Genomic DNA, 72089 nt, shown 5'->3' on the forward strand with positions numbered 1-72089 from the left:
TACCAACTTGGTTTCCCATTCCACTTGCATATTGAAATCCCCCATGATCACTGTAACGTTGTCTTTCCTACAGATCTTTTCTATCTCCTGGTGTATCTTGTGCCCCAGCTCCTGACTACTCTTTGGAGGCCTGTGCAAGTCTCCAACTGTGGTTGTCTTACCTTTGTGGTTCCTCAATTCTACCATGCAGATTCCACACTATCTGACCTTACTTTCTTTCTTATTGTTGATTAAATTTCATTTCTTATTAATAATGTAAATCCACTGTCTCGATCTTTTCGATACGATATATGTCCTTGAATATCCTGATCCCCTTGCAGCCACTTCTCTGTAATGCCCATTACGTCATACCTACCAATTTCAATCTATGCCACAAGCTCGTATGCCCTATTCCTTATACTGCTCGCATTCAGATATAACCCTTCAATCTTGTGTTAACGTTCCCTCTTCTATTACCATTTGTTTGTTCAGTGTGATTGAAGTTTGATTGCTTACACTTCCCATACACTCTGTTCTATTTGCGTCTATGCTGAAGATTTTAATAACCTCTCTTGAGCTCTGTGCTCTTACCTCCTCTTTTCTTATTAAACCCTATAAGGAAACCCCTACCCAGCGCGCACACACACACACACTCCTAATCAGTTTAAAGCTCTGTCGACATCCTTGGTTAGGATTCTCTTGGACTCTGGTCCCAGCACGGTTCAGACGAAGACTGTCCCATCAGAACAGGTTATTTCTTCCTCAGTAATAAAATGTGTTTAAAGTTTGTGAGAAGATTTGTAGCTCGGGTGCTCATTGTCGTATTTCTGTTCGCCGAGCTGGGAATTTGTGTTGCAGACGTTTCATCGCCTCTCCAGGTGACATTCTCAGTGCTTTGGAGCCTCCTGTGAAGCGCTTCTGTGATGTTTCCTTCGGCATTTATAGTGGTTTGAATCTGTCGCTTCCGGTTGTCAGTTCCAGCTGTCCATTGCAGTGGTCGGTATATTGGGTCCAGGTCGCTGTGCTTATTGATTGAATCTGTGGATGAGTGCCATGCCTCTTGGAATTCCCTGGCTGCTCTCTGTTTGGTTTGTCCAATAATAGTAGTGTTGTCCCAGTCGAATTCATGTTGCTTGTCATCTGTGTGTGTGGCTACTCAGGATAGCTGGTCGTGTCGTTTCATGGCTAGTTGGTGTTCATGGATGCGGATCATTAGCTGTCTTCCTCTTTGTCCTATGTAGTGTTTTGTGCAGTCTTTGCATGGGGTTTTGTACACTACATTGGTTTTGCTCATGCTGGGTATCGGGTCCTTCGTTCTGGTGAGTTGTTGTCTGAGAGTGGCTGTTGGTTTGTGTGCTGTTATGAGTTCGAGTGTTCGCAGTAGTCTGGCTGTCAGTTCGGAAATGCTCTTGATGTATGGTAGTGTGGCTAGTCCTTTGGGTCGTGACATGTCGTCGTTCCATTGTCTTTCCCTTAGACGTCTGTTGATGAAATTGCGGGGGCATCCGTTTTTGGCGAATACCTTGTATAAGTGTTCCTCTTCCTCTTTTTGCAGTTCTGGTGTACTGCAGTGTGTTCTGACCCTTTTGAATAGTGTCTTGATGCAACTTATATTGTGTGTGTTGGGGTGGTTGCTTTCGTAGTTCAGGATTTGGTCTGTGTGTGTGGCTTTCCTGTAAACCTTTGTGGTGAATTCTCCGTTCGGTGTTCTCTGTACCATCACGTCTAGGAATGGGAGTTGGTTGCCCTTTTCTTCCTCTGTAGTGAATCGGATTCCTGAGAGTGTGGCGTTGATGATCCAGTGCAATTTCAACAACAGATGCCTAGGGGAAAGACAACGGAACGAGGACATTCCGCAACCCAAAGGACTAGCCACACTACCATACATAAAAAAACATTTCTGAACTGACAGCCAGACTACTGCGACCACTAGGACTCATAACAGCACACAAACCAACAGCCACTCTCAGACAACTCACCAGGACGAAGGACCCGATACCCAGCATGAGCAAAACCAATGTAGTGTACAAAACCCCATGGAAAGACTGCACAAAACACTACATAGGACAAACAGGAAGACAGCTAACGATCCACATCCATGAACACCAACTCGCCACGAAACCACACGACCAGCTATCCTTAGTGGCCACACACGCAGATAACAAGCAACATGAATTCGACTGGGAGAACACGACTATTATAGGTCAAGCCAAACAGAGAACAGCCAGGGAATTCCTAGAGGAATGGCACTCATCCACAGATGGACAGCTGGAACTGACAACCGGAAGCGGCAGATTCAAACCACTATAAATGCTGGAGGAAAGATCACAGACGCGCTTCACAGGATGCTCCCAAGCACTGAGGATATCACTTAGACAGGGGACAAAACGTCTGCAACATAAATTCCCAGCTTGGCGAACAGAACCACAACAATAAAATGTGTTTATTCAACACAAAATACTGGGACAAAAAACAAGCGTTTCAGCACATACCAAAACATGAAAAATACAAAGAGACAAGTCTGTTAAAATTCACTTACGATGTGGAGCTATATGAATTGAAATGTGAATTACAAAACCACGGACGAGGTATTCAAGCTTTATTGGTCATTATCTGACCCACAGCTGAGGTACTGATTTCCCCCAGTCAGTGATCCACCTCACTGAGACTCTCTCGCCCTGTCTCACACATTGTCTCGTTGGCCCAAAATTTTTAAATTAATTCACCTTCTCCCTGGAACCAATCTATTGTTATTTTGGAACTTGTTCAGCGTCAGCAACCCGGCTCTGTGAAATTATTGGCGATAAATGATCTGGGATGACAGCATAGTGCTCACAGGGTACGGCACCAGACAAAGGGCTTGCAGTCTGTGGGAATTTCTAAATAAAATTTCTGTATGTTTGTTCTCATGCTGTCTTCTGATCTAACTTCATACTCGTCTGACACCCCTTGCTCTCACTCACTCTGTCGCTCCATTTTCCCTCCATTCCTTTTATCTCTCTTCACTTCCTTTTTCTCTGTTAATTTTTCTCTCTCTCACGCACACACAGTTCACTCTGTTTTCAAATTGTGATGTTGGAGAGCTCATCGTTGTACAATTGGCTAAACGGCTTCGTTTAGTGCTCTACTAATTCTGAAGCTCTCTGAACCACTATGAAGACTTCAGCACAATAAAGACATCAGGTGCCTGGAGAGACAAGCTGGTTCTGCGAAGGACACAGTGCAGAATTATCCTTTATCTCTTCCTGTTGCCTGTTGTGCAGTGGCCTTGAAATATCTGTTCAAACAAAATAGATTGAAATTCGTGCAGGCGGGAGGACGATCACCAGATGATTATGCTGTCAGGATTTAACAAGCAGATCCCACATACAAAATTTTGATTTCCCCATAAAAAAAACAAAATGTGGATTTGCCTGATAGCAGCTCCTCCCAATTGAGACGGCCTAGCTCTGCCTGATGCTCACGTAATTTGCCTTCCGCCAATTCAGTAGCTTCACACAATGTCCTGACTTATCCATGTTCGTAACTATCTTAAATCTGAAGGAGCTGTTACCACTGTTTCTAAAATTATGTCCCACTGAAAGGTCAGTCACCTGGCCAGCCTCATTAGCCGATACGAGATCCAGTCTGGCGCTTCCTCTGGTTGGACAATCCACAAACTGTTGCAGTTAATAAATTCTGCCCCGTCGAAGCCTCTTGCTCCAAGGGGCTCCCAGTCATTATTGGAGATATTAAAGTCACTTAATATGACCACTCTGTTTTTAATACACCTTTCCTTAATCGACGTACATTTCTGTTCCTCAATCCCTCCGTGGCTGTTGGAGGGATTATAGTAACGCAGTGCTTGCAGCCATCTTATTTTTGAGCTTTAACCATATTGCTGCAGTGGATAGTCCCTCCTGAATGTCCTCTTCAAGTACAGATGTAGCATTCTCCCCCTCCTGTATGTCCTCTTCAAGTACAGATGTAGCGTTCAGATGCATCCAGTCCTTCCTGTCTATATCCTATTAAAACATCTCGTCCACCTCTTTTACCTTTCTCTCCATCTCGCATAAAACAATGCAACCCTGGAATGTTAAATGGCCAGTCCTTTCCCTCTCTCAACCAAGTCTCTGTAAAGCTGCAACATTATAGTCCAATGCACGGATTCAGGCTGTCAGTTCATCGGTCTTAACCATAATAATTCTTCCATTGAAATAAAAACACTTCAGCCCAACTCCATCAGATCCTGACCTGATATTTGGTTTGTGTTTCCCTGATGTAAATTCTCGTTGTCTATTCTCTGGTATTAGGAGATTAGAAAAGACTGTCAGTAAAGCAGAAAATATTGCAAACAGACAATTTCTGTTTCCTCCATTGTCCCTTCTATATGAACATTTCATCACACACTGTCCAATTCCAATAAACTACTGGATAATTATTATGCTTCAAACAACAGTCTCCAACCTCTCAATGCACATTCTTCAACTCTCTCTTGACCCATTGGATTGACAGTTTTCTGTTCCCTCTCTCAACCAAATCTCTGTAATAGTTATATCATAGTTATATATACTCATTCAAACTCCAAACTCCAAGCTCATCTGTCTTGCCTGTCATACTGCTCATATTAAAATCAGCATACTTCCGACTGCCAGTCCCATTGTGTTCACTCCACACTGCCAGTTTGTTGCTGGTCTTAGCTGTACTGGGATTAGTCGCCACCTACTCTTCAGTCATGTGCTTGTGGACGTACTCCTCCCCTACCACCACCACCCCCACACTAGTTTAAACCCTCCTGAGTGACAATAACAAACCTGCCTGCCAGGAGATTGCTGCCAGTTCACGTCCATCCCGTCCTTCTTGTGTATTTCATACTGACCCAGGATTCCCAATGACCCACATATCGGAGATTGCTGCCAGTTCAGATGCATCCAGTCCTTCCTGTCTATATCCTACTGACCCGGGAATCCCAATGATCCACATATTTCAAGTGCTGCCTACCCTACCAGCTCTTTGGCCATGTTTTTAACTATACTGCCTTCCTATTCCTAACTTCACTGGCACGTGGCATAATCTATTCTCTCCAACATTCAAAAATCCTTTCAGCATAACTCCGGCACGATCTTTACTTTGAAATGGATAGACTTGACAATAAAAACTTAGTGTGATCTCATTAACTATGAAAGTGGAGCCCAACGAATCAGTCGCAATGACCATAGGATCTGATATTTACACCTTCACCAAACCTGTGTGACAAGGTATACATATGGAGTATCTATTTGTAGATGGACGTGGATAAACAGAAATTAGTCTAAAAGACCTGAAAATGTCATAACAGATGGCTGTCATTCAGCCTGTTTGCTTTGCTGTTCAATTCGATTTTAGCTATTCTGTTCCTTTTTTAATGGCTGGGGCTTTACCCCAGATCCCTAGCGTGTCAGAAAGTGACCAGTGTCTTTGTGCGCCCCTTGCATAGGGAGCATCCAGTGCCAGGCGATGGGGTTTGGGGAACCCCGGGATGGCTCGGTGAAAGGCTGCATGCAATAACGGATGGACTCAGGGCTCGAGAGAGACGGAGTAGGTAATCAGAGACATGCACTCACATCAGTAGCTGGGCAAGATTCCCATGTACTCGGGGAGCCCGAGCACCAGTGCCACTTTTACAATAAACCCGTCATATTTGCATCAATTCTCCATCAAATACAAGTAAATATACTGCAGATGGCAGAAACCTGAAACAAACATAGAAACATACTGTGGAGAGAGAAAAGAGTTAATTCTCCCAATGCAGACACGGGGAGATTGTAAATAAACTCCACAAAAACAATGTCCAGAGATTGGAATTATTCTTATTTGAATGAAAATAGTCTTATCAGTGATAGGTAACATGGTTTGTGCAGAGAAGGTCATGTCTTACCAAATCAATAGATTTCTTTGAGGAAGTGACAAAGTTGATTGACGAAGGAGGCAATGTAGATGTCATGTTGTGGTCTTCAGGAAGGCGTTTGGTATGTTTCCCCATGGTCGAGGTATGTCGAAAGTGAAGTCACATGATGCACGAGCTGGTGGATAAAGAACTGGCTGGGCAACAGGAGGCAGAGAATAGTAAGGGGAGGGAGTTTCTCAAAATGGGGAACTGTGACCAGTGGTTTATTTTAAGATGTTTCTGGAAAGAAACATGAATGGGCTGGGAACGAAGGGATAGAGATCCTTAGAAAATAGGCGACAGGTTTAGATAGAGGATTTGGATCGGCGCAGGCTCGGACCACCGAATGGCCTGTTTCTGTGCTGGAATGTTCTTTGTTATAAGATTAGCAATGACCCATCAGACCCCAGTAATGGTCTCCTCCAACCTCTTCCCTCAGACTAAAAGGTACAAAACCTTGAAATCACTGAGCAGCTGGTTCAGGAACAGTTTCTTCCTGACTGTTATTAGACTGATGAGTGGACTCCCTAATCTCAGATAATGCTGATCTTGTTCCTGCTGATCTCGCCTCGCACACGCCCTGTGCATTGTAACCTGCATGGCTCTCAAACATATTTTAGAGCCATTGTTCTGTACATCATTGTTTACTATGCTTTGTCTGCATTTCTTGGTAAAGGTCAAAGTAAATCCTCACCTCCCTTCCCCCAGTTACTACAGTGCTCACTTCCACCTGTCTCTGGTCCACAGCCCCAGAACCTCCCATTCACCACCCCCAGCACACTGTGACCCCATCCCCACTCCCTGTGTGCTTTGTATCTCACTATTTCTCTCACACTGTCTGTTTCCTTGTATTTTCCTTTTATCTGTCTTCTGTTTCTTTCCCATAACTTACTGTCTCCCCTTCTCCCTGTTCTTGTGAATGTCTGTTTCTTATTTTGTTTCCTTTCTCTGTTTTACTGACTGTCCTTCTGTTTGCCTCGCTGTGTTCTCTCTCTCCTTCTACGTGTCCATCTCTTTCTCTCTCGTTGTGATGGTGATGGCTTCTCTATTCTTTTGAAGCATGTGATGGCTCTTTGGTTGGATGTTGGCAATACAATAAATTCAATTATGTTTTGGTATCTTAAACATAATTTAAATTTATTGGTTAAATTTCAATTGTTGTCAAAACAGCAACCAGAATGTAGATATCCATTTAACAACCAATTGTTACATCTAAATATTTTGGAACTGCCTTCTCCCAGTGCTCTGCATACTGGCAACTGAAAGCATTCTATTCACGTGCATAATAGTGTGACGGTAACTGCTCTTCCCAGGACCACAAGAAACTACAGACGGTTTTGTGCACAGCCCATACTATCATGGAGGACAACCTTCCATCCATTTATACTTCTCATTGTCAGCGAATGGCTGGCAACATCAAATATCTCTCCCAAACTGGTAATGATCTCCCACAACATCTTCCAAAAGGGAGAAGATACAGAGACTTGAAAACATGGACCAGTATGCTCAGGAACACCTTCTTCCCCACCCTAATTACACTGGCGAATTGACATCTCTAACTTTTCAAATAATATTAATCTTGCTAAATTCGATCTTGAATCGCACTGCTCCTGTGTTGCTGTCACCTTGTTTGCCTCACTCTGTGTAAGTGCCCTGTGAGGCTCAAGGTCTTCTCAAGGGCAATCAACAAAGTGAACTAATGCTGGCCCAGCCAGCGATACCTATATCCCATTAATAAATATAAGAACATGACGACACTCAGGGAACACAGACAGGTGGGATCAAATCACTTTAAACATGATTTTAGATAGATAGAGATTTCCCTTGGTATCTGAAAGTAGAGTGTTCTGACAAAGCCTTTCATAAGCTGATATGGCATAAAGTGAGGTATCATTAATTTATGTGGGGAAAATTTACGTTTCTTGTTAAAAGTGAAAATCCTCTTCGGATTTCTTTTGATTAGTGAAAACAGGACGTAATGGAGGTTTTTCGGAAAGGGAAATGGCAAAATGCGAATTTTTTAAAAGCGGGGGATACGTGTAGCAGCATGGGCGTGATATTCAGGAAGATTTGAAAAGTTAAAAATAAATGAGGTGATTCTCACATTTTATTTCCACCCCAGCTGATCATCATTCCCTTTGTTTGCTCTTTGTCTTCTATCTCTCTCTTTCTCTATCGATTCAACTCACTCCTCCTGCCCTTCAAAGCAGACTTCCCTGTCACCAGCATTGTTCACACTATTTTCCAGCTGCTTTCAGTTCAGAAAAGCTTCCCAGAACTTTCTGATCTTTTCCTTGCATTATTTATGCAATTTCAGATCTCCAGAATCTTTCAAATTGGTTTATCCTTCAAATTTGTTATTCCATGGGAAGTCGGCATCTCTGCCCAGGACAGCATTTGTTAAGCATCACTAATTGTCCTGACTCTGACGACATTCCACAAGCCAATAGAAAGTCAAGCACATTGATATGGGTCTGAAGTCACACTTAACCCAGATGGGTAGTAACATTAGATTTCTTTACCGAAGGTCATCAGTGAAACAGGAAGATGTTCAGACAAAATGTGGTTTTATAGTTGTTTTTCGTGAAATTCACTTTTATTCCAATTCTTATTATTTTTATTTAGTTCTGCCATCAGCTGTGGTAGGACTTGAAACAAATCGCTTGAAACAATGTCTTTCGTTTAATAAGCTTTGCTCCTGAATTATGTCCAGCGACATTCCTACTCTGATACATTGTCCTAATCATGAAGTAACGTTCGGGACAAGAACAATTTTGTGATTGAAATACTTGTAACTGGAAAAGTGGCCAGAAGAGAGCTTGAAACATGAAGTCTGAATTTTACCAACGAGCAGACAATGGTTTGTTCAGCCACAGCACTGACGCAGAGATGAAGACTGGGGATATTATGACCTGGTAGTGGACAGGGTTCGTGACAGAGAGAACAAGATACATAAATCAGTTCAGGGCAATAAGAGATCTCGAGGTTGTGCACAGTTTTGTTCTCAGATGTTTGTAAGGGAGTGGTCTGCAATTCAGATGAATGGAAACTGCAATTGAAATTGAAGATAAAAGTTGTTTTCATTGTCAAATATAGATAATAGAAATTGCAATGAAGTTCAAAATTGTTTATGGGCTTAATGAATGGACAGAGGTAGAGAACACCAACAATAGCGAGAATAGGTTATGATTTGGAGATGCCGCTGTTAGACCGGGGTGTACAAAGTTAAAAATCACACAACACCAGGTTATAGTCCAACAGGTTTAATTGGAAGCGCACTAGATTTCGGAGCGTCGCTCCTCCACCAGGAGTAACACACTCTCCACTCCGCCCAATCAGCACCACTAATATCCGATAAGGTAAACATTTCCGACAGAGGGAAATGTTGTAAAGACCCAAGGAAAGCCTCCTCTCCATTTGTGTAATTATCCAGTCCATTATTCGCAGATTCAGATCTGTCCTCTCCACGTCTCTCCAGCTGCTGATCTCTGTTACTGTTGAAGCTGATGCATTGGCTCCTCGGCTGGGACAGCGCACTGAGTGAAGCCCCTCACCAATAGGGCACAGTTACAATGCATGGAGACTGACATCAATCGCGGTCACTGAGCAAACAGGTCTAGCTTTCAATACAGCACATTCAGTTCACAATATAACTGGACTGGACTGGACTGGATTCTGACATTGCTGGCTATTGGTCACATCTCCCATCGCCAATTCCTCGAGTGAAGTCAGTTGTGAGGGAGAATGATGGAAGTTTTCTGATCGCAGGCTAGAATACTCTGCCTTGATGTACGTTTGCAATGCTGTCGTCATCATACCTGGAATCTCTGCCCCTCCACAAAATAAAGAAACACAGTCAGGATGTTGTTACTGTGCTGATCTCTCCTTCACGGGAACAAACCCCAGCCAACAGACTGTCACTGGGCAGAATTGCCCTGAACATAGACAGGAAGTGTGGACTTCTCTGAATGGTCCTCTCACTGCTCTAATAAAGAAACGTTGGACCTTCCATATAGAATATGCTTCAGTAATTAATTTATACAAATTGACAAACATCTTAATGCAGTTTTATTTGCTGTAAAGCAATAATTTTTCACCTTTTTTCCCCTCAGCCCAAAACCAAAAGTGAACTTATTCATTAAGACTTATGAATTAATAAGTCAGACTTACCGAGTAGATCGGGCGGAATGGGGATAGTGGCTGTGGAGACTGCATGGGGAGTACAATGATATTCCCCAGTCATCATCACTCTTAACGTCAGATAGAGTTAAATATAGTTCACAACAAGGAACGAGCCAACGCTTGGGATATGTAATGCTCAATGACAATGTGAAGTGAACCAGATAATTGTAAATGTGATAAAGTGAACTATATTATATATACACACCATTTCATCATTGGGAATACAGATTGTGTAGTGTCACCGCATCTGAAGCATTAACTTTGATGTCTCTTCACAGATACGGCTAGACCTGCTGAGCTTTCCCTCCAACGTCTGTTTTTGTTTGAGATTGATCATGTTGTTCATATCTGGCAGGATGCTTGCAATTAAAAGCAGATGCTAATAACAAACTGTACAGGGGTGTGGTGGCAATACAAGAGAATGACTGTAGAAATATCGCTCATTCCAAACTGGAAAAGACAATGGGCTGAGTTTTCACCACCTTTGCTGTAATAATTCTATGTTATGCATTGAAAGCTTTTGGAGATTGGGGAGACAAGCTTGTTCAATGAAGGACACAAGTGTTCCATCATCAAAAATCTATTGCTATTATTTCATGAAGTTCAGCTGCCTCTAAAATGTATTGTCAAACAAAATAGATTTCCTGAGATTTACAAGATGTTGAGATTTTTTTTTCTTTTGATCTTAAAGAAGAGACAGATTTCGGCTGTAATTCAGGTATCACAGACACACCAACAGTAATAGAAACATGAAAGTACCACATTGTCCAAACATTACCAAGGTCAACATGTAGACCTGTCAAGAAACATGCAATAAAGTGATAATGGAAACATGAAATGCAAACAGAAAATCCTGGATAAACAAAAAACGTGAGGATATGTCTGCAGAGAGCAGCACAATTAACATATGTAATATGATGTGACACTGTTCTGAAAAGTCCTATTAGAATCAAAGGTTAATTTTTTGCATCTCTGTTCAGATGTTGCCAGATTTACTGAGTTTCGCTCCAGCTCTTTTGATTTCTTTCTTCTTTCTGAACTGTGACAAAGTGTCTGATCTGAATGATAGCAGCAAAGCTGTTATCTTAGTTGAATCTCGAGTAATTTGTTATTGATTTTAAATGAGAAATTACAAAGTTCCTATGTTTGACAGGGCTCTAAATATCGATGACGTATTGCATTGTGAGACCTTGCGATGAAAATGTTGAAACAAAACAGAAGTTGCTGTAATCGCTCAGCAGGTCTGGCATCATCTGTGCAAAGAAATCAGAGTTAACATTTCAGGTCCAGTGCCCCTTCCTCAGAACTGATAGTAACACGGAAAATGTTGTTTTATATGCAGAAGAGACTGTATAGCTCTTAATGGAGACTGTTAGTAGCTAACAATAGGGTGTGAGTAATGGAAGGCTATGTGACAACTCGGCCTGGTGTATGGATAGGGGGCTCGGACTTTGGGGATTTCAGGCCCGAAAATTATTGAACTTGATTTTGAGTCTAAAGGACTGCACAGTCCGCACATGGAAAATAAGGTGTAGTTCTTTTAGCTTGCATTGAATTTGCCTGGAACACTGCAGCAAGCCTGACACAGCGATATTGGTCAGGAAACAGGATGGGCTGTTAAACTGGCAGGCAACTGAAAGCTCAGAGTCATCTGCAGCGGTCCAACTTGGATGTTCTGTGAAGCGGTCACCCAGTCTACCCTTCATTTCCCCAATGTAGAGGAGACCACATTGTGAGCAGCGCATGAGGTAGACTGGATTGTGGGAAATGTTGGTAAGGTGCTGCTTCACCTCGAAGGTATAGTTGGGCCCTTTGATACTGATGAGGAGGGAAGTAAATGGGCGGCACGGTGGCACAGTGGTTAGCACTGCTGCCTCACAGCACCAGAGACCCGGGTTCAATTCCCGCCTCAGGCGACTGACTGTGTGGAGTTTGCACGTTCTCCCTGTGTCTGTGTGGGTTTCCTCCGGGTGCTCCGGTTTCCTCCCACAGTCCAAAGATGTGCAGGTCAGGTGAATTGGCCATGCTAAATTGCCCGTAGTGTTAGGTTAGGGGTAGATGTAGATCTAGGGGTATGGGTGGGTTACGCTTCGGCGGGGCGGTGTGGACTTGTTGGCCCGAAGGGCCTGTTTCCACACTGTAAGTAATCTAATCTAATCTAATCTAAATGGGAATGTGTCATACCTCCGGCAGGGGAAAGTGAAGTGGACCTGTGGTGGGAGTGAATAAAGAGTAGACCAGTGTATCCTGGAGGGAATAATCCCTCTAGAAGGTGGACAAGGGAGGAGAGGTGAATATGTGCAGGTGGGGGAAATGTGGGCTGATGATTCTCTGCATGTGAATGCTGCTGGGATAGTAGGCAAGTGCAAGGGAAACTCCGTTGCGAGAGGGAAGGGGAGGGGCAGGCTAGAAGTGCAGGAGATGGATCAGACTCAGTTGAGGACCCTGTTGTCAACAGTGATGGGGAATCCCTTGATTGAGGAACAAGGTGGACATTTCAAAGGCTTCCTTGTTGAATTTAGTATCATCAGAAGCAATGCGGTGGAGATTGAGGAACTGGGGGAATGGAATTGAGTCTATAACAGGAAACCAGATGTGAGGATGAATACTCCAGGAACCTGTGGGAGTCGGTGGGTTAATACTGGATATCAGTTGCCTGGCTATCCCCAGAAATGGAAGCAAGAATGTTGAGGAAAGGAAGTAAGGAGCCAGAGATCGACCAGGTGAAAGTGATGGAGAGTTTCAAATTCCAAGTGAAATCGGTGAACTTTTCCAATTCCGGACAAGAGAGAGATGCAGCAGCGATGATATCATCTGTGTATCGGACAAAGGTTTGTGGATGGGTGCCGGAGTAGAACTGGAACAGGGAATGGTCGATGTTCCCCAGGAAGAAACAGGCATAACTGGGGCCCAAGTGTGTATCCGTGCACTTCCACCGTGTGGCAGGAGCAGGCTGAAGCAATGGGTCTGCCCAGGCAGTTCTGTTTGTGAACTTTTGAGAGGAGATAGAAGCGAGCTCTGCTATCAGAGGATTATCAGCTCGGGGGCAGTTAGGGGCGTGGGGCGAGTGGGGCAGAAATCTCCAATGAAATGTGGTCAGTTATCATAGTTGATACAATTGCCTGATGTGCCATGGTAGGGTCATGGTCCAGGGGGAGATTAGAGGCAGTACCTGAGAGTGCGCGTTCAACCTTTGCAATGTCGAGGTCAGTCCACCAGACTATAGCAGCACCACCCTTGTCAGCACAGGCTGAATAACACAGTCAGAGTTGGACCTAAGCACATGGAGTATAGGCTGTTCGGACATTGATAGTATGGATTTAGTGAGGCAAGTGCAGAGAAATTACGACAACCAATGTCAAGTTGAGATTTCTCAACGAACCGATTTAGTTCAGGTAAAGGCCAGAGGGAGGAGTCCAGGTGGAGGGAGAGTGTTGGAGCTGGGTAACGGCGTATTTGGAACAGGGAGAGGAATATTGCTGCAAGAAATGGGCACTGAGGCGAACGCAGCGGAAGAGCTCAACTAAATGTCATGCCTAAAATTCCTTAAAGTGGGGGCACAGAGAGGTAATGTTCATATATTTGCTGAGTACAGAACATTCAGCATCAGAGAGTGGAAGTTAAGGAGGGACGGTGAATAAACGATAGGAGGTGGAGCTGGGGGAGGGCATGGAGTCAGTGGGCAGGTATGAGAGGGGAGGAAGGTTCCAGAGGGTCAAGGGCATCTCTACCTTGTTGCAAATTGTGTGACCAGTGCATCTGTTTAGCATGACGAATGAGCCGGTGAATAAATTAGAATTGTAGAGTGGTGCAGTCTTTAGACAATATAATGCGATTCTGCTGGACAGAGAAAACGTTGATCTCAGTGGTACTGATATCGCACGATCAGACCTCAGAAAGTAAATGATTGACTATAATTGGGAAGGTATACTTATTGTAACATCCTTTTTTCAATGGAGTGACACTCAAGCAGCAAGGTCTTATTTTTTTAGGAGACTTTAGACCAAATTTTAAAATATAATAAGTCTTGATGTTATTAACAAGAAAAAATTATCAATGGTTTTGGAAGGCACTAGCAAGGGCAGAGTTTATTTGGCATTCCCAATAGCTCTGGGGAAGGTGTTATTGTTTAGTGAGGAAATTACCAGCGCAAAATTTCCTGCGATTCCCAGTGACCACAGTTTACTCAGGATCTCTGATGTCACAGGAGTCAAATACTACTTTAATGCAATGCAAGTTACTCTGATCTCACCTCAACTGATATTGGAAGATCAGTTAAATGAATAAAGAATAAAAGGCCAGTACATAGCCTGTTAGAACAATGTGCTCACTCTACTCACAATGTTTAAGGTAAAACTGATGCATGGATTTCTGACTGTGAGGAGAGGTTTGTCCTATTTGTGATGAGGCTGTTTGGTTAAGCGCTGTGACAGAGAGACAGAAAGACACTCAACTCTGTACCATGGGGAACAAAACCACCCTGTTTACGGTGCATCAGACAGTGACAGAAACAACTATTGTCAGTTCCTATTGGACATTGATCATCTCAATCTCATCATTCACTAATGCTCAATAGCAGCCCAGAAGCCAGCAGCTCCCATCATCCCAGTTGGAAAGCAAAATGGGGAAGGAATAGCCAGAGAAAGTGGGAGTAACTGGGGAATTGGTGTAACTTAAAGTGGGAGTGGCAGAAGAAGAGTGTGAAGGGAGATCATCAGTGGAAGAGAATGTAGCAGCAGGAGGGGCAGTGCAAGGGAAGTAGGACTGTAAGAAAAGAGTAGGACAGAGGAGGAAGAAAGGCAGATGAAGTTTTAGTGACAGGGAAAAGCTTGCTTTTGAGGAAGTGAGATTGGATGAGAAAACATCACTGTACACGAAAATCGGGATCTGGTTTCCATTCAAAATTAAGAAAGGATTCCTTGTACTTTCTCTTCTATCACTTGATTCTTGTTCAGGTTGTACATGTACTATATATTTCTATATCTCCATCAAGTACAGAAGACATGTTTCTTTCTCCCCTACGGTGGTGTTTCAATATTTTTGATTTTATTTTTACAGTATATATTTGCTTCCAATTCAAGGTGGATATGAGAATATGATTTGATCTTCTGCAGTTTGCCCATAATATAGAATTTATTTGAATATTTATCCTCATCACACTCGCTGATTAAAACAAACAATGAATGAGTGCATGTCCATCCTGCAGATGAAAAATTTCTTCAGCTCTGGGTATTGCAGGGAATGTTACAAAGAACAGTGCCACACAAAATGCTAATGTTCTACCGCAAAATGCCAAATCCTAGTTTATCCTAAATTATTTACAATGTTTATAAACAAAACATGCAGAGGGGCGGAGTGTAAAAGGTGAATTCAACTCTGTGTCGAAAATGTTAATTGTGGATCCCTCATAAAATGCGTTAACTACATCACTCATAAATTCACCAAAATAGGAAAAGCAAGAAACTGTAATTGTCCAATCATCATCTAAATAACATCTGGCGAACAGGAAGGAAATCACTGGTTGTTTGTGATATTCAGAAATGACGATTGTGAGAATGTGGAGGTGGGGAGCAGTGAAATAATGATCAATGTTATAGATGACACAAAGATGGGCGGGGTGGATCACAGTCAGGAGGGAAGTGTTAGGCAACAGAAGGATAGAAACAGATTATTCAGATAGCCAGAGCAATGGCCTGATGAAACTTAACACCGATAATTTGGGAAGATGCAAGTCAGAAGTAACAAGACAAGTGAGTACTCAAAAGTGAGTATGAAAGAGGAGGGCTAAATTTGCTCCTTTTTTCTTTGCAGCTGGGAAAGTTAAGGAGGGAATATGGTACAGGTGTACATGAGCAAATGGGGTATGGAGGGGATGAACAGACAGCAGCTGTTTTCCTTCGTCAAAGGATCAAAAACAAAGAGACACACTTTTAAAGTGAATGTCAGGGGATTGAGAGAGGATTTGTGGAATGTGTTTCGAACTGAGAGGATGGTATGAATCTGGAATGCTTTGTCTCGATGGGTGGTTGAGGCAGGTAACCTCACAAACGGTTAAAATGTCTTTGGATATGCACTTGCTGGCACAGACGTGATAGGCCTGTTTTTCATTGCATGACTCTTTGTAGTGGCAGCCATGAACACTCTGGTATATTCTGAAACAATTAACAATGGCAGTTGCTGCTTTGTTCCTTTGACTGTACTCAGTAAGTGGCTATAGTAGAAACCAGCATCATCTCATGCATCTTCAGCACTCACTCAACCAAATGCAGCCGAGGCCATCTCTGGGACCATCCAGTGGAATTCACATTCTCAGTGGATGCTGTCCAACAACAACACTGACACTATTCTAGCTGTATGCAACCATTAGTAAAGCGACAGCCATAATATGAAGACAGCTTTTCCTCCATTATAATACAGACCTCTAGCAATAATGGTGTTCTTTATTTGAAGCATAATAAATTCTTTCCCAGGTATTCACTTTTACAAGCAGCAAGTTTTCCTGTGTTTTGCTGCCAGTTGTTTATCATGGAATTTCCCAGCCCAACCTCTTTCCCATTTAACATTTTCTTGTGCACTGTCTCCCTGATCCCACACACCTCACTCCCTCACATCCCCCACACTCTCCATCCTTACTTGTTAATCTCTGAAAAACCTGCACCTCCTCTCTATAATTTATTCCAACTCCCAACTCACTGTTTTGATTCCTTCTCTCGGCATGGTCATTAGACTGGCCGTGCCTGATGTCCTATTCACCTAACCTTTTGTTCAGTTCCTGATCTTCTGCTTTGGTTCTCACTCTCCTGGTTTATTCAAATCCATCTGACTTGTACTAGAAAACATCCCCACAAGGATGATGGTGCTTGTACAGTTAAGATACAATCTGTCTTTTTTGTACAGGTCCCCACCTGTCCTGGAAGAGATCCCAATGATACAACAATCTGGAACTCTCACCCCTGAACTAGATTTTTAACAACATGTTAAGCTTTAGTGTCTTCCTCATCCTTCTCTCTTTTCCACATGGCACGGGGAGTAATCCAGGGATTACAGAGGATTATTCTTTCTCTTTCTCGCTCGCTGTCTCTCTCTCTCTATCATATACACACACACATTCAAACACACACAGAAAGACACTATATTACTTTGCAAAAGAATGCAAATAACCTTAAAATAATCGGAATGACAAGTGGAATGAAGTATTTAGTTAAAGGGAGGATGAGAGAAATTGTGCTTCTTCTGGATGTCAGTTTGCTCGCTGAGTTGGAGAGTTCATTTTCAGATGGTTCATCACTGTACTAGGGAACATTATCAGTGAGCCTCTGGTGAAGTGCTGGTGTTATGTCCCATTTGCTATTTATGTGTTTAGGTTTCCTTGAGTCAGTGATGTAATTTCCAGTATTGGTGATTTTATGTCCAGTTCTTTTTGTCAGAGAGTGTTCGATGGAATCAAAATCGATATGTTTGTTGATAGAGTTCAGGTTGGAATGCTATTTTTCTAGGAATTCTTGTGCGTGTCTCTGTTTGGCTTGTCCTAGATGGATATGCAGACCCAGTCTAAATCGTGTACTTCCTCATCTATAAGTAAGGATACTAGTGATAGTGGGTCATGTCTTTTTCTTCTGGCCAGTTGTTGTTCATGTATCCAGGTGGCTAGTTTTCTGACTGTTTTTCCGATGTAGTGCTTGTAACAGTTCTTGCAAGGATTATTTTTGCTTGAGCAGAACAGACAAAGATGTGAACTTATTGCAGTGCTCAAAAGTATGAAAAAACGTTGTAGAGTAAAACAGGAATACTCTGTTTCCGTTAGTTGGCATTACAGCATCAAGGAGTTCTAATTTCAAGCTTGTCAGCAAAAGAGCCAGGAATGAGATAAGGAAACACTTCTTTATTGAGAGAGTTGTTAGGATTTGGAATGGAACTGCCTGGGAGAGTTGTGGATGAACATTAAAAAATAGAACTGGATATGCATTTGGAAATATGAATTTAACAGGCTGCAGAGATAGGGCTGGCAAATGGGAGGGGCTTGGGAGACATTCCTGGAGCTGATGCACACACAGTGGCCAATGGCCTCCTCCTGTACTTTAAGGTTTTGCACTCTATCATGTGTCTGATGTGAATAAAAGTCAGGATCCGATTATTTCCCATTGTAAATACTCACGAATATCTGATTATTTAGTGCAGCATAAGCATTTAAAATGCAACTACTGCAAGGTCAGCTTCATTAAATAATCTAATTATTACTCAGAATATGAATATTTGAAATGTTGAATTCCAATTACGAAAACAAATCTGTCATTGCTTTGGCACAAATCTCTTTGAAAAGGTTTGACTTTTCACTTACACGATAATATGCTCATCGTTTTTGTTCACTGTCTGCATTTCAAATTAAATGACATTCTTTCTAAAAGTTAAACGTTTTCAAATTGTCGTTCACTAAAATTTGATAGCACAAATCATTTAGTTAGTTTAATATTCACAGAGCATTTTGAACTATAGCCATTTCTAATTCGCTGACAAATAGCTGAAGCTTGTACATTTTAATGAGAAATTGAACTGATTGATTATATATAAATATATAAGAATGCTAATTCTATTTGATTATTCAATCGTTTGCTCACCCTGAACATGTAATCACTCAGAAGCCAACCACTTTCAAAATGTTGGAGTGATAATGCATTGTTTTGAATCCTGACATTGTGTGTGTAATTCTGATCACCAAAAAAGTTACATCCATGTTGTTTGTTTGATACAAAATAAAATGTAAATTCTTTATTTCTGTGTTAGAAAATCTTGACAGGAGTTTATAGTTTTGTTCCATAAATATAGAATCAGCCTAATTCTTTTCAGAGATTATAGTTCATTTGAATAATCATAGTTGACGTCTTATTTTTGCGCAATTCACGAAACATAGCAAACATCTGATTAATACATGGGTCACCCAACAGATTGTATCTGAAGAAAACGGCAGCAAATGACAAGTCAAGAATTACGTTAATAACTGAACTTGGCGGAGCCTGTCTGGTGTAGAACACGTCACATATTGCACTGGCATTCTGGTGAATGTAACAATGAACAACATAACTGGAAGTGTTGGGCTAACGCCCCTCCCCAACTTCCTGATCTTACACATATCACTCCCTCACACATTCAACAATTGAAAAGAATCGAGAGGCTGGGTGAAACATAATACACAGAACAGTACAGCTTAGTGCAAACCCTTCAAGCCTTCTTGTCCTGCCGAACTTTTATCCTACTCGAAGTTCAGACTAACTGACATACCCTTCATTGTACTATCATTCATGTGTCTATCCAATAGTCACTTAAATATCCGTAACGCAGCTGACTCCACTAACGCTGCTGGCAGTGCATTCCAAGCACCCACCACTCTCTGTTTAAAGAACCTACCTCTGACATCTCCTCAAACCTTCTTCTAATCATACTAAACTTATGCCGGCTCGAGATAGCCATTTCCACCCTGCGAAAAAGTCTCTGGCTATGAACTCTGCCTATATCTCTCATCATCTTATACACGTCTATGAAGTCAACTCCCATTCTTTATTGCTCCAAGGAGGAAAGCCCTCGCTCCCTCAACGCTTCTTTGTAAGACATGCCATCTAGTCTCGGAAGCATCCTGGTAAATCTCCCCGGCACCCTCTCCGAAGTCTCAACATCTTTGCAGTAATGAGGCGACTAGAACTGAATACAATATTCCAAGTGTAATCCCAAGATAGATTCTTGGCGCTGCAGCGTAACCTTGAGGCTTTTAAACGCAATCCCTGGCTAATTTAAACACCAGACATCTTAACAACCTTATCAGCTTGGGTGACAACATTGAGCATCCTCTGATATGGACCACACGATCCCTATGGTCCTCCAGTCTACCAATAATCCTGCCTTTAAACCTGTATGCTGCATTCGAATTCGACCTTAAAAAATGAATCGCTTTACACTTATCCAAGTTGAACTCCATCTTCCATTTACCAGCCAATGTTGTCAATGTCCAATTACAACCTAAGACAGCCCTTAACAATATCCATAACTCTAACATCTTTATTACATTGTAAAACTTACTAAAGCACCCTTTCACTTTATCATCCAAGTCATTTGTAAAAATCACAAAGAACAGCAGTCCCAGAACCGATTCCTGAAGAACGCTACTGGTCACCAACCTCCAGGATGAATCCTTTCCATGTTCTACCACTATCAGTCTTCTACAGGTCAGACAATTTGTATCCACACACACAGGTTTCCGTTTCCTTGTACCCCATGCCTCCTTACTTTCTGACTGGGCCGATCTTATGGTAACTTTATCAACCACCTTGCTAAAATCCATGTACATCACATCCACTGCTCTACCTTCATCAATGTGGTTGATCCCATCCTGAAAGAATTCAATAAGTTCCTTGAGGCATGATTGTCCCTCAAAACGCCATGCTGACTATCTCTAATCAAACTATCACTTTCCAAGTAATCATAAATTCTGTTTCTCAGAATCCTCTCCAATACTTTTCCCAATACAGAAGTAAGACTGACTGGCCAGTATTTCGCAGGATTATCCCTATTGCCTTTCCTGAACAAGGGAATAACTTTTGCCACCCTCCAATCATCAGGCAATACTTCAGTGGACAGTGGGGACGCAAGGATCATCTCCAAAGGCGCAGCAATCTCTTCCCTCACTTCCTCTGGTAACCTCGGGCGCCTCCTGCCTGGTCCAGGGGACGTATCTATCCTTATGTTTGTACTTCAATCAGTCTGTACTCACCTTACTTTGTCTACCCCCTGTCCAAACAACTGATTGACTGCTTTCCATTTCAGGGCTATATACAGTGCTGCCCTCCTGAGCAAGTACAGTTCCAAATTTCCCATGGAATGGAAAAAATGTGAATGCACCAATGTCTTCCTGATGAAGGGACTGTGCTCAAAGTTTTCACTCTCCTGCTCCTCGGATGCTGCCTGACTCGCTGTGCTTTACCAGCACCATACTTTTCGACTCTGATCTCCAGCATCTGCAGTCCTCACTTTTTCCATTACTGAGGGCTGACCCCTCTACACACGAAGCAAAGTAAGGTATTTGGAGCTGACTGTTCAGTTCTGGAACATTGCATTTGATTAACACATAAATTAAAAAAGAAATTACAATTCAACAATTATTCATTCAGTCCCAGAGTTACAGTTTTAGTTCATGGAAAGGCAGTTTGATAACAAACAATAAATGACTGAAGAACTGCGAGGTACAGAGTATTCCGTGTGCTATATTCCAGGCTGGATGTCCTTTACCTTAATGTTGGGAATATTATCAGACTGATAAGCGAATGAGATGACATTTTTGCAGTGTGACATTTTTGCCATCACAGAGATGTGTTTGAGGGTGGTCAGGGCTGACAACTCAATATTCTGTGGTACAAGAACTATGGACAGTACAGGAGAAGGGTAAAAGAGAAGGTGGCGTTGCCTTATTAATTATGGAGTCAATGACTGCATTTAGCTAGCATCATATCTTGGAAGGGTATTCAAATAACGCTTTGTGGGTTGAGGTTTGGATCAAAACGATGACAAATGCACTGCTGGGGATATATTACCGACTCTCAGATAAAAGAAAATACAGCAGCAGATATATAACCAATTCACTGAGGTGTGTAAAAACAATAATAGGATTTTTATATTTAGACATTTCAATTCCAAATATTCATTAGGACTGTGATTTTTTTTAAAGAGGGGAAGATGACTTGACATTTATTCCAGAGAGACTCTTATATCAACATGGAGCAGATACAACGATGGGCGGAGCAGTGCATAGGCGTGACTGTGGGGAGCGAAGCCAGTCAGGTGCCAGGCAAGTTTGGGAGAGCATTGCAGGACCAGTGACCGTGACTCAAGCATTTTTAGCTTGTTAAGGAAAAGACCAAAAGAAAAAGGCTTGAAAATTAAAAATAATTTGGATGATGGAGGCAGATCTTACCAAGAGAAAGACAGGATCTGGCCACAGTACAGTTACTTCTGGGTGCAACTGTAACAGAACAGCGTATAGGTGGGGGCGGAGGGGGGGGGGGATCACATGCTCACAATGGAATTGATGAGAGTGTCACCACAACATGTTACACCAAAGATGAAATGTAGGAAAACCAGCCCGGAGAGCCTGGGATATCTCCACATATTCAGAATGGAATTAAGAATGAAAGAGAAGCTTAAAACAGGCATAAAGGGAGCAGGTCAATGGAGGTCCCAGAAGAGGAGAGAACGTGAAGGTCTAAACTCAAGAAAGTAAGTAAAAGAGCAAAAAGAGGGTAGGGGTGCAGCGGTGATAAAAATATTAGTGGGCAGTATTTTCAAGACTCCAAAGACATTTTATCGGTTTATTAAGGGTAAGAGGGATAACAAGAGAAAGAATAGGGAGTATTAGGATCCGAGGAGGCAACCTGTGCATAGAGCCAGAGAATATGTCAAAGACCTATTACATATTGGTCTTCAATTTGGAGGAGCAGTTACTGTATTCAATGTCTGTTCCTGACAGTGTGACCTTGAGCAAATTGACACAGAAGCTGAGGAAGAATTGGAAGTTGGTGTATGATAAAATGTGGCCAAATCCCTTGATCCGGATGAACTGTATCTTAGACTGATGTGGAAGATGAGGGAGGAGATTACAGGTTCATAACCGTTGTGTTTCTTTTTTTTTTAGTTTTGCCTCTGGCCACAAAGTTGGTATTATCGAACATGATAACACCTAATGTAGGTTTAACTTCCACACAGAGTACTAGAAAAAAAGCCATGGGATTAAAGACCACCAAGTCTCACATCAGTGGGAGGGAAACAATTGTAGAAAATTGAGATAGCTGTTGAGGAATGATCACTAAATATGTTCAAGGCTGAGATGGACAGAGTTTTAAACAAGGATTGCAGGGAAAATGCTGGAAAATGGAATTGAAGGTTATCAGAATAAATGTACCCTAATTGAAAGGAAAAACAGAGTCAGCGAGCGGATGGGCATTATATCGCTCATATGTCTAATAGTAAACCTTTTCAAATAGCCTGTATTCACTGGAACACCAGCATCTCTCCCTCCAGAATGAGACACAGTTTGGAAAGCAATCAATAGATTCAAAGAATTCACAAATGCAGTACTAATAGACAGAAAAGATCAGAGGACTGCGACAACGTGGATTGGCTGTCAGGGTGAATATTTGCATCTGTGCAGTCACCACGACGAGAAAGAAAACCTCAGCAAGACACTCTCCAAGTCCAAGTATTTTGGTGTGGTGTCAAGGGGTGCTTAAGTCCCAAACAATGCATCACTGTCGTGTTTCCCTCCTGCCTTAACCAAAACTAAATGTGGAGTGGTCTATTGACGTGCTGTTAGTGGCAGAATAGGTCGTAATGCTTTGGTTCCAGAGGCTTTGGTGAGCAGAGGCTCAGCCAAAGGTACAGGTTAGCTCACGTAAAGTCTTTTTAATGCTAGTTTGACAACAGTTGAGATGGCAGTTAGGGCAGTTGCACGTTCCACCTGCGGGATGTGGAGCTCAGGGAGATTTCCACTGTCCCTGATGACTACACATGTGGGCAGTGCAACCAGCTGCAGCTCCTGGGAGACAGTGTTCAGGATCTGGAGTTGGCTGTTCTCCGGATCATCCAGATACAGAGCACTTCAGAGATAAGAGCTTTCGTGAGGTGGTCACACCCAAGTCCCTCCCTTCGTCGTGTTTCTTTAAAGACTGTCATATCCCAGTCCCATGTAAAGATCCACGCCCTGAGTTCATCAGCCTTACCTGTCAGCCGTGTTGCATTTAAATAAACGCAATTTAATCCAACAGGCGTTCCTTGCTTCCTGTCGTGTTCCAGGCAGAGAGTAGCTGGACGACAACCAGGAATGGGGAAGGGAGTAGGCAGAGAGTGCAGGAATCCCCTGTGGTATTCCTCTCGAAAACAAGTATACCATTTTTGATACTGACTTTGTGGTGTTGGGAAATGGGTATCAGGAAATGACCGTTTAGGGGAAAGCAGCAGTAGCCAGCTTAGCTGCATTACGACTGGGTCTGGGGAGCAATGGGAAAGGATAAAGCTAAACAGGGTCTTCGATATAAGAGATTCTGTGGCCTCAAACGGCAAACCAGGATGGTGTGTTGCCTCTCAGTTGTCAGTGTCCAGGATGTCTCTGAGTGTCTGCTGGAGTTGGCGGGGTGGAGGGTGGGGGGAGGTGTGAACTGTTAGAAGTCATTATGCACGTTGGCACAAATGACACAGGTAGACATAGGAATGTGGTCCTTCAGAGTGATTACTGAGAGCTCGAACAAAAGTTAAAAGAACAGGACCTTGACAGTCACCTGATGACTTCCATTGTCATGAGCTAGTGTAGGTATGAACAGGAAGATATGACGGATAAGTTTGTGACTAAAGAATTGATGCAGGGGGTGGGATTCATATTTTTAGATCATTGGGAGCTTTTCTGTGACAAAGTTGACCTGTTCAAGAGGGACTGGTGGCACATGCACTGGACGGGGGACCAATATCTTCGTAGCCAGTTTTGATCGTGCTACAAGGGAGTGTTTAAACGAGATTGGCAGGAGGTGGTATCCTCAAGAGCAGGGAGGCAAATATGAGGCTGGAAGGAAATACAGTATTCAGAAATAGTACGTTGAAGAGACAGACCAGGCTGGAACATAATAGGGAGCAAGGAATTTCCTGTTGATTAAATTGCATTTATTTCAATGTGAAAGGGCTGACAGGTAAGGCCAATGAATTCAGGGTGTGGATAGATAATCGGCTCTGGATAGTCTAGCTATTACAGAAACATGGCTGAGGGATGCATAGGACTGACCTTGAATGTAAAAGGATAAATGCATTAGGAGGGACAGAGATGGTGGAAAGTGGGAGGGGAGTAGCATTTCTAATCAAGGGGAGTAGAAAGCACTGATCAGAGATAAAATAACTGATGAATCATCCAGTGAGGCTTTGTGGGTGGAACTAAGAAATAAGAAGCGGATGGTGACTTTATTGGGGTGGTACTATAGACCCCCTAACAGTCAACAGGAATTACAGTAACAAAAATATCTAGAGAGGTTGGGGAGACTTGCAGGGAACATTCGGGTTGTCATAATAGGGGTTTTAATTTTTATAACACAGACTGTAACTGCCAGAGCATTTAGGGATTTGATGGGATGGAATCAATTCAGTGCGTCAGGGAAGTTTCCTCCAGCAGTATATAGAGGGTCCTAATCAGGAAGGGGCAATATTTGACCTACTCTTACGAAATATATCAGGATAGGTGAGTGAGGTGACAGTAGATGTGCACTTTGGGACCAGTGACCATAGTTCTGTTAATTTGAAAATAGTTATGGAGAGGGAAGAAATTGGTCCACAGATTCAAGTTCTAAATTGGGGCAAGGTTAATTTTGATAAACTCAGACAGGCATTTGCAGGGGTTGATCGAAGTAGTCAGTTTGCAAGCAAATGGACCTCCAGCAACTGGGAACTTAAGATCTATATGTTCCTGTGAGGATGAAAGGAACATTGACAGGAATGAGGAACACTGGATAACAAGAAATGTTTCTGCTTTGACCATACAAAATGTGGAGGCGTGGCTCAGGTAGAGGCAGCTTGGATCACGGAAATCCCTGGAGGTGTACAGGGGATATCGGAGTTCACTGAAGAAGGAAATCAGGAGGGCGAAAAGGGGGTATGAGATAACCTTGACTGAGAAAATCAGGGTGAATCCAAAGAGGCACTTTAAGTATATTAAAGGAAAATCATTAACGAAAGAGAGAATAACACCCCTCAAAGACCAAAGTGGACATGCATGTGTAGTACCAGAAGAGATAGGCGATGTCCTCAACAAATATCTCTCCTCTATATTTACAGTGGAGAAAGATATGAATATATGGGAATTTGGGGAAATTAGTGGTGATATCTTAGGGACAGTCTGTATCACAGTAGAGAAGGTAATTGATGTACTAGAATCTTTGAAGTTGGAGAAATCTCATGGTCCTTACCAGATATATCCAAGAACACTGAAAGGGGCAAGAGAAGAATTTGCGGGGGCTGTGGCTGATAATTTTGACCATCAGTTACCACAGGTGAGATCCCAGAAGACTGAAGGAGAGCAAATGTGCACTTAATCAAGAAGGACTGAAAAAATAAAGCCTGGGAAATACAGACCAGTCAGCTTAACATCTGTGGTAGGTAAATTACTTGAGAAGATTCTGAAGCATAAGTTTTACATGCATTCGGAAAACAGGGTTTGATTAGGAATAGTGAGCATGGCTTTTTGAGTGGAAGTTCATGCCTGAAGAATTTGTTAAATTTCTTTGATGATGTGACCAGGAAGGTTGACTAGGGCGGGCCAGTAGACGTCCAAATGTGTGGTGCTGGACAAGAACAGCAGGTCAGGCAGCATTGGAGGGGAAGGAAAATCGACGTTTTCGGCATATGTCTATCATCAGGAATGTCCAAGGTTTCGATACTCCTGCTTCTTGAATGCTGCCTGACCAGCTAGGCATTTCCAGTGCCACACTTTGCAACTCTGATCTCCAGCATCTGCAGTGTTCACTTTCTCCGAGGGTGGTTGATCTGGACTATATGGATTTCAGTTACACCAGAACAGGATGAGGCATTTCAGCCCCTGGAGTATGATATACAGTTACAGGAGGAGGCCAATCAGCCCTCAAGGCAACAGAACTAGACCCATTCTAGATCATGCAGCAACATGATCAGGCTATTCAGCTACTTGAAGTCAATAACACAGGAAATGGAAGAGGCAACAAAATGACTGGCCTATGGGGTACACTGGAATAACACCAGACTATATAGCCTGTAAAGCCTGCCCTTCCCTTCAATAAGGTCAGGGCTGATCGCTTCCGGCATTAATTTATCTTCTCTGCCCAATTCTTTGTAGCCCTCAACTCCCTGATGTGTCAAGATCCATTAACACCATTCTGCTCCCCCAAACAGTTCAGAGATGTAGCTGTCTGGGATAGAGAGGCCAGAATAGTCACTACCCTCTGAGAGAAGGAAACAGTCCCCACGGATTTACCTTGACCTTTGACATGAACAAAATATATGAGCATAGTATCAGAGTGACTGACCCTGACATCACGGCAGGGCGTGACTGAGGAATGTGTCAAGGAAACTGAATAACATTGAACCTAATGGGAATCAGTTGTAAACTCCCAAGTGGTTGGGCCATTCAGGACACCATGTGGCTGGTGCAGATCAATCCTCTCAGTCCCTAGATATCTATGTTGGCGATCTTTAGGGTAGCTTCCTCGGCACAAACATCTTCAGCGGGTTCATTAACGTCTTACCCTCCGTCATTAGATCAGAAAGAGGAAAGAGAAAATATCGCATAAAGAATCAAAACCTGGTCAACATTCAAGCTCATGCTGTTAATATCTAGGTAACATTCATGTAACAGTACTACTGGACCCTGAACATTTCCAAAGAACTAAAAAAGAGTAGCTCATTCTGTATCCCAAGCTGGTGTCACAGAAATGTGAGAACGCCATTCAGCCCATTGAAGCTATTGGATAAGAAGAGGCACAGCCCATTACAAATGTTGGAATGCAGGAGACTGGAAGAACACAACAGGCCAGGCAGCATCAGGAGAAGAAGTCCACTCCTTAGGCATAAGCTTTCTTCATGACTGGGGGTGGGGTAACGGTGTGTACAGATAAAGAGTCGAGGTGCACGAGTCGGAGGAGGCAGTGTGGTGAGGTGGGGAACACAGGTAGAGGGTACCACTGGGTTGGTCAATGGGAGGAATGAATCCAGTTGACAGCTGGAAGATGGGTTGATCAGAGGAAAGGAAGGAGGAGAGGCTGGGAAGGGAGTCGGGGTATTGGAAGGGAGGTTACTAGAACTTGGAAAACTCAATGTTGAGTCTCCCGGGCTTTAGGCTGCACCGGTGGAATATTCAATGTTCCTCCAGATGTGCTTTGGTTCGTTGTGGCAATGGAGGAGGTCAAGGATGACCATGTCGGAAATGGAGTGGGAGGGGGAATTGAAATCGGAGGTGATTGTGAGGTCAAATCAGCCTTTCAGGCCCAGCTGAGATACTCAGCAAAGCATTCCATTTAGTTTATATTTGGTCTCCCTGACATAGAGAAGACCACATCAGTACCACCAGATACAGTTAACTAGGTTGGATCCCATCACCTGACACATCTTCCACAAGGACCAATCTCTTCGCCAATTTTGGTTCGTGCCACACTCCCCACCAAACCCGCCACGCCCCACTGGCAACTGACCCTGCAGATGAAAATAATGCATCACCTGCTGGCACACCACCTCCCTCATCTCATCCAAGGCCCCAGACAGTCCTTCCACGTGAAACAGAGGTCACATGCCTCTCCTTCAACCTAGTTTACTGCATCAGGTGCACCTGGTGTGGTCTTCTCTACATCGGAGAGAGCAACGTAAACTAAGGGCTCATTTCGCCGAGCATCACGACAGGGCCCACAGCGGCCGACCTGAACTCCCAGGCACCACCCATTTCAATTCCCCTTCCCAATTCCTTTCCAACGTGACCTCCTTGGCCTCCTCTGTTGCCACAGTGAGTCAGACCGCAAATTGGACGAACAACATCTTACCTTCTGCCTGGTTAGCCTACAACCTGAAGGACTCAACATTGGGTTCTCCAATTTGGAATAAACTTCCCAGCCATGGCCCTACTCCCTTTCCAGCCCCGCCTTCTCCCTTTCATTGCACCAAATGACCCACCTTCTAGCTCTCAACCGGATTCATCCCTCCCATCGACCAACCAGGTTGCACCCACCACTTGTGTCCACCTATCTGCTACCTCACCATCCTGCTGTTCTCCCCACCCCAACAACTCCCTTCCCTCTTTATCTGCAGTTCCCCCTACCCCCACCCTCAGTCATGAAGAACGGGTATACTTGAAGTGTTGACTTCTCCACCTCCTGATGCTGCCTAACTTGCTGTTTCTTCCAGCCTCCTGTTTGTCTAATGTTACACAGGAAGATAAGGAATCTTGTCAGCACAACACGCAGGTAAGCAGCTACCACGGGTCACCCAATAATGAACCTCTTCCCTGGAACGAGGCAGAGGACATTCAGCCACCCGAGACATTGACAAATGAACTGAAGAGGCCATTCAGCCCGTCCAAACAGTTACACTGAAATTGGAGGATGTAATTGATGCTGCAACACTACAAACTAATGAAGCAGAGGCTGCATAAACAGATTGCTCCATGTAGTGCCTCCTGGCTCCTTTGCTAATGTTTCACACGTGTTACATTAACATGGTTTGCTGATGGTAAGGAGGCACACCGGATGGTATGTGGCACATCTCAAGAAGGCATCGTCCATCTCCGAGAAGACAGGGCTAGTCTTCTGTATGGATGTCAGAAGCCTTTGAGAATGACCAACCCTGTCAGAATGTGGCTGCTGACAAGTTTGTGAACAACATGATGCTCAGTGCAGGGTCTCACTCCAACTGTGCGTTGAGACGGAGAGAGTTTGGTCAGAGCCTGGAGCTGTCTCTCAACCAACATGTGGGCTCCACAGGGACATGTAAACTATCACAGAGTCATAGATTTCAACAGGCCCTTTAGCCCAAACTGGTCAATTCAGTCTAAAATGTCCATCCATGCTAACTCCATTTTCCTGCACTTGGCCCATGTCCTTCTTAACATTCCCTATCATATATTTGTCCAATTGAGAAAACATAAATTGCGGGAAACACGGAATATTTAACGGTATCAATGCTTAGTTTTGAAAATAATGAATACTGGTCCATAACGCTCAAGTTTTATTGCAATCACTTTTTATTCTTTTTACGCATTACACATTAATCACTCATTTCCTTCACACTCTCCTTGTGGTACCTTCAACGCAGGGATTACTCTGGCGCATTGCCTGTATTCTGTCTCATTGTGGCAAGGAGATCATTCCTCATAAAGGAGAGAAAATCTGTTCACAGCGTCCCAAGTACTGTTTCAATATCACTTTACAAATTCAGTAAGGTGTCTTCATACTTATACTTCCATCATTTTACAATGAAGGACACTGTACATTACTGTGCTGATTACCTACTACTCCGTATGAATTCTATCAGTGGCTTATGACCAAGGACACCCACCTCCTTTTCACCAAGAACACTTCCCATCATCTCACCTTCGCATAAATACAAACTGGGAAGGATGGTATGTTTTGCCAAATCATTTTGTTGCCTTGAAAAACGCTATGCTTTAAGCACAGCCACGCCAACAACAACACCACTATTGCCATTGGAGATGGTTGGAGATGGTTGCAGATGCTGCAGAGGTGATGGCCTAGCTGTATTTTCTCTGGAATAATAACCCAGAGACTCAGGTGATAACCGAGACCCCGGTTTCGAATCCCACCACGGCAAATGTTGGAAATTGCATTCAATAAAATATCAGGAATTGAGAATCTAATGAAACCATTGTGTTTGTCCTACCTGGAACACTAATGCACTTCAGAGAAGGAAATCTACTGTCTTCACCTGGTCGGATTTACCTGTGACTCCAGACCACAGCACTGTGGTTAACATACAGTTGTAGTTTGAAATGGCCAAGCCAGCCGCTCCGTTATATCACTCACTAAAATTTTCAAATAAATGAAACCGGGCGGACCACAACACTGACTACTTACAGCTCACAGGCTGCAGTGGGTCAGGGAGGCGGCTCCCCAACACCTTCTCAAGGACAATCAGGAAAGGAATTAATTACTGGCCCAACATCCCATTACTGAATAAAAGAAGATGATGACACTCAAGTAAGAGAGACAAAGGGACATAGCTGACTTCAAACTGGGACATGGAGGTACACCTCACATGGGCATGCATTTCAGTAATATGGGAACAGGAGAAAAATAAATAAGATTAGTCTGGACTATTATTTCCATTCCAGCTAATCATCAACATTCCCTCTGTTTGTCTCTTTCTCTCTACCTCTCTCTTTCGCTATCTATTCAACTCACTGCTTCTCCCTTTCACAACAGCCATCCCTGTCATCAACAACAAACACACTATATACCAACTGCATTCAGTTCTGATGTATGGTCATTGGACGCGAAATGTCACTTCTATTATTCTCTCGACCTGAGGCTACCATATCTGTTCAGTTTCTCTGGCACTTACTCGCTCCTTTTGTTTCTAATCTCTAGCAACATTCTTTTTTTTTTTGCCTCTACCTTTCATGGGATGTCTGCATCACTGACAGGGCAGCATTTGTGGACCTCACTAAATGCCTTTTACTGTGAGGCCATACCTTAAGGTATTGGGTCTGACGTCAGTTTTAATTCAGACCAGACAATAATGTGAGATTTCTTCACCAAAGGGCAACAGTGAAATAGATAAACTTATTGACAAAGTGCTGGTGGGATTATACTAGTAAAATTCACTTTTATTTCCAGTTCCTGTCATTTGAATTTAAGTTCTGTCATCATCTGTGATAGGATTTGAAACAGTGTCCATGGTGTAGTTACCTGGGCCACTGAATTACGTGGCCATCGACATTACTACTCTGACACAGTGTCCCTGTCATGAATTTAATTTACAGACAAGAACAAGATTTTGATGGAAACATTTGTAACGGAAAGACTGATTAGAAGAGAACAGGAACCATAAAGTCTGACTTTTACAAAGGTATAGATAATGGGTTATTTAGCACTCGCACTGACGTCAAGACGGCGTCTGGCGATACCATGGAGCTGGGAGTGGGTAGCTTTGGTGATGGAAAGAATACCAAGACATAAATCAATTCGGGGAAAATAGGTACTTTGTGATTGTGAACAGTCTTGTTTTCAGATGTTTATGTGTGCGGGGGTGTGGGCGGTTCTGAATTTGTGGGTAATGAATGCATTTGCATTTAAAACTGAAGATGACAGTTTCAGCATTTACTAAATATAGATAACAGAAATAGCACTGAAGTTCACCATGGGATTAATAAATCGATAGTGATGGGAAGACTTACCAGGAACACCAACAATAGCGAGCATTGGATAGTAACCAGCCTGAATAATCAGCAGTACACCGTATATCCTCTCTGGTAATATGTGCCAATACCAGAAAAGATACAAAAGACCCCAAGATAAACTCCTGTCCATTGTTGCAGCATTCCAGTCTATTTTTCTTAGATTCTGAACCATTGATGCGTCATTCCTGTCGACTGTTCTCAGATTCTGATCCATTGTTGGCATATTCCAGTCTAATGCTGTCAGATTCTGATCCACTGTTGAAACATTCCAGTCTATGGTTCTCAGATTCTGATGTTCGCTGCAACTGCTGATCCTTGTCAGTGTTGCTGCTGCTACATCTGCAGCAACAATGGGGTAAAGCATTGGAAGAAGCCCCGTACAAAGAGAAGAAGAAAACCATCCAGTGACGTAATTAGAATCCATGGAGACTGACATCAATCACAGTCACTGAACAAACAGATCCAGATAACTCCTTTTGGAATGCGACCTTCAGTTCAAAATAACAACTGGATTGAACTGAATGTTGACATTGCTGGCTAATGGTCACATCTCCCATTTCCATTTGCTCTCGTGAAGTTAATTGTGAGGGAGAATTATTGACGTTTTCTTATCGCGGGTTAGATGATTCTGCTGTGTTATTCATTTGCAATGCTGTAACCACCTGAACGCTCCACCATGACCATCCACAAAAGAAAAATCACAATCTAGATGTGGTTTCCATGCTGGTCTCTCCTCGACTAGAACAGGCGCTAAGCAACAGATTCTCAGTGGATATATTTGCCCTGACCATACACAGGAAGTGTGGATATTTCTGGACATTCCACTCGTGACAATGCTGAATCTTCAACACACAATATGATTGAGCACTGTTTTATGTAAACTAACAAACACCTTAATACATTATATTGGCTTCAAAGCTGTAAGACTTACATTTTTGGAATTCAGTCCAACGCCAAATGTGCATGTTCTCACAAAGCCAGTCCTTTTACAGGGTTATGTTGTCCTTGGTTTTTTTGAAAGAAGGTCTAAAGGACCCAAGATTCCAAGATGTCAGAATTTTGAAAGGTTCTTTGTGGTCCATTTGTTTATACCTAACAGATAATGCCTCATCCAGAAGCCTTTCAAATCTTTAGAAAGTACCCTGTATAATCAGGAGGACCTGTCCTGCTCCCTAGCTGGACAGGTTGGATCAGTTCGGGGTTAGTTGAGTCAGAGTCACTGGACGCTCTCTGCCTCCTTCTGCACTTCCGACATTTTAACCTGTAAGCAGTTGTGTCAGTTTTATTCTTGGTGCGAAGGTGTTTTGTTTATTGGAATTGTTGCAAGTATATTGGAACAACATCCTTAAATCGGGATAGACTGTCAGGTTCGGATACGATACGTTATTCAGGTATTCTGTTTTTGGTTCCTTATGTTTAATGGGCGGCACGGTGGCACAGTGGTTAGCACTGCTGCCTCACAGCGCCGGAGACCCGGGTTCAATTCCCGCCTCAGGCGACTGACTGTGTGGAGTTTGCACGTTCTCCCTGTGTCTGCGTGGGTTTTCTCCGGGTGCTCCGGTTTCCTCCCACAGTCCAAAGATGTGCAGGTCAGGTGAATTGGCCATGCTAAATTGCCCGTAGTGTTAGGTAAGGGGTAGATGTAGATGTATGGGTGGGTACGCTTCGGCGGGGCGGTGTGGACTTGTTGGGCCAAAGGGCCTGTTTCCACACTGTAAGTAATCTAATCTAATTTGGTAATTTGGCAAATAAATGTCATTTGTTTAAAACTCGGCAGTCTGACCAGCTAATTCACTCTGGGAATATCAGCTATACACTAACCTTCAACAAGTAGCAAATTTACCGTCCGGCTACCTGCTTAAAATGTTTTGAGGGTTCGGGTTTGGTCCATAACAGATTAGGGGCCTTCGCGGGATTTAGACAGCGAGTGGCGGGTAATATGTCTCTTATTTCGTGTGTTGATTTGGTGAGTAAACAGACCTTCAGACAGCAATGGTTCTTGCTGGAACCAAGCTTGTTTTGGAGGTGGAGAAAGTGACCTTGGGGGTTTTACAAAATGCACAGAAGTCCAAGCCGTGGGAATTAGAAGACAAAGGGAGTTAAAGCTACCGTCTGATGTGAGGAAAGATGAGATGATTGCAGCAGTAGATCGGCATTCCAATTTGCTGCAAACTCCATCAGGATCTGTGGAGATGACTAAACTTCAATCGCAAAAGAGGCAGCTTGAGTTGGAAGCAGAGGTGAAGCAATTTGAGCTACGACTAAAATCAGAAGAGGAAGAAAGATAACGAATAGGTTTAACAGAGGAAAGAGAAAAAAATAAATAGCTTCAGCAGGAGTGAAAGAAAAAGAGGGAGCATTTGAGCTTCCGAGGTGGACACTTAGAATGGAAAGTCAGCTGAAAAGGATAAGGATGAAGGTTGAAGGTAAGCTTCATGAGGAACAGACTGAAGATGGGTAAACCCATGGTCGTCCAAAGCCTGGTGAGAAATGTGTTTCAGTATATTCACACCTTGCCTAGATTAATGAGGAGGGAAGTGGCTAAAGAATTTCAGTGGGCAGTGACCATGGAGGTTTTGTTGACCCAAACAAAACTTGTAGGTAGAGCTAGTGAGGTATGCGCAACAGTATCAGAGGAGGGATCTGGGGAGTATGAGGAGAGGAAAATATACGTATGAGCACGTGCCAAAAGCCTACAGACAACGTGAGGAATTTAAGGAAGGATCCTGGTCGAACCCATATTGAGTTGGAAAGAATCAAACAAAGTAATTTTGATGGATGGATAAGAGCTTTAAAAAGAGAGCAAATCTACAATGCTCTGAGAGAGACAATTACTTTGGAGGAGTTTAAGCATTCACATAGTGCAAACTCATTTGGAAGATACTAGAGTAATAAAGGCAAGACTGGTAGCTGAAGTGGCTGATGATTATGACTAGTGATTATTGTTATAAAACTTGTTTTGGCTTCCAGAGTCAATTTCAGTCCATGATGGATAAAAATTGGGGCAAAGAGAAATCCCCACGTAGAAAGGGAGACGTAGATCTCGGTGAAGGCAATACTTGAAGGAGGCAGAGAAGATTGTTTTAAAAACTCCGGTGTTTTCATTGCAACAAATTAGGGCACATGAAATCACTGTTTTGGTGGATTCAGAAAAAAAACACAGACGTAGGAAAAAGGAATAAATCTGGGAGTTTTTATGGAGCGGTAACAGAATGCACAGTGGAAACTAGAAAGCTGCATCAGAGTGTATAATCTGATTGGAGGTTTGTTACGGAGGGAGTACCAGATCTGCTTATAAAATATACCTGCAAAGGGAAAGTTTATTCACATAGGGCAGTTAAAGAGGATGCAATATTAAGAGACACAGGATCCTCTGTGAATAGAAAAGGAGATATGTACTCCTGAAGGAATATTTCAAGACAAGGTACAGCGAAAGGCAATTCACCATGAGTTAAAAGGTGCAAAATCATGTAAAGTGAGCATAGCGTGTCCAGAAAAGTGTGGGGAAATTGCGGTAGAGGTATTGGACAAACTCTCAGCTCCAGGAATACAACTTGTCCTTGCGGAAAATATAGCTGATTCATTGGTAGGATTACTGCTACTCTCGTTGGAAAGCCAGTGGATATGCAGGCAACTGAATCAATGTAGGAGTCTTATCCTTGAAATTTTCCTGATTGTGGGTAACAAAGTCCCAATGTCACGAGTCGAAACAGAAAATACCAAAAATGTAAAGATAAGGAAGCTGAAGTGGCATGAACAGATACTTTGTTCCATCAGAAAGTTGAGACAAAACAGGAGCAAATAGGTGATCATGTAAATATTTTTTGCTCAGCTAAACTAACTGAGTCACAGCAGAAAGATAAAAGTTTAAAGCAGTTGTATCAAAAAGCACATATGTTAGGAATTTTGAATGTATCCCTGAGCTTTATTACCTTAAAAATGATGTCCAAATGAGGAAATGGAGACTATCATATATTCAAGGAGATGAGAAATGGGAAGAGATTCATCAAATCATATTGCCAATAGGTTACAGAAAGGAGGTGGTGCGAATGGTGCATCAGTTCGGAGTGATGAAAAAACAGACTGAATACAGAGACATTTTACTGGCCTGGACTGCAACAGGATGTAGTTGAATTTTTCCAGATGCATCATACATGTCAGGTAATTGGAAAAACACAAGCGATAATAAAACCTACACCTTTCTTAACTATTCCGGCATTTGAGGAACCTTTTACAAGAGTCTTAAATGATTGGCTAGGTCCCAGACCACAATCAAAAGATTGGGCATCAGTATTTTTTTAACAATAATGGATGCATCGACTAGATTTCCAGAGGCCATCCCAAGGTGCAGTATCACAGCTAAAAGAATTGTAAAGGAATTAGTCTTTTTTTAAAAATAGATACGGACTACCAATGAAGATACAGTGAGATTAAGGTTCAAAGTTCACATCTAATTAATCACGATAATGTCTTAGGAATGAAGCAATTCAAATCTACTTCAAACCATCCACAATTGCAGGGAGCACTAAAAAGGTGACATTAAACATTAAATACCATGTTGAGGGCTTATAATCAGGATTATCCAAATGATTAGGGTGAGGGAATTCCATTTCCACTTTTTGTGATCAGGGATACCCCAAATTAACAGAGCAAATTCGTTCCATTGGAATTATTCTTGGGGCATTAAGTGAGGGGACCATTAAAATTGATTAAGGAGAAAATAGTAAATTAGAGTTCAAAGGCCACACATTTGGACTAGGTCTCAAAATTTAAGGAACGATTAATAGCGCTGGGGAGTTGGTTCGACAGCATTTAAAAGAAATGCAACATACAATAAAACAGGAAGTGGACAGGGAATAAAAAAATGCAATTTTGCGATCGGGGATAAGATATTACTGTTACTTCCAGTTGTAGGTGAACCCTGAAAAGCAAGGTTTAGTAGACCTTATCAAACACAACGGATATTGAGTGAGAGTAACTACATGATAGGGACTCCAGACAGAAAGAAATCTCACAGCGTATGTCATGTGAATATGCTCAAAATGTACTTTGACAGGTAAGGACAGCCAGAGAACTAGGTGTTAATGATTACGGCACAGAAGGAAAAAAACAACTTCAGAGGATTCTGATTCGGATATTCCTCAAATTAAAGTGGACAATGAGGTAGTTGTTTAAAAATATGTTGCTGGAAAAGCGCAGCAGGTCAGGCAGCATCAAAGGAGAAGAAGAATCAACGTTCCGGGCATAATCCCTTCTTCAGGAATGAGCAGGGTGTGCCAAGCAGGCTAAGATAAAAGGTAGGGAGGAGGGACTTGGGAGAGGGGCATTGGGAATGCGATAGGTGGAAGGAGGTTCAGGTGAGGGTGATAGGCCGGAGAGGGGGTGGGGGCGGAGAGGTCGAGAAGAAGATTGCAAGTCAAGAAAGCGGTGCTGAGTCTGAGGGTTTGGACTGAGAAAAGGTTAGTGCATTCATCCCTTGTGGTTGGAGGGTTCCTAGGCAGAAGGTGAGTCGCTCTTCCTCCAGGCGTCGTGTCGCTATGGTCTGGCAATGGAGGAAGCCAAGGACCTGCATGTCTTTGGCGGAGTGGGAGGGGGAGTTAAAGTGTTCAGCCACGGGCCAGTTCGGTTGGTTGGTGCTGGTGTCCCAGAGGTGTTGTCTGAAACGTTCTGCAAGTAGGTGGCCTGTCTCCCCAATGTATAGGAGGCCACATCGGGTGCAGTGGATGCACTAAATGATGTGTGTGGAGGTGCAGGTGAATTTCTGATGGATATTGAAGGATCCCTTGGGGCCTTGGAGGGAAGTGAGGGGGGAGGTGTGGGCGCAAGTTTTTCATTTTTTGCAGTTGCAGGGGAAGGTGCCGGGAGCGGAGGTTGCGTAGGTGGAGTGTGTGGATCTGACAAGGGAGTCACGGAAGGAGTGGTCTTTCCGAAACGCTGATAGGGGTGGGGAGGGAAATACATCCTTGGTGGTTGGGTCCGTTTGGAGGTGGCAGAAATGACGAAGGATGATCCGATGTTACTGGAGGTTGGTGGGGTGGCAGGTGAGGACTAGTGGGGTTCTGTCCTGGTGGCGATTGGAGGGGCGGGGTTCAAGGGCGGAGGAGCGGGAAGTGGAGGAGATGCGGTGCAGAGCATCGTCAATCACGTCTGAGGGGAAATTGCGGTGTTTGAAGAAGGAGGCCAGTGGATTGTTCGGTATTCGAATTGGTCCTCCTGGGAGTAGATGCGGTGAAGGCGAAGGAATTGGGAATATAATCCCACTTTTTCCTCCACTACATTGATGACTGTATCGGCGCTACCTCGTGCTCCCACGAGGAGATTGAACAGTTCATCCACTTTACGAACACCTTCCACCCAGACCTCAAATTTACCTGGACAGTCTCAGACTCCTCCCTCCCCTTCCGAGACCTCTCCATCTCTATCTCGGACGACCGACTCAACACGGACGTATACACTAAACCGACTGACTCCCACAGCGACCTAGATTACACCTCTTCCCACCCTGCCCCCTGTAAATACGCCATCCTACGTTTCATTCCAGCTCCAACTCTGACATGTCCCTGGCGATGAGGAAAATTACTCAACTATATCCAGTCCCTGCATAGGAGAATAATTACAATCTGACCAATTACCACACTCTCAGTCCCATCTCGACAGACAAATTGGTGGGAATACTTTTCGATAAAGCTGTCAAGTAGCACCGAAATAATCAGGTCAGTGTGGTTTCTGATAGGTCCCCATGTGGGGATGGTGCTGCAGTGGACATATCATTGGTTTACGAATCCAGTCCAGGCCAATGATCTGGCAGCTGTTGGAAGTTAAAAATAATTAATAAAATCTCGATACCTAAAATCTGGTGTCAGTAATAGTGTCCAATGTTGATTGTAAACATCGGTCTCCTTCCCCAAGTGATCTCCCGTGCTTTCTTGGCCTAAAAGTGACTCCAGATACACAAACATGGTCTCTGAATCGGCCAAGTGAGACACTGAATAGTATCAAACTACTCTGAGGTCTTAAAGGATAAAACCTGACAGATCATCTAGCAACAGCCTCGTTATCAGAAAAGGGAGTGAGAAACACAGTTCTGTCGACCCTGCATAGACATCCTTCCTAACATCTGAGAGCTTATGACAACCTTTACAGAGCTTTCCAACAGACTGAACAGAAACATCGGGAGAGTAGGAGGTCATTCAGCACATTGAGCTTTCCGCATACTATTTCATGGCCGAACATCTCCTCAAAGCAGTTTTCCCCACACAATGTTCATATCCCAAAATATGTTTAAACATTATGAAATATAGTGCCTTTGGCCCATCAATATTTTGGGAGTTCTCTGATAACACGTGTTTATTAAGTATGATTTGACTGCAATGTGATTCACGAACCATTTTCTATAAAGTGAACTAACATCCCTGCTTCCAATCTGTCACATCCTGTCAGAGTTTATATATCTCACTGATATCTCCACTCATTTTCCTAAAGCCCATGGAATATAGGCCCAGTCACCCCAAACTCTGCTCCCACAACTAACTGTCATCCCAGAGATCAGTCTGTCATCCTTCACTGCACTCCCTCAATGTCAGATTTGCCCTTTATTAGCTAAGGACACCAAAACTGCACACAATACTCCACAATGTTCGAGATGGGGTCCCACCAAGGCCCTGTATAGTTGCAGTAAATGACCCTTACTCCAGTATTCTAAATCACCCTGAAATGAAGGTGAATAAACCATTTATCTTCCTACCTGCTTTCTGCTCCTTCAATATTGCTTTCAGTGACTAGTGTACAGGGAGATCCAGATTCTTTTCAATGTTGCAGCTCCCTACTTGCTGGGTCTACGTACACTGTATACAGCGCGCCAATGCCATTCCCAGTATTGACTTCCGTGTTCAGAACTCATTGCCCTACATGGACTTGGAATGCTGCACAGAAATAAACAAAAATGCAGCTTAAGTTCACTTATATATCAACAAATTTCAACCAATCCCTTTTCAAATGATAGGCTGCCATTCAATTGATCCCATCAATGTACACAACCTCTCATCTCTGCCATTGCTCTCCATCTGCCAGGTATTTGCCCAGTCACTCCACTTGTCTCAATCAATTTGGAGCCTTTTTGACATCCTCCTCATCCACTCACAAGCTGACATCGTTTAGAGCTGTCAGCAGTCTTGGAAATATTGCAATTGAGCCGTTCAACCAAAGATATGATGTGTATTTGGAATAGTTGGATGCCAAATCTCGATCCTTGTTATATCCTCCAAGCCTTCCATTCAAAAAACATGGTTTTATTCCTACTCACTGTTTCCTGCCAATTCTCCCATTCTAAAACCATGACCATATATTAGCCCCAGTCCCATAGGATTCGAATTTGCACAATAGGCTTGGGGCTTTATCAAAAAATCTTTCTGAAAATCCAATCGTATTGCGTTGATACCTTCTCCATAATTTTGCTAAAAGCCATTTTCCCAAACATGATTCCTATTTCAAAAACCTCTGTTGACTTTGCCTATGCCCATTAATTTCAGTCCAATATTTTCTCTAAAATGTTTTAGTTACTAATTTCATTCTATTCCTTTTTTCTCTCCAGACTAAAGTTCCCGAGTATTGCGAGGAAATGTTATTTTTGTTTTTTCTTCTTCTGTGAAGGCATAACCGAAGTATTTGCTCCATTGATCTGCTATTTACCTGTCCTCAATTATCTGTTATCAGACTGTAAGGAAGCTGCACCTTTTTCTCTTCATTTTGCCATTGGCGTATTTTCAGAAGATATTACAAGTTCACTCATATACACTGTGATAAGATATTCTTCAGAAAACCATCAATTCCTATCTTAAGCTGCTGAATGATTGACCTTCCACAGCCATATAATCACAGAAGCACAGACTCTGTACTATCAGAAATACAGCACGGTCTACATTAGCCCCACTTTCCAACACAAAACCCGTCGCCGTGAATCTTATGGCATTTCAAGTGCACAACCATGAATTTTCTAATGGTTTTGAGGTTACCATGACAATTCCCTCTCACAAGTGCATCCCAGACCCAAACACACTTTGCTTCAAAAACAGTCCTCAAATCCTCACTAAGCCTCAAACCCTTCACTTCAAAAGTGTGTCCCTTTGATTAAAAGGACCAGCTGCAGTCTATCCACCCCATCCATATCCCTCGTAATCTTATCCTCCTGATTCAGGTCCCCCTTAGCTTTCTCTGCACCAAAGTAAACAATTCGAGCTTATCCAGGCTCTATCCATAGCTGATACGCTCCATCCCAGGGAACATCCTGCTGAATCTCCTCTGCACCCCCTCCAGTACAATCACATCCTTCCTGTAATGTAGCTCCCAGAATTGCACACAATATTCCATCTTGGCTAATGAAAGTTCCACATAGCTCTTATAATCTATGCTTCGATATGTGAAGGCGATGTTTACGCTCCCATACGCTTTATCAAATTGTGTGTTACCCTGTCCAGCCACATTCAGAGATGTGTGGAGAAGCACCCTCTCAGCTTCCTTCTGTGTTGCCATTCATTGAGTCCTTGCCTGTCGGGTTCCTTCTTCCAAAGTGCATCACCTCATAGTTATCAGGGTTACATTCCATCTGCCATTGATCCACCCATCTGACCATTCCATCTGTATCTTCCTGCAACGCTAGGCCTTCCTCTTCACTGCCAACTACCCGGCCAATCTTTGTATCAAACACAAACTTACGTAAGACACTCCCCACCCCTCGTCCATATTCACAGCTGCATCCTTTATGATAAGGTTTAAAATCAGAAAACATCAGCTTGTAGTCCAACAGGTTTATTTGGAGGCACGAGCTTTCAAAACGCTGCTTCTTCATCAGGTGGTTGCACGCTTTGATGAAGCACTTCAAAAGCTAGTCCCACCGAATATACCTTTTGGAGTATAAACTGGTGTTATGCAATTTTTAGCTTTGTCCACCCCAATCCAACACCAACACGTCCGAATCACAAATATTAAGAGACACAGCACTTATCCCCGTGGTGCACCATTGGACACTAGCCTCCAATCACACAAACAGCCCTCTACCACCACCCTCGGTCTCCTAACACTTAGTTTAATTTGGTTGCAACTTGGCAAGTCACTAATGAGTCCTACCTGTTCCCTAGTTATTCTGTTCTGCTGAAGACACTTGTAGAATATCTGGTGATTCTCCCGAATCTTTCCTACCAGTAGGTTTCCATGCCCCTGTATTAGTCACTCCCATCCAAATGATGAATTTCCTCCTTATTGCAGTCTTAACTGGCCTGTCCCAGATCCTGCCATTATTTGCCTTGAATGTGGAATAGACAGCGAGGGAAACGTTCTGTTAATTTCCAACTTGTCAAATGTTTTGTGAATTATCTAAATTTCACTGTGACCCACCTCTCATTCTTTGAAACTCTAGAGAACACAGGCCGAGATTCCTCATCAGACAATCTCACCATCTGAGGAATTAATCTGGAGAATGCCCACTGCACTTCCTCTCAGGTCAGTATATTCTTTCTGTGATTCGGTCACCAAAACTGTGCACAATACTCCAGCTACAGTCCCACCAACACGCTGTCAAACTGTTTCAACATGTCTTTACATCAATGTTCTGGCTCCCTTAAATGAAGGCGAACCAAACTTTAACTTTCCACTTACATATATTCCTCCAAACACCCTTCACATTCATTACATTTACGAACTCACTGAAATCTTATAGAAACCCTTCCGAAAATCCAGTATATGCCAATTCTACTATTTCCCCATTATCTATGCTATAAGAAACAACTTCAAGCAATTCCGAAGTTTACCAAGTATGATTTCTCTATCGGAAATGCATGCTGATTTTCTCCATTGTTGCTGCTAATTTCTAAATAGGAAAAATCTCATCCTGTGTGATAGATTCCAACAGTTTCCAGACAAATGCCAAGTTTCCTGGTCTACAGTTCTCCACACTATGTCTTTTTCCCTTTGTAGCTGTTTGGATCCCTTCCATTCATCTATAGTTTATCCATAATAGTTTCCGGTCTCTGCAGAATGTCCAGGAAAATAAAACACAGTCATCGACAGTGCAATTAATACTACTATTGGTATTTATTTCTGGCATTTTGATATGAAGTACATCTGTTTCAGCAGACTTAGCAATGCTCAATCCAGCTACATGTTCAAGTACTACCTTGTTACTGATATGAATTGAGTTTGTCTTTAGCTCCAGGAGTCCGATACGATAACTTGGCATTACTGGGTGATTTTCTGAATCTTCCTCCATGAAGACAGATGCAATGTAACTGGTTATTTTGTTGGCCATTTCCCTGTTCTGCACAAGGACCTCTCCTCTCCCGATTACAAATTTCCATATTTGACTTTGCTTTTATTTTGTTTCTTTTGAAATGTAGATCGCAGATTGATGTCGTCTTTGTGGTCCAGTTTGTTAGCCGGTATGTTCTCTTTTTGATTTCCTTTTCAGTTTCATGGACTTCCATTTTTGTATCGTTAATTTCTGTGAATTCTCAGGTTTTCACAATAGCTGGAATTCTTCTGAAGTCAATTCCTACGATTAATATATTTTCTAATTTGTTATGTTAACCATCACTGAGTCACTTTCTCACTCTTTGGTGTTTGCACCTGAAATAAATAGATGTATGTTTCAGACTTTGCAGTATTTCTAAAAACACCTGGTCCTGACAAGTTATATTCAGGAACACAGCAGGAGGATAGGGGGATAGAGAAAATATTGCGGGAGCACTATTTGACTCTTTTCTATCATCACTGGCCAACGAGTGCCGTCCTGGACGACTGGAGTATAGCGAATACTGAGCCCGTATTCAAGAAATGCTACAAAGATAAACTTGGGAACTAAAGACCAGTAATCCTAAAATCTAGTGGGTAGGTTACTTTAGAAGATTTAGAGAGACTGGATAGACATTCATTTGAAAGGCAGGGTATGGTTCGGAGTAAGACTAAAATGGTGCTGGAAAAGCAGAGCATGTCAGGCAACATCCGAGGAGCAAAAAAATCGATGTTTCTGGCAAAAGCCCTTCATCAAATTCAGCACAGGAGTTTGTGCAAGAGAGATCGTGACTCACAATTTTGTTGGAGTTCTTTGATAAAGTGACCAGCAACGTTGAGGAGGTCTGGGTGGGAAACGTAGTATAGGTTGATTCCAGTAAGGCCTTCTGTAAGTTTCCACATGGTACGCTGGAACCTCTGGAAGGTTAGATCGCATGGAATTGAGGGGGAGCTGGCAAATTAGGTACAAAATTACCTTGATGGTAGGAAGGAGAGATTAATACTGGAAACATGCTGGTCAGACTGGAGGCCTGTGAATAGTGGAATGCCTCAGGGGTTGATGCTGACACCACTACATATTCCATATATTACATGAGAATGTACAGGCATGATTTGTAAGTTTGAAGACGGCACTAAAACAAGCGGCATCACGGAGAGTGAAGAAGGTTATCAGAATTTTCAGAAATTTCAGCAGTGCTTTGATCAGCTGCAGAAGTGGGCTGAGAAATGGCAAATGGATATTAATATAGATCAGTGTAAGTTCTTGTATTTTATAAAGTCAAATAAAGTTTCGAGTTTGATGGTGAATGGTTGGGTCCTAAGGAGTGTAGTGGAACAGAGGAACCTTGGAATTCAGATGCATGATTCTCTGGAAGTTGATTCAGATGTAGACAGTGAAGAAAGCTTTTGGCACACTGGCTTTAATCGGTTTATATCACTGAGTATCGAAATTAGAGAGTTATGATGCAGTTAAACAGGATTCTAGTCAGGCCTTATTGGTAACGTTATGTTCAGTTTTGCTCACTTTGCTATAGAAAGGATGTTATTAAACTGGAAAGAGTGCAGAAACCATTTACAAGGATATTGCCAAGGTCTCAATGGTCCGAGTTACAGAAAGAGGTTCGACAAGCTAGGACTTTTTATTATTGTATGCATGAGGCTGAGGGAGGATCATATTGAAATTTATAAGATCATGTCAGGCATGGATAGAGTGAATGCACCCAGTCTTTTTTCCCAGGGTTGGGCAACCACAGATTAGAGAGCATCAGTTTAAGGTCAGAGGGGACAGAATTAAAGGGAACTTGAGGAACAACTTTTTAACACAGGGGCTGTTACACATGGATTGAGAAGTGGTTGAGGCGGATACATTAACAATATTTAAAAAGCATTTGAACAAATACATGGATAGTAAAGGATTAGAAAGATATGGGACAATGGCAGGGAAATGGGTTTAGCGTGGATGGGCATTTTGGATGCAATGGACCAGTTTGGGCTGAAGGGCCTGTCTCCGTGCTGTCTGCCTCTATGACTCGAACAACCATTGCTTGTCTCCCACTGAATGTTATATTGTACTTTCCCAATTTACTGAAGACATCTTGACACTCTAGCCTCCAGTCTTCCATGATGTTTGACTGGAATATTTAAGCATTCTAAACTGTATGCAGACACCTTGTAAACTTTACCTTATAAATGGCATTATTCCTTAAATGCTGCTTCAGACCAAGGTTAATAATTCGTCCTTCTGACCACACAACATCAAATCCGAAATAACCTGCTCTCTAGTTTACTTCACAACATACTCTTCAACCCAAATCATATACACTAATGGAACGTATTTTTTTCACAGCTTCAGCAGTCACTTAGTTAACGCTGTTAACTATTCAATAAGACTGCGGTATCCACAATACTTGTCTATCTCATTTCCAGAGCATGTGATGCTCCGATTTTCTGCTACCGTTTTGGGTTCGATATATAACACACCAATATTTGCTTCTTCTTGCTATCTGTAAATTCTACCTAAACTGATTCTGTGGAAGCTGAGGGACAGGTCTGTGTCGTTATTAGTGGTAGACCTGGGCAAGACATTCAGGGAGGCTCACCTCGACGCTGAGATGATCTGAAGAAATGTCCCACAATACTGGACAAGCAACAATATCCTCCTCTCTCTGTTAGGATAAGACTTACCATATACTCTCTGCTCCCTCACACTCACTGTATATCTGTTATAGCACCTAACCCAGAACAAGGTTCACGCTCTGTCTCCAAATAAGGCTCAGGCATTACCACTCTCAGTATTGAATTCAGCAACTAATAATACTATATGGATTCAAAACTGTCGACTGACTCATTCCAGAAACCTCAAAACTCCCTCCACCTATACCAGCACAAACAGCATAGAACATAGAACACAGAACAGGCCCTTCGGCCCACGATGTTGTGCCGAACTTCTAACCTAGATTAAGCACCCATCCATGTACCCATCCAAATGCCGCTTAAAGGTCGCCAATGATTCTGACTCTACCACTCCCACGGGCAGCGCATTCCATGCCCCCACCACTCTCTGGGTAAAGAACCCACCCCTGACATCTCCCCTATACCTTCCACCCCTCACGTTAAATTTATGTCCCCTTGTAACACTCTGTTGTACCCGGGGAAAAAGTTTCTGACTGTCTACTCTATCTATTCCTCTGATCATCTTATAAACCTCTATCAAGTCACCCCTCATCCTTCGCCGTTCCAACGAGAAAAGGCCGAGAACTCTCAACCTATTCTCATACAACCTATTCTCCATTCCAGGCAACATCCTGGTAAATCTCGTCTGCACCCTCTCCAAAGCTTCCACATCCTTCCTAAAGTGAGGCGACCAGAACTGCACACAGTACTCCAACTGTGGCCTAACCAAAGTCCTGTACAGCTGCAACATCACTTCACGACTCTTGAATTCAATCCCTCTGCTAATGAACGATAATACTCCATAGGCCTTCTTACAAACTCTATCCACCTGAGTGGCAACTTTCAAAGATCTATGTACATAGACCCCAAGATCCCTCTGTTCCTCCACCTGACTAAGAACCCTACCAGTAACCCTGTATTCCGCATTCTTATTTGTTCTTCCAAAATGGACAACATCACACTTGTCAGGGTTGAACTCCATCTGCCACTCCTCAGCCCAGCTCTGCAACATATCTAAGTCCCTTTGCAAAAGACAAATGCCCTCCTCACTGTCCACAACTCCACCTATCTTCGTATCATCTGCAAATTTACTGACCCACTCTTCGACTCCCTCATCTAAGTCATTAATAAAAATTACAAACAGCAGAGGACCCAGAACTGATCCCTGCGGAACTCCACTTGTAACCGGGCTCCAGGCTGAATATTTGCCATCTACCACCACTCTCTGACTTCGACCGGTTCGTCAGTTTTCTATCCAATTGGCCAAATTTCCCTCTATCCCATGCCTCCTGACTTTCCGCATAAGCCTACCATGGAGAACTTTATCAAATGCCTTACTAAAATCCATGTACACTACATCCACTGCTCTACCCTCATCCACATGCTTGGTCACCTCCTCGAAGAATTCAATAAGACTTGTAAGGCAAGACCGACCCTTCACAAATCCGTGCTGGCTCTCCCTAATCAAGCAGTGTCTTTCCAGATACTCATAAATCCTATCCCTCAGTACCCTTTCCATTACTTTGCCTACCACAGAAGTTAGACTAACTGGCCTGTAATTCCCGGCGTTATCCCTATTCCCTTTTTTGAACAGGGGCACAACATTCGCTACTCTCCAGTCCCCTGGTACCAACCCCGTTGCCACTGAAGACGAGAAGATCATTGCCAACGGTATTGCAATTTCCTTTCTTGCTTCCCACATAATCCTAGGATATATCCCGTCAGGCATGGGGGACTTTTCTATCTTCAAGTTTTTCAAAATGTCCAACACATCTTCCTTCCCAACAGGTATCTCTTCTAGCTTAACAGTCCGTTTCACACTCTCCTCTTCAACAATACGATCCCTCTCGTTCGTAAATACTGAAGAGAAGTACTTGTTCAAGACCTCTCCTATCTCTTCCGACTCAATACACAGTCTCCCACTACTGTCCTTGATCGGACCTACCCTCGTTCTCGTCATTCTCAGGTTTATCACATACGCATAAAATGCCTTGGGGTTATCCTTGATCCAGGGTCACCATTCACACTCTCCCTCCATCCCTTTCTCCCGTTCCAGGAGAAACCGCCTGGAATAGGATAGAAAGGACCAAGCCGGGTAGTGGAGTGGTCTATATCCGTTCTCTCACTCTCTTCACCCCGCCATGTGGGGAGGACTCTTAAAGAGCTGGAGAGGACCGGGACGCCTCGTGTGGAGAACCTGAAACATCCAAGTCCTACTGACCAGTTAAGGAGCAATGTTCAGTGAAAGACAATTCTCAGTTTAAACCCACTGGCAGCTCCCACAACAGTCACAACAGTCCTTTCACTTCCGGAAAAAAAAACACAGATACCTCACTGCACAGAGACGCCGACACAGAAATACACAGACGAACACACACAATACTTACAAGGAGATAGGCATACACACACGTATAAACAGACAGAGACATATACAGCCACATACAAATCAACACAGGCTGAAAAACAGACAGACAGCTGTAGACACGGAAACACACAGATAACAAGCACACGGACACACACACACGCAGGCACACACCCACACACACACACATACAAACACACACAAACAGAGGCACAGACACACACACATATAGACACACGCACAAACACTTACTCACATACAAGCACACAGAGGCACAGACAATAGAGTCATTAAGACACAAATCGATATGGCTTTGATTTGTAAGGGGATCAAGGATTTCAGGGTGAAGGCAGAAGAATGAGGTCGAGATACTAATAAGACATTATTGAATGGAATTTCAGACTCGATAGGCTGAATGGCCTCAATCTACTAATTTCCTTAATGCTCCTGCGGTATTATGCTATCAGGCATTCTCTTCCTAAGACAGCAGCAGAGGTTGGGTTGTGATAGATATTTGATTGGAAAAGGTCAGTGGGAATGTGCGATAGGTTTGGATTATCTTTATTCCTAATTATTCTGTCCTTATATCTGAAAAGAGGTGGTGATTTGATGTTCAGTCAACACAGTTTTAAAATAAAAGTTGTCCCACAATGAAATAAGGACGTCCCTTTCACTTTAGTCTTGTGCTACCTGTGGTGTCCTCATCCTCAGGGAGCAGTGAAGACTCGGTTATAGAAGATATTCCAGGCTGAGATCTTTACCGGATAGAAGGGTCAGTGTTTATTGGGAATAGACAGGAAATGGTTGGTCAAGCACACTCGGATCAGCCATGAGCATTCTGAATGGTGCAGCCGAATGGGCAATTTCTGCCCCTACCCCATGTGTTCCCTCAATCCACCCCTCGAGGCTGTTACAGGGTTGGGGACCACTCCATTAAGTCAGACAGGATCGTTACAATGACACAGGAGTAGACCATTCTGCCCCTCAAAGGAATTACACAGGAATATAGAATAAAGTAATTCAGCTCGTTCAGTACACGACACAGTCTAGGAGGAGGCCTTTCAACCCACCTGAGATGCTACACAGGAACAGAGAAGCTGTTCTAGAGAGTAGAGACAAATGTTTATTATCAGGCTGCAAAGCTGTAACTGATGGAGTGTCTCAGACATCACTGTGGGGTTATCAATGATCAATAATCTTTATCAAAGATCTGGAGGAAGGGGAGGGAATAGCTTGGAGCTCAATTAGCATGTACACCAAGATGGTCATTCAATGTGTCGTCAAATGGAGATAGTGAGTCTGCAATGTGATACAGGCAGGGAAGGTTAGTGAGCAAATCTTCAGCAGAAATATCATAAGGTAAGTTATTTATTTTGGAATGAAAGATGAAACAATGGTAAACAATTTAAATGGAGAGAGATTGCCGAACTCTTTGATACAGGAGGTTTCCATGTTCTTGCGACATGAATCATATGAAGTCAGATGTAGCAAGTGATTTGGAAGGTAAGTGGAATAATGCTGCTTTTGGCAAAAAAAGCATCAGGTTTAATTGCAAGAATGGTTTACTGCCTCTGTACAGGGCATTTCTCAGACCACACCTAATGTACTGTGTGCAGGTTTGATCCCCTAAACTAAAATAAAATATAGAATTCTTTTCGAAGATTTTCAAAGAGGTTTCCCTTTACTCATTTCTGGAATGCCGGCCTTATGTTATGGGGGATTATCAGTTTTGATCTTAGTTGAGAAATAGTATTGAACCATCCGTGACTTTCTGAAAAGTGTATCAGCTGGATGCATATTATCTCCTGCCAGGGAGACTAAAGCTAGAGAATAAATTTTAAGGAAAAGATGCATTGATATTAACACACATACTATGCAGACACCAACCAATATTTACAAATTAAACAGACACATATAAGCATGTCATCAAATTATAAAGTGGGGATATTTTTGGGATTGGAATGAATTGTGTACAACAAGAACAATGACGCACCTGCATATAATCCATAATCAGGTTTTCCAGAGAATGTTCCCGGAGATCGCACATGGTCCAGTTTGGTATTCTGTTGACATAATTGTTTGTTCCAACACAGAAAGGGAGAAAAATGTTCCCTGCCTGAGAAGAAGCAGCCAATTTATCTCTCTCTCTCTTACTTTGTTCCGCCCGATAGCAAAATGTGAGATCAGAAAATCCCTGAGTTATCTGTACCACTTGTGAAGGATTCCTGGTGAGGATTCATTGGAATCTCTCCACTGCCTGAAACGAAGGGAATTCAGCCAAATCCAACTGTTCCAGAAAGAAATCCCACTACCAGTAGCTTGTGTGAGCAGAGTAACTTCAAAGGCAGAATAACATTTGCGGCACTCTGTCTTTTTACCATTTGTTATGAGTTCAACTTTCTGTTTCTCACATTTTTCTCAAAAATGACCTACTCTGAGATCTATATCATTGGCCACATCACTAAACTGGTTGCATTTAAGGTTGGTGTAACCAGTGGAGGAGTGGGACTGGAAAAGGACATAGTGACCTTCCAACATTGGTTGGAACACAAATGAGAAATTCTCAAAGGGCTGCTCAAGTGGAAATTCCCTTCCCCAGAGGATTGTGGTTTCTGGATGTTTGCAGTTATTCAAAGTTGTTTTTGGTATTTAGTAAAATGGTATAAAGATAGAAACGCGCTGCTGAGACCAAAAGCACATGGAGCGGTGACAAAGTATCTAATGGCTCACGTCTGCTGCTCAGTCTGTGTTGCTATGTTCGATTCAATCCCCCACAGCTGCTGAAAGGAGCAGATGGAGGCCACTTGTCCCAGATACCTGGTCAACAGTAACACAGGATCTCATTCAGTCCCTCAAGACTGTCACACATGGTTTGGTGTAGGTTGGAAAATGTTATTTGGTTCAAAAGACGCATCTGGTCTCATTACAGAGTGTTTCCTCTCTGCAACTTGTGATTCATTTGTTGGTCATATTATCGACCCAGGTTCACTGTGAATACAGTCCCCATACCTCAACCAGAGATGACTCACAAAATACTTCACTCTCTCTGATTGCAAAGTTCATTAAAAGAACGTTCAGGAAAATTATAAACATTAACATTGCAGTTACTGAATATGAGGACAAAAGGAACAGGATGAGATAATTCAGATGATCAAGACGTTGCATAACATCATGGCTGATCTACTGTTGATATTAACTCTTCTTTAATGCCCAATTCTTCACCCCGTAGCTCTCTGACTCGTCAAAAATCCATCTACCTCCTCCTTAAATGCTTTCAGTAATGTAGCTCCCCTAGCTCTCTAGCCCAGATAATTTCTAACAGTGATTACCTTCTGTGAGAGGATAACACTCCCTACGCATACATTGTCACCTATTGATATGAACAAGAGGCGAACACAGGGGCACAGGAAAGAGTGAATGGCTATGATACCAATGCAGTATTTGACTGAGGATGGCATTGGGACCACTTATGTATTTGAGCTGAATGGGAATCAGGTGCAACTTTCCCACTGGACGCGGTCTTTCACAACACAATAAGGTTTGGGGTCAGTCGCCAACAATCCTCTCAGCCCTGGGGCATCTCTACAGGAGATCCTCGCGTTAACCTCCTCAGCACAAACATCTTCAATGTCTTTTCCCATCATATGATCGGAAGTGGGTATGATGACTGAAAATCACACAATGTTCAGAACATTTTGTTCCTGATCAGCTCCTGAACCATTCTGCGTCCATGTGCAGCAAGACCCGGACAGCATTCCGGTTTGTGCTGTTAAAATGTCGGTAACATTTGTGTAACAGCACGGCCAGATACTGCACATTGTCACAGTTAAAAGAGGAGCTCATAGAGCATTTCAAGGTGGTTGCACACTGGTATGAGCTAGCATTCAGGAACAGGAAAAGTGACAGCACATTCAGTACTCCTGCCTGCTACACAGGAAGAAGAGTGGTCTGTTCAGTGCATCGAGCTGTTAAACATGAACAGGCAGATCCCAATCAGACCCTTAAACCTGTTCCATGAGACCAGGAGGAGGCTAATCATCCCCCCGAGACAGTTACACAGGAACTAGAGGGGGTCATTGATATTCCAACAACACAAACTAATGAAACCGATACTGCACTGATAGAGGATTCCATGATGTTAATCATGGTTCCATTGTTTGTAGAACTTGTGCTACTTTAACAAGGTTTGCTGGCAGTGAGGAGGGAAGCCAAATGATTTGTGCCAAGTCTCAAGGAAGCAACTTCTATCTCCGAGAAAACACACCCATGTTCTCCATGGGGGTCAGAATCTGGTGGGAAAAGTTAACTGTTTTAGCATGAACGTATTGTGTCTGCTGTAGGGATTGCGGATAACGAGACTTTCAGTGTAGGACCACACACCAAATGCACTGTATTACGGTGGGGAGGGTTTATTCAATGACTGGCCCGCTGTCTCTCTCATGCAAAATGGGGATTGGGTGTGGAGTGAGGGGAATATTCTCAGATGGTCTTAAACTATTGACAGTCATGTAACCCGAGTAAAAAAGAAGCCATGGAATTTTTCACCGTATCAGTGTCTATTTAGAACACCGTGAGTGACTGTCCCTCCCCCCAAAGTTCAATGCAATCGCCTCTCATTCTCTCACAACGCCGGAGATTAATCATCATTCTCTCCTCATGGCACCATTATCCCAGGGATTAGTCTGGTGAAACCCCATTGCACTCTCTCTGTGGCAAAGCGATCATTCCTTATAAAGGAGAGAAAGTCTGTCCACAATATTCCAAATGCTGCCTCAACAACACTCTCAGCAATGATCACAATAACTCTTTTTCCTCTTAGACATCTCCGTTTCTTTCCAGTAACGTAAAAAGACTTTCCTTCTCTCTACACTGCTGGAAAGAGTTAACTCTTTTATAATGACGGTATTGTTGTTGCTGTCGGGATTATGGATAACATGACGTTCATTGCAGGATCACGCACCAATTGAACTGTACTAATGTTGGGGCAATTCATTCAAAAACCTGAACCTCTCTCTCTCTCTCACTCTCTCTCTCTCTCCTCCCCCCCCCCCCCCCCAACTCCCTTTCCCCTCTCTTTCTCAGTCGAAATAGGGAGTGGGAGTGGTTATGTGGAAATTTCTCAGAGGCTCTTAAACTCTCGAGAATCATGTAATCTGAGTGAAAAACGCCATGGAACTTATCACCGTATCAGTGTCTGTTTAGAACATCATGAGTGACTGTCCATCCCCCTTAAGGTTCAATCCAATCACCTCTTATTCTCTCACTGAGCTTCACTCACTGCTCATGGTGCCATCATCCCAGGGATTAGTCTGGTGAAACTTGGGAGAAAGTCTATCCACAGTACCCCAAATACTTCCTCAACAGCACTCTCCTGGATGATCACAAAGCACCTTTTCTCTCACTTAGACATCGCCATTTCTTTCCTTTGCCACAAAAAGCCATTCCTTCTCTATGAACTACGACTGACATGGAATTTATAAGTCCCTTACATCTGTACGTCAGCATCAATAAAGCGAGCACCAGAGTTGCCTATGGAGCTGTGCATCACCCTCAGGGAGAATTTCAAGGAGATTGAATACATTTAAAATCGGGGATGGTCACGGACCTGAATGGAAATGAGATGTCGCAATACAGAAAACAGGCAGAGAAAGGGAGCTACCTTTACTTGTGTTCTTCTCTCACAAGATGTATGCAGCCCTGGTCAGGGCAACATGTTATGCAGATCTTGAACTGAGTGGCTGGTTCAGCTGTTCCACAGGACAGTAAAGGGTAAATCGCATAGCTGTGGGTTTGTAGTGTTATAACACAGGATAAATCTTCCTGCTTAATTAAAACCAGCAACAGAGAAAAGATTTATCCCATGCAGTAATCTGTAATAATTCTTGAGGCCAAATCTATTTAAAGTTAAAATTAATAACTTTATTTCTTAAAGTATAACAGAGAATAATAAACGAATGACCATTTACAACTTCTTCCTCTAACCTGTCTTTTACCTTTCCCCTCCACAGTACTAGGCCGATAAGACTCCGAATTAAGATTTACAAAACCAAACTTCTTATCTCAAAATCTGGAAGCTTTCGGTTCTTCTTCATATTCCTGTCTTCTTTTCTTCTTGGGGATTCTGCTTCACCAGTTACTAATCAGTAAAGGTACCAATAGGAGAGCTATTTTTCAGTCAGTTTTGCATGCTGGTAGCTTGGCAGTTCTCCTCTCAACTGTTCAATTTTCCATGGTCTTGTCCCGCTAAATTATTGGGGATTGTATCATTGGCATTTAGGATTGTCAATATAATAAATTCATATTTGGTTGGAGGTGGGTATTTTGGGGTATAATTTAAAATGTTTTGCTGAATTTGTTTTTGTTTTGAGACAATGACCTAATCGGGTTGTTCGATCAAATGTTACATTATATCTATTTATCAGAACACTTGGTGCTGTCAGATAGTTATCGCTGACTTTTAATTCTCTCAATGACACAGTACACCCACGTGTTCATCACAGAAGTCACACCGAAACCTGATGAAGGTAGCATGATACATTGACTTCCCTCAAGGTATTGAGGCAAGCAGATTGGTTTTTATAACAAATGATAATGGTTGCTTTTAAACACCCCAATTTCCTTCATGAGATATCAACAGACCATTATTCAGTGGCTCTAATTTATCAGTCAATGGCTTGACCACCATAAACTGTCTTCCCGTACATGCAGAAAACAAGTTAAACATCTTCAAGAGCAATTATTTAGTGATGGACATGTGGTTAGAAAGAACGTGAAACTATTGCATTCGGATTGAACAAAGGCACAAATGGTTTATTCAGAAGTTGCTCTGAGACTGAGGACGAGACTGGGATATCGTGATGGTGGTATTGGACAGGATTGGTGAGTGGGGAGGACATGGAGATGTAAATCTGTGAAGGACAAAATGGATTATGGAGTTTGAGAACAGTCTGGTTCCTTCTCGCATATCAGTGAGTAATTTATAAATAGTAGTTCGATAGTTATAATATATAAGGAAAGGAATTTTTGTTTGGAACTGAAGGCATTGACTTGCACTTTCCAAAATTTATATATAATGAGCAGAAATCAGGTCAACCCGGTAGACAAATATAATGACTTGAAAGCTGAAAAATGTGTTTCTGGAGAAGTGCAGCAGGTCAGACAGCATCCAAGGAGCAGGAGAATCGACTTTTCGGGCATAAGCACTTCTTCAGGAACTTATGCCCGAAACGTCGATTGTCCTGCTCCTTGGATGCTGCCTGACCTGCTGCGCTTTTCCAGCAACAGATTTTTGAGCTCTGATCTCCAGCATCTGCAGTCCTCACTTTCTCCTATTAAATATAATGACTTACTAGGAGCACCAACTATAGCGAGGATGAGATAGTAACCACCTTGAATAATCCAAAGGATATACTGGATCCGCCATGCTAATGATATCCAAGGCCAAGAAAGCCAGTAAAGACCCGAGGATAAGCTCCTGTCCATTGTAGGAACATTCCAGTCTAATGTTCTCAGATTCTGATCTCTCCTCCCCGTCTCTCTCTCTTTCGATCTGCTGATCCATGTTAGTGCTGTCAGTGATGCTGCTCCTCATACTGTGGGATAGCACATTGAACAGAGCCCATTTATCTTTCAACAATGAAAACTCTCCATTGTGATAATTAGGATTCACGGAGATTGACATTAATCACAGTCACTGAACAAATAGCTTCAGTTAACCCCTTTGAATGCAATATTGATTTTATTAAAATTAAAAAAAAACGTTTAAAGCTACACATTTGGCATAGGATATGTGTGTGTGTGTGGGGGGGGGTGAACAGAGGAAAGAAATATTTGAGATGGTAGATTGATTGTATGTAATCATTCAATCTGCCTTAGGTATGCGAGTAATGTCAAAGGATTGTCAGAACTTTAAAACGTTTCTCCGTTTATAAATCGAAACATATAGTGTGTAACTACTGATCAGTGATTATAATGTCAGTAAAATAGGGAGAGAACTTTTCTAGTCCATATTCTGACAGGAAAATGTGCATACAACAACATGAGGATAACAGACAAATGGCATGGATATATTAACAGAGAATAAGTTGTGACACACAATTCAGATGGTTATTCGAGGATCAGAGAGGGCAGGTGAGGGTCATGCTGTTCATGTTATCGATGCCAATCAACTATGGTGAAGTAAATTTCACTGGATTTCGACTGCAGTGTGATTATGATATTGGGAACTTGGCTCCTGAGACCAGAGGGTCGGAATATGATATTTCCCAGCCATCAGTATTGGAATTTTATTCTTCACAAATCATATGAAGATCAAATTCCGGGATACAACTCCAATGAGGAATTAGGAGAGCCAATATTAACCATACAACCAGAAGACATTGGAGCAGAAATTTGGCCATTAGGCCATTTGAGCCTGCTCTGCCATTCCATGATGGCTGTTAAGCTTCTCAACTGCATTCTTCCGCTTTCTACCTGTAACCCTTGATCCCCTTTACAATCAAGAACACATCTGTCTCAATCTTAAATATACTCATTGACCTGGCTTCGACAGCCTTCTGTGGCGGTGAATTCCATAGATTCACCATTCTATGTCTGAAGAGGTTCGTCCGTATCTCTGTTCTGAAAGGTCTTCTCTTTACTCTTTCCCATCTGGGCCTAGTCTCTCCTACCATTGGAAATATCGTCTCAAAATCCACTCTGTCTAGGCCATTCGTATCCTATAAGTTTCGAGTCGACCTCCTAACATGTTCTGAACACTATCATATACAGACCCAGAGCCCTCAGATGTTCGTCATATGTTAAGCTTTTCATACCTGGGACCATTCTCGTGAATATCCTTGGTAAACGCTCCAGGACGAGTACATCCTTCCTGAGATATGGGACCCAAAGCTGTACACAATAATCCAAAAGTGGCCTGACCAAAACTTTTTCAGCCTCAGAAGTGCATCCCTGCTTTTATATTCAAGCCCTCTTAAAATAAATGCCATCATTGTATTTGCCTTCCTAACTATTGACAACCTGCAAGATTATCTTTCAAGACTCCTGGACTGGAACTCCCTCGGCTGTTTGCACTTTTGAATTCTGAACTTGCTCGCTATTTAGAAAATAGTCCATGCCAGTATTCTTCTGCCCACGTTATACTCCATTTGCCACATCTTTTCTCACTCCCCTAACCTGTACAAATCCTTCAGTAGAAGAAAGTGAAGACAGCAGATGCTGGAGATCAGAGTCAAAAAGTGTGATGTTGGAAAAGCACAGCCAGTCAGGCGGCATCAGAGGAGCCGGAGATTCGATGTTTCAGGCATACAGTCTTTATCAGGAATGAGGCGGTTGGGCGGAAGGGGCCTGAGAGACAAATGGGAGGGGCTGGGGCTGGGAGGAAGCTAGCTTGGACAGCGATAGCTAGATGAAGTTGAGTGGTGATAGTGAAAGGTCAGAGTGGAAGGTGGAGTGGATACATGGGAAGGAAGATGGACAGGTTGGACAGTTCAAGAGGGCGGTACTGAACTAGAGGGTTAGATCTGGGATAAGGTGGTGGGAGGGAAGATGAGGAAATTGGCGAAATTGCCTTTGATATCGTGTGGTTGGAGGGTCCCTCGGTGGCAGATGATGCATTCTTTCTCCCAGACGACTGCTGGATAGGAATTGGCCATGGAGGAGGCCAAAAACTTGCATGTCCTTGTTGTAGTGGGAGGGAGAGTTTAAGTATTCAAGAATAGGGAAGTGGGGTTGTTGGGTGTGTGTGTCCGAGTGTGTTACCTGAACCGTTCTGCAAATTGATGCCCTGTCTCCCCAATGGGGAGGAGATCCGTTGCAATGGACAGAGTAGATGTGGTGTTTGGATGAACAGGATGCTCTTTGCCTGATGTGGAAGGATCCTTTGAAGCATTGGATGGAGGTGAGGAGGGAGCATTGACATATGTTTCATACCTCTTGCAGTGGCAAAGAAAGTGTCAGGAGTAGAAGGTGGCTGGGTGTGGTTGGGGGGGCGTGAACCTCACGAGGGAGTTGTGAATGGAATGTTCTCTGCTGATATGGGTGGGGAAGGAATTATACCTCTGGTGGTGGGGTCTGACTGTTGGTGAAGGAAATGGCGGAGGATGATGCGTTGTATCCTGTGGTTGGTGGGATGGAAGGCGAACACCAGAGGGGTTCTCTCCTTGTTGTAGTTGGAAAGGTGGAGATCAAGGGCGGAGGTGCGGGAAGTTGAGGAGATGCGTTAGAGCACCCTCCTGCAGCCGAACCACCTCTTCAATGTCCCTCCATCTGTCTTTGCACTGTTTGAAAACCTAGCCAGAATCCCCTCAGTTCCTTCATGCAAATCATTAATGCATAAAGGGAAAAGTTGTGGTCCCAACATTGAGTCTTATGGAACACAACTTGTCCCTGGCTGCCATCCTGAGAAGGACTCTTTAATCCCAACTCTCTGCATTCTGTCAGATAGCCATGCTACTATCCATGTTCGTACATTGCTTTTAACACCATGGGCCCTTATCTTTCTGAATAGCCTCCTGTGTGGCACCTTGTCAAAGGATTCTTGCGGAGCCAGCGGATAACATCTATTGATCTTCTTTGTCTAATCTGCTTGTTACTCTCTCAATGAATTCTAACAGGTTTGTCAAGCCTGACCTCCTCTTGATGAAACCATGTTGACTCTGTTCTATTTTACCAAAGACATCCAAGTATTCAGAAATCCCTTCCTTCACGATGGATTCCAGGTTGTTACCCATTACTAAGGTAAGGCTAATCAGTCTGTAATTTTCCATTTTCTGTTTAACTCCCTTATTAAACGGGGTGTGACATTAGCAATTTCCAGCCTCTTGGCCCTTTCCTGATTTTAGTCATTCCTGAACGATTACTACTTATACTTGCACTACCTCTTCAGCTCTCTCCCTTACAAGACTGGGGTGTAGTCCGTCTGGTCCAGGTGACCTATCCACATTCAGGCCATTCAGTTTTCTAACATGTTGTTCTTGCTGATGGCCACCACACTCAGCTCTGCCCTCTCACTCTCTTCAACTTTTGTGAAATTATTCATGTCTTCCACCATGAAGAATGATGCGAAGTGCCTCATTCATTTCTTTGTTTCCCACTTCTGTCTCTCCAGCATTATTTTCCAGTGTCCAATTTTACTTTTACCTCTCTTTTGCACTTTATATATCTAAAGAACCTCTTACAGTCTCCTCTATATTGCTGGTTCGCTTATCCCTATATTCAGTCTTCTCCCTCCTTATTTTTTTGCCCTCTGTTGGTCTTTATAAGTTTTCCAATTCTCTATTTCCCACTGCCCTTCACCACATTGTATGCTTGATCTTTTGCTTGTATGCAATCCCTGACTTCCCTCGTTAGCCCTGGTTGCTTTATCCTCACTTTATCATGCCTCTATTCCTCAGCATGAATCTCTGCAGTGTCTCCTGAATTAATCTTGAAATCACCTGCCATTGCTGTTCCACTGTCTTTCCTGCTATACCCCTCTCCACATATCAGAGACTGCTGCAAGTTCAGGTCCATCCTGTCCTTCTTGTTTAGGTCCTACCGACTCCGGAATCCCAATGATCCACATATCAGAAGTGCTGCCTCACCTGCCAGATGTTTAGCCACGTATTTAACTGTGCTACCTTCCTATTCCTAACCTCACTCGCACCTGACATATTCTAGTGTCTCCAAAATTCAAATATCCTTTCAACAGAACTCTCGCAAGACCTTTTATTTAAAGTGGATAGACTTGATAATAAAAACTTATGTGTGACCTCAGGAAAGTGGAGTCCACTGAATCAGTCCAATGCCCAGAGGATCTGATATCTATCCCCGCCACTAAACCTGTTTGACAAGGTATACATATGGATTAGTGGTGTTGGAAGAGCACCACTGATTTGCTGTACTCTTCCAGCACCACTAATCCAGAATCTGCTTTCCAGCATCTGCAGTCATTGTATTTACCAAGGTATACATATGAACCATATATTTGCAGATGGACGAGGATAAACAGAAAATTAGAAAATGTCAGAGCAGATGGATGTCATGCAGCTTGTTTACTCTGCTTTGCTATTCAATTGGACTTTAGTTATTCTGTTCCTTTCAATGGCAGGATCTTTACCCAGCATCCCCAGTGGGTCAGAAAGTGCCCAGTGTCGTTGTGTGCACAGTCCTGCGAAGGGAGTGTCCAGTGCCAGGCAATAGGGTGTGGTGAGTCCCAGGGGTGGCACAAGAAAAGGCTGCATGTAATGACGATGGACTGAGGGACTGAAAGGGATGGAATGGGTATCCAGGGACACTGCACACACTGAAGGGGCCGGGGAAGATTCCTAAACAACCAGGGAACCCGCGATGCACGGCTGCTTTTACGAAAACCTGTCACGTTTGCTAGATTTCTCTGTCGAACCAAAGCAAAAATACTGTAGATGGTAGAAACCCGAACCAAACACAGAGACATTCTGTGGAGAGACGAAAGAGTTAATGTTCCCAATGCAGACATGGGAAGAATTTCCAAAGCCCACACACACAGGGCCCAGAGATTGGAATTGAACCCGAGTCCCTAGCATGTTGATGCTGCAGTGTTGTGTCACCGTGCCGCCCAATGATGGATAATCAGAGTTAGAGACATAGCTACCGTTCTCTGTGATTGGGATTGAGAGTCCTGAATGATATGTTGCCTACCTGGTGCTTTGGTTTGGGATATATCATCTGGGCTGCAGAAGAACTTGGATTGGGCGGGGAATGATCCAGTGGTCAGGGTGCATGTAGGTACCAATGGCTGGAGAAACAAATGACAGTGAAAAGAGCGACGGGTAATACAGGACTAAACTATCATATCGAAATGCATGCAGCATAAGGAATAAGGTAAACACGCTTGTGACTCATTCACAAATTGGCAGGTACGATATGGGCATTACAGTGATATCACTGCAAGAGGATCAGGATTCGGAGTGGAATATTCAAGGATATTCATCCTGTCGAAAGATCGGCAGGTGGGCAGAGCGATGGGGTTGTTTCATTATTAAGAATGGAATTGAATCATGAATCAATAACAAGAAATGAAGTAAGGTCAGATCGTGTAGAATCTGTATCGGTAGAATTGAGGAATCAAAAAGGTGAAAAAAATGCAGTTAGAGTTATGTACAGGGAGCTGGGGTGCAAGATACACCAGGAGCTAGAAAGTTCTCTCGGAAAGACAAAGTTATAGTGATCCTGTGGGACTTCATTATGCAGGTGAACTGGGAATTCAGGTTGGTAGTGGTTCGCAAGGAAAGGAATTTGTGGAATGTCTATGAGATGGCTTTTTGGAGCAGCTTGTACAGGCAAAATAGATGAAGGAGCTTAAGGTGAAGGAATTGTTATCAGGCAGTGATCATAATATTATTGAACTTATACTGCAGTTTCAGATGGAGAAGGTAGAATTAGTAGTAATGGTATTACAGCTGAATAAAGGCAATTACAGGGACATGAGGGAGGAGCTGGGTAGAATTGACTGGGAGACGGGCCCAGCAGGAAAGACAGTACAACAGCAATGGCAGGAGATTTTTGGAGTAATTCAGGGCACAGCAGAGATTTATCCTGAGGAAAAAAGAGGCTTATTTAGGGAGGATGGGGCAACCATAGCTGACGAGGGAACTCAGGTATAGCATAAATGCAAAAGAGAAAGAATATAATGTGGCAAAGTGCAGTGGGAAACCTGAGGATTGGGAAGCTTTCAAAGACAAAACAGAGGGCAAATAAAATAAAATAAGGAGGGAGATTATTAAATATGAGGGTATGCGAGCCAGGAAGATAAAGGAAGACTGTAACAGTATGTTTCAAAATATAAAGTTCAAAAGAGCGGCAAAAGTGAACATTGGATTGCCGGAAAATGATACTGGAGAGATAGTAGTAGGGAACGAGAAATGGTCAAGGAACTGAATAATTTCTTTGCGTCAGCCTTGACTGTGGGAGGCACGAGTAATACATTAAACATTCAAGAGATTGAGGGGCCAGAGCTGAGTATGATGGCCACTACCATGGAGAACATGCTAGAAACAAATGCAATGGTCTGAAGGTGGGTAAATAACCTTGACCAGATGGACTACATCCCAGTATTATATGGGAGATAGCTGAAGAGGGAGTGGAGGCGATCGTGGTGATCTTTCAGGAATCACTAGAGTAAGGAATGATCTCGAGCACTGGAAACCCACTAGTGTGACACCCCATTTTAAAAAGAGAATAAAGAAAAAGACAAGAAAAACCCACCATGAATAGTTTAACCTCGGTCGTGGGTAAGATCCCGAAATTCATTGCACAGGATAAGATTTCTGAATACTTGAAAGTGATTGTTAAAATAGGGCAAAGTCGGCATGGTTTCGTCAAGGGAAGTTCATGCCTGACAAATCTATTGGAATGCTTTGAAGACGAATGAGCAGGCTCGACCAAGCACAGCCAATGGATGTTATCCACCTGGACTTCAAGAAGGCCTTCGACAAGGTATCACACAGGAGATTACTGGTTTTGATAACGGTCCGTGGTGTTAGAGCAAGGGTAGTGGTATGAATAGAAGCTTGTCTGTCTGGCAGAAAACAGAGAGTGGGGATAAAAGAGTACTTCTCAGGATGGCAGCCGGTGACAAGTGGTGATTCGCAATGTTCAGTGTTGGAATCATATCTTTTTACTTGTTACATTAACAATCTAGATGAGGGAATTGAGTGCACTCTGGCTAGGATTGCAGACGATACAAAGATAGGCAGATGGCCAGGTCGTATTGAGTAGGCAGAGAGGCTGAACAAGGATTTGGACAGGTAAAGAGATCGGCAGATGCATTCCGACGTTGGAAAGTGTGAGGTCATGCACTTTGCAACGAAGAATAGAGGCATGGTCTATTTTCTAAATGGCGAGGAAATTCAGAAATCTGAAGTGCAAAGTGACTGGGGAGTTCTAGTGCAGTGTTCTCTCAAGGTAAGCTTACAGGTTGAGGCAGTAGTTAGGAGGGCAATTGTAATTAGGATTGGGAGCATTTACTCCGAGAAGAATTGAATATAAGAACAGGATGTATATGGCTCTTATCAGACCACATTTGCAGTATTGTGCTCACTTTTGAGCTCCATATGTCAGGAAGGATGTACTGGTCCTGGAGCGTATTCAGAAGACTTTCACGAGAATGGTCATAGGAATGAAAAGCTTATCGTATTGAGAAATGTTTGAGGACTCTGTGTCTGTAGTCGATTAAGTTTAAAAGGATGAGAGGGAATAAAATTGAAATATACAGAATACTGAATGACCTGGAGAGAGTGGATGTTGATAAGATGCTTCGATTGGACGAGGATCCGAGGGCACAAAGGAACACGTTTTAGAACTGTGATATGGAGAAAGTTATTTAACCATAAAATGGTGCATCTTTGACATTTATTGCCACAGAAGGTCGTGGGGTCAGGTCATTGATTATATTTGAGATTTTGATTATCCAGGGGATCGAGAGATACGGGGGAAGGTCGGAGAATGGGTTTGAGAAACCTATTAGCGATGAATGAATGACGGAGCAGACTCGATGGGCTAACTGCCCTAATGTATGCTCCAATGCCTTATAGTCTTCTGGTTGAAAACTTAAGGAAGTACCTTGCAACTCTCAGAAGATAGATTCATGTTCTTCATGAATGTCAGAAGCTGTTGGGAATAGTTAACTGTTTTAGAATGAAGATATTGTGGCTGCTGTCGGGGTGGTGGATAATATGACATTCAGTGCAGGATCACACACCAACTGCACTGTATTAATGTGGGGAGAGTTTATTCAAAACTTGGACCTCTCTGTCTCTCTCAATGGGGAGTAGGGTTTGGGTTGGGTTGGCGTAACATCCTCCCAGGCATTTCAACTATCCTGAATCATGCATCCTGAGTGAAACAGCAGTCATGAATTTCTCACCTTCTCATTGTCTGTTTCGAATATAAGGAGTGATTGTCCATCCCTCTCAGGGTTCAATGCAATCACCTTTTATTCCCTCACAGCGCTACAGATCAACCTTCACTCACTCCTCATGGTGCCATCATCCCAGGGATTAATCTGGTGGACCTCCTCTTCACTCTCTCTGTGGTAAGGAGATCACTCCATGTAAAGGAAACAAAATCTGACCGCAATACCCCAAATACTGCCTCAACAACACTCTCAGGTTTGCTCACAATAATTCTTTTCCCTCACTTTGCTGGTTACATTTCTTTCGTGTGACACAGGAAACCATTCGTTTACAATGCACTGCCACTGATGAGGAATTTAAAACGTCCTTATATCTGTAGGTCAGCATCAATACAGTCAGCACCACAGGTGCCCATGGAGATGGACATCACTCTTCGGTGAGACTCAATCACAAAGAATCCATCTAAAACAGTGAATGGCTACCGACCTGAATGGAAATGAGCCATTGGAATATGGGATGCAGGCAGAGGAAGGGAGCTACCTTTCCTTTTGTTCTGCCCTCACGGGATGTGTGCGGCCCTGGTCAGGCCAGCGTGTTATGCCAATCTTGAACTGAGTGCCTGTTTCAGCTGTTCCACAGGACAATAAATAGTAAACGAATTGTCGTGGGTTTGCAGTTAAATAGAGACTTGACCAGGGAAGGATGACCCACCGCCTTCTCTAATGGACATAAGGCAAGCCGATATCAACAGATTATCATTCTGTGGCTCTAGAATACGAGCCAATGACGTGACTCACCGTACACTGTCTGCCCATCTTTCAGATTTCATGGAGACAACAAGTTAAACATCTCAAGTGCAATTATTTTGCAATGGACACGTGGTTAGAAGGGCGTTGAAACAGATGCATCTGGAATTAACAAAGGCACAAACGATGGTTTATTTAGGAATTGAACTGAGGCTGAGGAGGAGACTGGGACGCCTTCATGGTGGGACTGGACAGGATTGGTATGTGGGGAGGATATGGAGATGTACACTTTTCAGGAGAAAATGAATCAAAGAGGTTGAGAACAGTGTGTTTAATCCTCGCGTATTGGTGAGTAATTTGTAAAGAATAATTTGCTAGTTATAATTTCTAAGGAATGGTATATTTGATTGAAACTGAAAACGTTGGCTTGCACCTTTCCAAAATCTACATATCATGACCATCAATTCAGTTCAAACCATTTCACTAGACAGACAGAATGACTTACCAGGAACACCAAATATAGCAAGGATAGGATAGTAACCAGCTTGAATAACCATCAGTACATCTTCAATCCGTGACGCTAATGATATCCAAGGCTGGGAAAGCCAGTAAAGACCATAGGATAAACTCTTATCCATTGTTGGAAAATTCCAGTCTAATATGCTCAGATTCTGATCCATTGCTGGAACATTCCAGTCTAGTGTCCCCTGATTCCCATCTCTCCTGGCCTTCTCTCTGATGCTGCAAATCCCTGTTACTACTGTCGGACATGCTCCCGCATTCCCTTATTAATAGAAGAGAGAACCTCGCTAGAGGCGCATAGGATCCATGGAGACTGACATATTTACAATAGCTGAACAAATAGCTCCAGTTAACCCCTTTGAATTCAATGCTAATTTATTAAAGTTCAAAATACCTTTGACCATTTATGCATTCTGGGTGTGATATGTGAGTGTGACTGAAGGAAGGAATGTTGAAGATGGCAGATTGATTGTGTGTATTCATTCGTCTGCCTTGGATATGGAAGTAATTCCGGAGATTTAACAGAACATAAACATGCTTCTCTGTTCTTGAATACAGAAATAAATCCCGTAAATACTGATCACTGATTGTAAAATCAGTAAAACATTGAGAGAACATCTATCATCCATGATCTGATAGCAAAATATACCAAAGAAAACGAGGGTTACAACAAACAAATTGTGTCGATATGTCAACAGATAATTGCACATGGCAAACACAGTGCAGATTGCTAGCCCAGGATCAGAGAGGGCATGTTTGCGTCATGCTGTTGATGTTATCGACGTTAAGGAACTGTCATGAAGTGTAATTTAATGAACTTCAATTACATTGTGATTGTGATATTGAGGAAAAGACAGAAGACGGAGAGGTCTGGGGGACATGGCTGTTTAGACTGTGTGGAGGGACAGTGATGTCCCCCCCACCACCTTACCAGAACTGGAACGTTACTCTTTATAACCCATATGAAGAACAGAATCAAGAATATATCTACAATGAGTAATTAGCAGAGACAATATTAATGAAATGCGTTTATACAATATAAAATACAGGAACAAAGTGATTTTCTGCAACACCAATATATGCAAAGTACAAAGAGATAAGGTTGTTAAAATACACTCCTGATATTGAGCTCTGTAAATTGAAATGTAAATTACATAACTAGAGAAGTGGTGTGCAAACTTTATTAATCATTATTTGACCCACAGCTGAGATCGTGATTTCCCCTCTGTCAGTGAGTCCCCTCACTAAGATTCTCTGGACTAGTCTCTCATACAGTATCGGGGGGGGGGGGGGGTGGGGGGGCGGTGGGTGGGGGAATGGGGGGGGATGGTGGTCGTGGAGGCGGCGTATTGGTTATAATTTCCTGCTGCTCTTGGCACAGTCTACTTCCAAATTCTGCTTTCTCCATGGAACCAATCAATTGGCCTAATGGGTTCTGTTTGGCTGTCAGTAACCTGTGATATTATTGGAAATAAATAATCTGGGATGACAGCCAGTATCAGCACAGTGCTCACAGTGTATGACGCACAGACAAAGGGCTTGCCGTCCAGAGGAATTTCTAAATAAAGCTTCTAACTTCTGTCTGTGGTCTTCTGATCTAACTAACTTCACCCTCATCTAACACCTCTTCCTCTTGCACTCAGTCTGTCGCTCCCCTTTCTAGCCTCTCTCAGTTTATCTCACTTCACTTGCTTTCTCTCAGTTTATTTGTTTGCAACACAATCTATATTCACACACTATCTCGATCTCCAATTGTACAGTTGGAGAGCTTGCGACTCCACAATGGGCTGAATGGCCTCCCTGCACACCAAAATAATTCTGAGGTTCTCTGACCCACAATAAATACCTCGTGGGCAGACCTGCTTGTCCGGTGACAGGTAAAGTGCACAATCACCCATTATCTTTTCCTGCTCTTCTCTGATGTACAGCTGCCTTGAAATGTCTGTTCAAACAAAGCAGACTGAGTGAAATTCGAGCAGTCGAGAAGGCTGTATATTTCAATCAGGATTTAATGAAGTATGAGATTCCAGAATAACATAAGCAATGATTTAAAAAAGGGCAACACAAGAAATGGCAGCTGAGTTCAACATGTGGTTCCAAGTAGGTCGCATGGTATTCCCAATAGATTATTAATCAAGAAAATCAGCTCCTGTTCTGTGCACCTAGGTTGAATCCCGCCACTGCAGATGGTGGAAATTCAATTCAATAATGTAAAAATATCTCTGGAATTAAGAATCGACTGATGAGAATGAAATCATTGCCGATTGTAAGAAAAATCCACCTGGTTCACCAATATCCTGCAATGAATGAATCTTCCATCCTCACCTGGTCTGGCTGACGTGTAACTCCAGACCCAAAGCAATGTCATTGACTCCTAATCTCCCTCTGAAATGGTCTAGTGAGTTATTCAGTTGTACCAATCGCTACAACGTTTCAAACAACTGAAACCGGATGGAACACTTGACAACAAAATGGGCATCCGAAAAGTCAACATTAGAAACATCACTATAGAACCTGCAAAGTCTTCCTTACTAACATCTGAGGTCTCTTGCCAACATTGGAACAATTGCCTTACAGACTAGGTAAGCAACAGCCTGACATAGCCATACTCACGGAATCATACCTTACAGAAATAACAGAAATTAAACAAGGACAAAGGAGTCTCTTACTGATTACCACGTAACGTCGTTTCTCAGCAGAATCAGTCCTCCTCCATGTTAAACAACACTTGGAGAAAGCATTGATTGTTTCAAGGGCACAAAGTGCATTCTGGCTGGGGGATTTCAAAGTCGATTGTCAAGAGTGGTTTTGGCAGCAGTACTACTGATCATGCTGGTCGGCTCCTGAGGACATAGCTACTTTTTGGATCTGCAGAAGGTGGTGTGGGAATGAACGAGAGGGTAAAAAGCATATCTGACCTCATCCTTACCATTCTACCAACTGCAGATGTATATGTCCATGGCAGTATCGGTAAATGTGACCACCACACTCTCCTTGTGGAGACAAAGTCTATTGTCTCCATAACCTCTATTGTGTTATGTGGCACTATCACCATGCTAATGGCACAGACTTTTAGCAGATCTACCAACTCAAGACTGAGCTTCCATAAGACACTGCGGACCATCAATAGCAGCCAAACTATAGTCCAGCACAATCTGAAACGTCATGGCCCAGCATGCCCCCCCCCCCGCACCCCCCCCCCCCCCCCATTAGCAGCAAATCAGAGAATTAACCATGTTTCAATGGAGAGTGCAGGAGGGCATGCCAGGAGCAGAAGCAGGAATATATAATGATAAAATGTTAATCTGCTTAAGCTTCCAAACAGAAATACTTGCGTGCCAGATAGCATAAACAGCAAAGGACAGACAGAGCTTAGCAATCCCAGAACCAATGCATCAGATTTAAGCTCTGCAGTCCTGCTAATCCGATCGTGAATGGTCGTGGACCAACTCACTGGAGTAGGAGTCTCTACACATATCCCCATCCTCAATGATGGAAGAGCCCAGAACATCAGTGCAAAAGATAAATCTGAAGCTTTCACAGCAATCTTCAGTCAGAATTTTTTAGTGAATGATCCATTTCGGACACCTCCCGTGGTCACCGTCATTACAGGTAGCAGTCTTCAGCAAATTAGATTAACTGATATCCAGAAATGGTTGAAGGTACTGGATATTGCAAAGGCTATGGGGCCTGATAACATGCTGGCAATAGTCCTGAAGGCTTGTGCTCCAGAATTTACCGCTCCCCTAGCCAAGCTGTTCCAGTATGTTTACAAACTGCCAATGGGGAAAAACTGCTCGGATATGTCCTGTACATAAAACGCAGGACAAATTCAACCCGTCCAAATACCGCCTTATCAGTCCACTTTCCATTATCAGTAAAACGATGCAAGATGTCATCAACAGTGCTATGAAACCGCACCTGCTCAAAACTAACCTGCTCAGTGAAGCCCAGTTTAGGTTTTGCCATGGTCACTCAGCTCCTGAACTCGTCACAGTCTTGGCTCAAACATAGGAAAGGGAACTGAATTCCAGCCCTTGACATCAAGGTTGCATTCTGCCAAATGTTACATCAAGGAGCCCAAGCAAAGATGGTATCCCGCGCCAGCACTCCATTATTGGAGTCATACCTGAGAGATAAGAAGATGGTTATTGTTGTTGGAGGTCAGTCATCTCAGCTCCAGAACATCTCTGCAGTAGTCCGTTAGGATAATGTCCTAGGTCCAAAAGTCTTCAGCTTCTTCAACAATTACCTTCCTTTCATCATAAGGTCAGAATTGGGGATATTCGATGATGACTGCACAATGTTCAGCATCATTCGCAAATGGTCAGATGTGGAAGCAGTCCATGCCCAAAGCAACATGATCTGGAAAATATCCAGGCTTGGACAAGTGGCAAGTAACATTTACGACACAAAAATTCAGACAATGACTATCACCAATAAGACAATATAACCACTTTGTATTCAGCAGCATTATCAAGACTAACCACCCCCCCCCCCCCCCCCCCCCCGCACACTATCAATATCCGAGGGGGTATCATTGACCAGAAACTCAACTGGACTCGCCACATGAATATAACAGCAGATCAGAGGCTAGGAATACTGCAGGAGAAGCTCACCTCCTGACTACCCAAAGCCTGTCCATCATCTACAAGGCACAAGTCAGGAATGAGATGGAATATTCTCACTTACCCGAATGAGTGCAGCCCCAACAGCACTAAAGAAGCTTGACACCATCCAGGACAAAACAGCCCATTTGATTTGCGCTACATCTACAAGCATTCAGTCCTTTCACCATGGTCGCTCAGAAGCAGCAGTGTGTAATATCTACAAGACACAATGGAGAAATTCCACAAAGATACTCAGACAGCTCCTTCCAATCTCACGAACACTTCCATCTGGAATGACAAGGGCAATAAACGTTTGGGGACACCACCACCTTCAAATTCTTCTCCAAACCAGTTAACATCCTGATTTGGAAATAGATCGCCGTTCCTTCATTGTTGCTGGGTCAATACCCTGGCATTCCCTCCTAAATCACTAGTGGGTCAACACACAGCAGGTGGATTGCAGCAGTTCGAGAAGGCAGTTTGGTACCATCTTCACAAGGGGGCAACTATGGGCGGGCAAGAATTGCTGGGCCCATACAGCGATGCCCACATGCAAAAAAGATTTTTTACAAATAGTTCCAAGTTGATCACTTCGATGTGACAGGTTATCTGGTTTGAACACGAACAGGAAATCAGTGTTTTAATATTGAACATTTTCGACCTTTCTGTTATTAGAAGGGTGTTCAGTATTCGATGACTTATTGTTGCTGAGTGCCGTTTTGTTAAATTTAACAATACTGGCGTAGCAGGATTGATTCTTCAAAAATACCAGACTGAAAATGGAAATCATCATAGAGACAATGTGCTCCCGCCAGATGAGACTAACAGATGGGAGCTCATATTCAAAATATTAATGGATTACTGGCCGACACTGAATCCTCCCACCATCCGTATCACAGGTGTTAACATTGACCAGAACGTGAAGGCCAAACAACATACAAATACCATGATTACAAGAGCAGGTCAGAGACTTAAAATTCTGCACTGAATAGTAGACCATATAATCATAACGGCATGAGATATAGCTATAGATTTAGGTTATTCAGCCTATACCTTCACTCTGAAACTGTGCTATTTTGTCATAGTCTCTATGACTAGTGGCAATGTCTTTTAAATGTTGACTGTATCAATCTTTGCAGTAATCGATCAGTTTCTATCAGATGCCTCGCCTCCCATTCTTCTAAATTCCATCGAGTATGGATAAAAGAGCCCTCAAATGTTGCTCATCTGACAATCTGTCATCCCCAGGATAGTCCATTGCATTCTCAGCAGTATGTCTCTTCAAACTCTCTCGAAATGAATGCTAACATTGCATTTGCTTTCCAAACTCTCAACTGAACCTGCGCATTAACCAGAAGTCAGGACAAATGCTTCAAAATCGTTTTGTGCTTCCGATTTAGTGGATCCTATTAGAACATAGTGTTTGCCTGTATTCCGCCTACTTAACTGCATAATCTCACACGTTCCCATATTACGTTCCATCAGCCACGTGTTTTCTCACATTCCTAAACCTTCCAAGTCTTCCTGCAGCCTCCCCACTTCCTCTGTATCACTTGCACATCCAACCATTATTGTATCATCTACAAACTTAGCAAAAATTCCCTCAATCCTTGGGCCAGGTGATTCTTGCATAAGATGTTTCCTGCATTCCCGAAGGAATGGCCACCATCTACAAAGGACAACATTCTAGGTGTTGATTCCATTCAGGTTAACATAGTGGATTGATTGGAATTATATCTGTAAAATCTTCACTGTCTGCGCCACTGACAATCAGTAGGAGCACATGCTTCGCCTCTTTTGTTGTGAATTTACCCCATTTTGGTGACACAGGACTTGTTGGTGCACAATCCCAGTGTATTGATGTCACTCTATCTCGACACTAACTGTGTGGCGCTCACACCGACCAACGTCACTGTGTCTTGATGACGACGGAGCGAGTTGGGGGCGGGGTTGGCTATGATGAATAACTGTGTGACTGTTAGGATGCAATCTGACCTGACAGCCTCGGATGTACC

The sequence above is a fragment of the Chiloscyllium punctatum genome, chromosome 31 (genome assembly GCF_047496795.1).
Source record: "Chiloscyllium punctatum isolate Juve2018m chromosome 31, sChiPun1.3, whole genome shotgun sequence".
Lineage (NCBI taxonomy): Eukaryota > Metazoa > Chordata > Chondrichthyes > Orectolobiformes > Hemiscylliidae > Chiloscyllium > Chiloscyllium punctatum.